The following is a 72,089-nucleotide window of genomic DNA, read 5'->3' as shown; positions in this document are numbered from 1 at the left end:
TTCCCTAGTAGTGGGGAGAGGCCACGGGGAGAGTGGGGAGAATGAGAGGGGGACGTGGGGGAGTGTGTGGCACTCGTAGGTGCGTCCGGGGCATCGGCGGAAGCAGGAGGTGGCCGGCGTGTGGCCGCGGGCGCCGGCCACGCGCTTCTCGTCCTCCTGGCGAGAGGAGGAGGACGACTGGCAGGAGCCAGTGGACTGGGCCGAGCCGGTGGGCCAAGTGGGCTGCGCCAGGTAAGTCTCTGTTCTCTCTCTCCTTTTCTGTTTTTCATTTATTCTATTATTTCTGTAACTTCAGGGCTTTATTAAAAATGCCAGGGCATTTCCAAAAATCATAAAATTAATCATGGCCACTGCTTAGAATATATCCAACAGCAAACATTTTAGTTTATGATTATTTGAGCACTTAAAATATTTTATAGCATTTAAATGCCCAAATGCAAATACTATAAGAATTAATCCAATGACCTTATGTTGTCCTAGAAAAATGTGCACCATTTTTGTCAAAGGTTTTAACCCAAAACAAAAAGGGTGGGCTTTTTAGAAGGGCATTTCAGGTTCATTGAAAAAGTTTTTAGTAAACCCTAGTTATTCCAGGGGGGTGCTGGGGGTTCTGTCATCCCCATTTCAAATTTAAGAGAAATTTAAACATGATGCACACTCTAATGCTTGAACTAGCTAGGGTGTGACATCTACAGCATTCACTTATTGCTAATTCTTCAAGTTGACTTTTCTGCTAAGTGAATGTGATCGGACGCATCCCCCTCTATGCTAAACTCAACCCAGTCTATTCACAAATTCTTCATGGCGTTCTATTTGAAACCCGTTCAAAATCTTCATTGTGTCCATGTCGGCTGAAAAATTTGCAAAGGAAACTTCAAAATATTCTTATCTAAATTTTTGGCTTTTGTCGCTCTAACCGTTCCGCATCCCACGATGAGATTATTCTATTCACCCACGAACTCACACGATCTCCACTTCACAGTACGTGGGTGACACATGTCGCTAGGATGAGAAGGGTTAGGGGCACGTTCGTCTATTTTCCTTGGACGAACGGTTTTTCACCTCGGCTATAAATACCCCTCAACCTCCTTTGACCTCATTTACCCCGCTCGACCTCACCCCCTCGCTCGAGCTCTTTGACCTAGCGCCGCCGCTACTTTCCATCGTCGCCGGTGAGGAAGAGATTCACTGCCTCGACCTCGTCGCCATCGTACTCGCGCCGGCCACGGAAATCTTCACTCCGTCGCCGCCGTAGCTGTCTTCCGCCGCCAAGTTAGGGCGTGGAAGATCTGAACGGACGAACTTCTCAACTTCAACTCCCAGTTCGTCGTGTTCTTCGTCAAGGGTAAATAAAATTTATTTTTACTGCCCTTGTTGATTCTAATGATTTCCAAAAAAACTTCAAAAGGTGTTTATTCTTCAACTTCCACACTCTTAAACACCACACTTGCATATGTTCTTGATTTGTTCCTCTAAGCAACGTTTTTCCTCAATATTTCTCAATTGTGTGGATTTTCAATATATACAACTCTGGAACCTAAGTCAAAGACCGCTTAGTGAAATTGCTCAAGACACCCCTGGTCAAATTCCTTAAACTTGATGCTACGTCTTGAGCTTGCGTTGGTTTTCTCCGAAGAGGAAGGGATGATGCAGCAGATTAGCGTAAGTATTTCCCTCAGTTTTTGAGAACCAAGGTATCAATCCAGTAGGAGGCCACGCTCAAGTCCCTCATACCTACACAAAACGATAGCTACTCGCAACCAACGCGATTAGGGTTTGTCAATCCCTTCACGGTCACTTACGAGAGTGAGATCTGATAGATATAATATTTTTGGTATTTTTGGTATAAAGATGCAAATTAAAAAGTAAAAGCAAAGTAGAAAGCAAAGCAAGATTAAAGTGATGGAGATTGATATGATGAGAATAGACCCGAGGGCCATAGGTTTCACTAGTGGCTTCTCTCAAGAGCATAAGTATTCTACGGTGGGTGAACAAATTACTATTGAGCAATTGACAGAATTGAGCATAGTTATGAGAATATCAAGGCATGATCATGTATATAGGCATCACGTCCGTGACAAGTAGACCGAAATGATTCTGCATCTACTACTATTACTCCACTCATCGACCGCTATCCAGAACGCATCTAGAGTATTAAGTTGAAAATAGAGTAACGCCTTAAGCAAGATGACATGATGTAGAGAGATAAATTCATGCAATATGAAATAAACCCCATCTTGTTATCCTCGATGGAAATGATACAATACGTGCCTTGCTGCCCCTTCTGTCACTGGGTAAGGACACCGCAAGATCGAACCCAAAGCTAAGCACTTCTCCCATGGCAAGAACTACTAATCTAGTTGGCCAAACCAAACGAATAATTCGAAGAGACTTGCAAAGATAACCAATCATACATAAAAGAATTCAGAGAAGATTCAAATATTATTCATAGATAGACTTGATCATAAACCCACAATTCATCGGTCTCAACAAACACACAGCAAAAAGAAGATTACATCGAATAGATCTCCACAAGAGAGGGGGAGAACTTTGTATTGAGATTCAAAGAGAGAGAAGAAGCCATCTAGCTACTAACTATGGACCCGAAGGTCTGAGGTAAACTACTCACACTTCATCGGAGAGGCTAGGATGATGTAGAAGCCCTCCGTGATGACGGCCCTCTTCCGGCGGAGCTCCGGAATAGGCCCCAAGATGGGATCTCGTGGATACAGAAAGTTGCGGCGGTGGAATTAGGTTTTTGGCTCCTGTTCTGATCGTTTGGGGGTACGTGTGTATATATAGGAGGAAGAAGTACGCCGGAGGAGCACCAAGGGGCCCACGAGGCAGGGGGCGCGCCCTAGGGGGGGTGCCCCCCACCCTCGTGACCGCCTCTTTTGTTCCTTGGAGCAGGGTCCAAGTCTCCTGGATCACGTTCGGTGAGAAAATCACGTTCCCGAAGGTTTTATTACATTTGGACTCCGTTTGATATTCCGTTTCTTCGAAACACTGAAATAGGCAAAAACAACAATTCTGGGCTGGGCCTCCGATTAATAGGTTAGTCCCAAAAATAATATAAAAGTGGAAAATAAAGCCCAATATAGTCCAAAACAGTAGATAATATAGCATGTTGCAATCAAAAATTATAGATACGTTGGAGACGTATCAGGCATCCCCAAGCTTAATTCCTGCTCGTCCTCGAGTAGGTAAATGATAAAAAGAGAATTTTTGATGCGGAGTGCTACTTGGCATAATTTCAATGCAAGTCTTCTTAATTGTGGTATGAATATTAAGATTTGAAAGATTCAAGACAAAAGTTTGTATTGACATAAAAAATAATAATACTTCAAGCATACTAATAAAGCAATTATGTCTTCTCAAAATAACATGGCCAAAGAAAGTTATCCCTACAAAATCATATAGTCTGGCTATGCTCTATCTTCACCACACAAAATATTTAAATCATGCACAACCCCGATGACAAGCCAAGCAATTGTTTCATAGTCTAACTTTTTCAAAACTTTTTCAATCTTCACGCAATACATGAGCATGAGCCATGGACATAGCAATATAGGTGGAATAGAATGGTGGTTGTGGAGAAGACAAAAAGGAGAAGATAGTCTCACATCAACTAGGCGTATCAACGGGCTATGGAGATGCCCATCAATAGATATCAATGTGATTGAGTAGGGATTGCCATGCAACGGATGCACTAGAGCTATAAGTATATGAAAGCTCAAAAATAAACTAAGTGGGTGTGCATCCAACTTGCTTGCTCATGAAGACCTAGGGCAATTTGAGGAAGCCCATCATTGGAATATACAAGCCAAGTTCTATAATGAAAAATTCCCACTAGTATATGAAAGTGATAACATGAGAGACTCTCTACTATGAAGATCATGGTGCTACTTTGAAGCAAAAGTGTGGTAAAAGGATAGTAACATTGTCCCTTCTCTCTTTTTCTCTCATCAATTTTTTTATTTGGGCCTTTTCTCCTTTTTATGGCCTCTTTTTATTTGGGCTTCTTTGGCCTCTTTTTTTCGTCCGGAGTCTCATCCCGACTTATGGGGGAATCATAGTCTCCATCTTTCTTTCCTCACTGGGAATATGCTCTAATAATTATGATCATCACACTTTTATTTTTCTTACAACTCAATACTTAGAACAAAATATGACTCTATATGAATGCCTCCGGCGGTGTACTGGGATATGCAATATGACAATGATGGAGTGTGTCATGATAAACGGAACGGTGGAATGTTGCATGGCAATATATCTCGGAATGGCTATGGAAATGCCATAATAGGTAGGTATGGTGGCTGTTTTGAGGAAGGTATATGGTAGGTGTATGATACCGGCGAAAAGTGTGCGGTATTAGAGAGGCTAGCAAAGGTGGAAGGGTGAGAGTGCGTATAATCCATGGACTCAACATTAGTCATAAAGAACTCATATACTTATTGCAAAAATCTAGAAGTTATCAAAGCAAAGTATTATGCGCATGCTCCTAGGGGGATAGATTGGTAGGAAAAGACCATCGCTCGTCCCCGACCGCCACTCATAAGGAAGACAATCAATAAATAAATCATGCTCCGACTTCATCACATAACGGTTCACCATACGTGCATGCTACAGGAATCACAAACTTTAACACAAGTATTCTTTAAAATCACAACTACTCAACTAGCATGACTTTAATATTATCACCTCCATATCTCAAAACAATTATCATGCTTCAATGTTTTCTTAGTATTCAACACACCCAAAAGAAAGTTTCACAAATTTTGAATACCAAGCATACTATTATTAAGCAAATTACCATGCTATTAAGAGACTCTCAAAATAATTTATGTGAAGCATGAGAGATCAATAGTTTCTTTAAAAAAATCCACCACCGTACTCTAAAAGATCTAAGTGAAGTACATAGAACAAAATTATAATGCTCAAAAGATATAAGTGAAGCACATAGAGCAAAACTACTTAGCTCAAAAGATATAAGTGAAGCACGTAGAGTATTCTATCAAATTTTAATTCATGTATGGATCTCTAAAAAGGTGTGTACAGCAAGGATGATTGTGGCATACTAAGATACAAAAACACAAATAATACAAGACGCTCCAAGCAAAACACATATCATGTTGGTGCATAAAAATATAGCTCCAAGTAAATTACCGATGGAAGTGGACGAAAGAGGGGATACCTTCCGGGGCATCCCCCAGCTTTGACTTTTTGGTGTCCTTGGATTATCTTGGGGGTGCCATGGGCATCCCCAAGCTTAGGCTCTTTCCACTCCTTGTTCCATGATCCATCAAAAGAATTCACCCAAAACTTGAAAACTTCACAACACAAAACTCAAAATAGAAAACTCGTGAGCTCCGTTAGCGAAAGAAAACAAAAGACCACTTCAAGGTACTGTAATGAACTCATTATTTATTTATATTGGTGTTAAACCTACTGTATTCCAACTTCTTTATAGATTATAAACTATTTTACTAGCCATAGATTCATCAAAATAAGCAAACAACACACGAAAAACAGAATCTGTCAAAAACAGAACAGTCTGTAGTAATCTGTAGCTACCTCAAGATATGGAACCCCAAAAATTCTAAAATAAATTTATGGACGTGAGGAATTTATCTATTAATCATCTGAAAAAAAGAATTAACTAAATAGCACTCTTCAAATAAAAATGAAAGCAGTTCTCATGAGCGCTAAAGTTTCTGTTTTTTACAGCAAGTTCAACAAGACTTTCCCCAAGTCTTCCCAACGGTTCTACTTGGCACAAACACTAATTAAACACAAAAAACACAACAAAAACAGAGGCTAAATAATTTATTTATTACTAAACAGGAGAAAAAAGCAAGGAATAAAAATAAAATTGGGTTTCCTCCCAACAAGCGCTATCGTTTAACGCCCCTGGCTAGGCATAAAAGCGAGGATAGATCTAGGTATTGTCATCTTTGGTAGGCAATCCATAAGTGGCTCTCATGATAGTTTCGTATGGCAATTTTATTTTCTTTCTAGGAAAGTGTTCCATGCCCTTTTTTAATGGAAATTGAAATCTAATATTCCCTTCCTTCATATCAATAATCGCACCAACCGTTCTAAGGAAAGGTCTACCAAGAATAATAGGGCAAGAAGGATTGCAATCTATATCAAGAACAATGAAATCTACGGGCACATAATTCCTATTTGCAACAATAAGAACATCCTTAATCCTTCCCATATGTTTCTTAATAGTGGAATCCGCAAGATGCAAGTTTAGAGAGCAATCATCAAAATTACGGAAATCTAGCAAATCACACAAAGTCTTGGGAATAGTAGAGACACTAGCACCCAAATCACACAAAGCATAAAACTCATGATCTTTAATTTTAATTTTAATAGTTGGTTCCCACTCATCATAGAGTTTTCTTGGGATATAAACTTTCAACTCAAGTTTTTCTTCATAAGATTACATCAAGGCATCAACAATATGTTCGGTGAAGGCTTTATTTTGACTATAAGCATGTGGAGAATTTAGAACGGATTGCAACAAGGAAATACAATCAATTAAAGAACAACTTTCATAATTAAATTCCTTGAAATCCAATATAGTGGGTTTAGTAACATCTAGATTTTTATTTCTTTCAATCCTACTTTCATCAATTTCATCATTAATATCTAAATACTCCGAATTTTTAGAATGCCTTCTAGGTAAAGGAAGATCATATTCAGTTTAATCAAGATTCATATTGCAAAACAAAGATTTAATAGGGGACACATCAATAACTTTTAGATCTTCATCTTGATTTTCATAGGAATTGGGGGAACACGCTTTAATAAAGGCATCTTTGGAAGCACGTATCCTAGCGGTTCTTTCCTTGCACTCATCAATGGAAATTCTCATGGCTTTGAGAGACTCATTGATATCATCCTTAGGAGGAATAGATATAAGCTTTAAAGAATCAACCTCAAGAGAAATTCTATCAACGTTTCTAGACAAATCATCAACTTTAAGCAATTTCTCTTCAAGCAAAGCATTAAAATTCTTTTGTGAATTCATAAACTCTTTAACACTATTCTCAAATTCAGAGGGCATCTTATTATAATTTCCATATGAGTTGTTGTAGGAATTCCCATAATTATTAGAAGGATTACTAGGATATGGCCTAGGATTAAGATTCCCTCTATAAGCATTGTTACCAAAATTATTCCTACCAACAAAATTCACATCCATATATTCATTGTTATTCTCAATCAAAGTGGACAAAGACATATCATTAGGATCAGAAGAAACACTCTTAGTAGCAAATAATTTCATAAGTTCATCGATCTTTCCACTCAACACATTGATTTCTTCTATCGCATGCACTTTTTTATTAGAAGATCTTTCAGTATGCCATTGAGAATAATTAACCATAATATTATCTAGGAGTTTAGTAGCATCTCCTAAAGTGATTTCCATAAAAGTGCCTCCCGCGGCCGAATCTAAAAGATTTCTAGAAGCAAAATTCAATCCGGAATAAAATTTTTGTATGATCATCCACAAATTCAAACCATGAGTAGGGAAATTACGTATCATTAATTTCATTCTCTCCCAAGCTTGTGCAACATGTTCATGATCAAATTGTTTAAAGTTCGTAATATCGTTTCTAAGAGAGATGATCTTAACGGGAGGAAAATACTTTGAGATAAAAGCATCTTTGCACTTGTTCCATGAATCAATACTATTCTTAGGCAAAGACGAAAACCAAGCTTTAGCACGATCTCTAAGCGAAAAAGAAATAGCTTCAATCTAACGACATCATTATTGACATCTTTTTTCTTTTGCATATCACATAAATCAATGAAGCTATTCAGATGAGTAGCGGCATCTTCACTAGGAAGGCCGGCGAATTGATCTTTCATAACAAGATTCAACAAAGCAGTATTAATTTCACAAGATTCAGCATCGTTAAGAGGAGCAATCGGAGTGCTAAGGAAATCATTATTATTGGTATTGGTGAAGTCACACAATTTAGTAGTATCTTGAGCCATCTCGACAAACAAGCAAACTAGCACACAAGCAAACAAGAGCAAAGGGGCAAAAGAGGTAAATAGAGAGGGAGGATAGAGAGAGAGAGAGGGCGAATAAAACGACAAGGGTGAATTGGGGGGAGAGGAAAACGAGAGGCAAATGGCAAATAATGTAGTGCGAGAGATAGAGATTGTGATAGGTACTTGGTATGTTGACTTTTTGCGTAGACTCCCCGGCAACGGCGCCAGAAATCCTTCTTGCTACGTCTTGAGCTTGCGTTGGTTTTCCCCGGAGAGGAAGGGATGATGCAGCAGACTAGCGTAAGTATTTCCCTCAGTTTTTGAGAACCAAGGTATCAATCCAGTAGGAGGCCACGCTCAAGTCCATCGTACCTGCACAAAACGATAGCTACTCGCAACCAACGCAATTAGGGGCTGTCAATCCCTTCACGGTCACTTACGAGAGTGAGATCTGATAGATATAATATTTTTGGTATAAAGATGCAAAGTAAAAATTAAAAGCAAAGTAGAAAGCAAAGCAATATTAAAGTGATGGAGATTGATATGATGAGCATAGACCCGGGGGCCATAGGTTTCACTAGTGGCTTCTCTCAAGAGCATAAGTATTCTACGGTAGGTGAACAAATTACTGTTGAGTAATTGACAGAATTGAGCATAGTTATGAGAATATCTAGGCATGAGCATGTATATAGGCATCACATCCGTGACAATTAGACTGAAACGATTCTGCATCTACTACTGTTACTCCACTCATCGACCGCTATCCAGCATGCATCTAGAGTATTAAGTTAAAAACAGAGTAACGCCTTAAGCAAGATGACATGATGTAGAGAGATAAATTCATGCAATATGAAATAAACCCCATTGAGGGAGTCCTGGATTAGGGGGTATTCGGGTAGCCGGACTATACCTTCAGTCGGACTCCTGGACTGTGAAGATACAAGATTGAAGACTTCGTCCCATATCCGGACGGGACTTTCCTTAGCGTGGAAGGCAAGCTTGGCGATGCGGATATTCAAGATCTCCTACCATTGTAACTGACTCTATGTAACCCTAACCCTATCCGGTGTCTATATAAACCGGAGGGTTGTAGTCCGTAGGCAATCAACTCCATATACAACAATCATACCATAGGCTAGCTTCTAGGGTTTAGCCTCCTTGATCTCGTGGTAGATCTACTCTTGTACTACCCATATCATCAATATTAATCAAGCAGGACGTAGGGTTTTACCTCCGTCAAGAGGGCCCGAACCTGGGTAAAACATCGTGTTCCCTGCCTCCTGTTACCATCCGGCCTAGACGCACAGTTCGGGACCCCCTACCCGAGATCCGCTGGTTTTGACACCGACATTGGTGCTTTCATTGAGAGTTCCTTTGTGTCGTCGCCATTAGGCCCGATGGCTCCTTTGATCATCAACAACGATGCGGTCCAGGGTGAGACTTTTCTCCCCGGACAGATCTTCGTCTTCGGCGGCTTCGCTCTGCGGGCCAATTCGCTCGGCCACCTGGAGCAGATCGAAAGCTATGCCCCTGGCCATCAAGTCAGGTTTGGAAGCTTAAACTACACGGCTGACATCCGCGGAGACTTGATCTTCGACGAGTTCGAGCCACGGCCAAGCGCGCCGCACTACCTCGAGGGGCATGATCTAGCTCCCCCCCCCCAGACAGTGTCCTGGAGGCCGCACACGCATCGGTTCCGACCCCTAACTCGGAGCCTATTGCGCCAATCGAGGATGAGCGGTTGGACGTCACCTCGGGGGCTGCGATCCCGAAAGCGATCGAGCTGAACGCTAGCCCCGCACTCTGCACGACCCGTGACTCCGAGGACCCGGACTCCTCCCTGGACTCCGAACCCCCCGCGCCCCTGCCAATCGAACCCGATTGGGCGCCAATAATGGAGTTCACCGCCGCAGACATCTTTCAGCACTCGCCTTTTGGCGATATCCTAAATTCTCTCAAGTCTCTCTCTTTATCAGGAGATCCCTGGCCGAACTGCGGTCAGCGAGGATGGGATACGGACGATGAAGAAATTCAAAGCCCACCCACCACCCACTTGGTAGCCACGGTCGACAATTTAAACGACGTGCTCAACTTCGACTCCGGAGACATCGACAGCATGGATGACGATGCAGGAGATACCGATGAACCAACACCCATAGGGCATTGGACAGCCACCTCATCTCACGATGTGTACATGGTGGATACCCCTAAAGGAAGCGACAACGAGGAAAAAGGGGATGGAACGGGAGATCGACCCCCCGAAAAGCAATCAAAGCGTCTGCATAAACGCCGACCCAAGCCCCGCCTCGATAAAACCCAGCCATAGAGCAGGACGAGCCGGTAGACAACGAGCAGGCCTTAGAGCAACCGTCCGAACAGGGCAACACGGATAGAGAAACCGAACATCCCTCCTCCAGCGAAAACGGCATTCCGGACGACCTCACGCCGGATAAACCCATGGAGCAGAAGAATCTCCACGAGAGGCTCGTTGCAACTGCACGCAGCCTAAAAAAGCAGAAGCGGAAGCTAAAAATAGCGGAAGATGCACTCCGGATTAGATGGAGCAAAGTAATCAATACCGCAGATAAATACGGCGACAGTCGCCACACTAAAAGCTATCCGAAAAGAAAGCTACTGCCTGAATTCGACGAAGAGGCCCTAGAGCCCTCGCATTCAAAAAATGAGAAAGCCACACGGTCGGATAGACGACCCATAAAGCGGCAAGCGGCGCCGCACCTAAATCGGCATTTGACCCACTTAAGGATTTGCATCATAGCCCAGTCAGGTCCATTTATGGGCCAAGAAAGCAAGCTCTCGTAAGCAGCTCTATGAAGCCATCATCAGAATCCGGCACACCCAAATACAGGGGCGCCGCACACCCCCTATGTTTCACCGATGAGGTCCTGGACTATGAATTTCCAGAGGGATTCAAACCCGTAAACATAGAGGCATATGATGGAACAACAGACCCTGGAGTCTGGATCGAGGATTATATCCTCCACATACACATGGCTAGAGGAGATGATCTCCACGCCATAAAATATTTACCCCTTAAACTTAAAGGGCCAGCCCGGCATTGGCTTAAAAGCCTTCCTAAAAACACAATTGGAAGTTGGGAAGAGCTCGAGGATGCTTTCCGAGCAAATTTTCAAGGGACCTATGTCCGCCCTCCGGATGCAGACGATCTCAGTCACATAACTCAACAGCCCGAAGAATCAGCTCGGCAGTTCTGGAATAGATTCCTCACTAAAAAGAATCAGATAGTCGACTGTCCGGACGCCGAAGCCTTAGCAGCTTTCAGGCATAACGTCCGAGACGAATGGCTCGCCAGACACCTCGGCAAAGAAAAGCCAAGAAGAATGGCCGCACTAACAAGCCTCATGACCCGCTTTTGTGCAGGAGAGGACAGCTGGTTGGCAAGGTGCAGCCCCAACGACCCAAGTACATCCGAAACTAGGGATGGAAATGGAAAACTGCGACGCAACAAGGACCGTCGCCGGACTAAGGAAAAAAGTCCGAAGAGCACGACAGTCAATGCCGGATTCAAAGGTTCACGACAAAATCAGACAAAACCACCCCTCCAGGATAACAGGGACGATCCATCCAACTTAAATAAAATCCTGGACAGGATATGTCAGATACACAGTACTCCCGGGAAGCCTGCTAACCATACCCACAGAGATTGTTGGGTTTTCAAACAATCCGGCAGACTCAATGCCGAACACAAGGGGCTCGACACACCAAGCGAAGATGAGGACGAACCCCAAAAGCAGAGCACCAAGAAACAAAAGAAATTCCCACAAGAAGTAAAAACAGTGAACTTGCTTCACATAACAAAACATGCGGCGCCCATAAAGGTACGCACCACACGGCCTATCCCCAAAGGGTCCCGCCACAGGTTGTCAAAACCAATCATCTTCGATCAGCTAGATTATTCTAGAAATATCAAGAATGCAGGCTGGACTGCCTTGATACTCGATCCAATAATTGGCGGACTCCGGTTTTCAAATGTCCTGATGGACGGCGGCAGTGGACTAAACCTGATATATCAGGATACAATCCATCACATGGGGATAGACCCAGCAAGAATCCGCCGCAGAAAAACCTCCTTTCAAGGGGTAACACCTGGTCCGGACACCCATTGTATGGGTTTTCTCTGACTCGAAGTTATATTCGGCTCTGCCGATAACTTCCGCCGCGAAAAGCTGACCTTCCATATCGTCCCGTTCTCAAGTCGCTATCAAGCACTACTGGGACGCGAAGCTTTCACCCGCTTTAACGCAATACCGCATTATGCATCTCTTGCGCTTAAGATGCCCGGTCCACGAGGCATCATCTCTTTGAATGGGAAGCACTAAGGTGCGCCTCCCCAAGCGGAGGACTGTGCGGCCGCTTTGACAGCCCCACAGTAAAATGGCCTCACCGGCCAAAAAACTTCGAAATAGGTCATTAAATACCACGAAGGCGGATAGACGAGTTCGGGACAAAATCATCATTGATGCAGGCTTAGTGGCCATATACCCCCACTAGGGGCTCCATGCATATACAATAAGAGACAATAAAGCTCAATTTTATATATTTTACTTTATACTTTGTTTATTTTAAACTTTTGTTCGGCACGACCCGTTTTCAACTCAGTTCCTCTCTTTTACAGATGAACGTCGTGCGGCGCCCGTCTAGAATACGGCACAACGGAGACACAGGTGCAGACGTGCAGTAGGGACCCGTCCTAAAGGATTCTTTTTGGATTAAGACCCTACGTAAACCTTTTTTACTGTCTCTTGTTGATACACATCCCCTGGTTTTTCTGATATAACCATAGGAGGAGGCTGGCGTCTTGGCATGTGGCCACGTCAGAATTTTTGCCCGTACCTGGACACTAGGGGCTTTTTTAATAAAGAGTGTTGTTTCGCCCGCACTCATAAAGACTGAACACCTTAGGGAGTGTTCGGCGTCGCGAGTTTTGGCATTATATGCATCAGCTCCGAATCATGTCTTTGGTCAAATGTTGGGTTGCCCGGCTCCTGAGTTCGGCTACCTTACGTTCTGCTCTATCGGCTAAGGTAGCACGAGGAGAACTACTGCGATTGTGCCCCGGTTCGGCCGGGCGAGCACCTCAGTAGAGAAAGCCGAAAACTGACTGTCATGATGTAGCGTGAGACTGGTCAGCCACTCGATGACCTATCGGAATCTATCGGATTCCTCCGCTTTAACAAAGGGCCGCTTCCCGGTCAGGCACATACGTGCCCCGAACTCGGGCGAGCGCAGTCGCCACCAAGAGGCTACCTAAATAGTCTCACTATCAAGCTCCTATGGCTAAGTGAAAGTGTTAAAGCATTATAGTCCGGTTGCCTGGCCCGCTGCGCTATCACCTCCTTTATAGGACCAAGACGTTGGGTTAAGTGCGAAAATGCGTCTTCTGCGAGCACCCCCGCACTATGTGCATGGGGGCTGAAGCCAACGACTGCCATCTTTCAGATTTTGTATATATATATATCTTAAAATGGCCGCACAGGAGGTGTCCCCAATACTTGAAGGCACAAGTATAAAAAGGCCACTACAGTTTATCAAAATATTACTTTATAATTACATGTGCTATCATAAGATAGCATCTTTCGAGCACTGCGTCTCTATTACACGAGCGCCTTCAAGGACTTCCTGAAAATAGTGCTCGGAGGGTACTCGGCTTTTGTCCGAATCTCAGGACGCAACAACGGTGGTCTCCATCTCTGCCCAGTATGTCTTGACACAGGCAAGAGCCATCCTTGCGCCCTCTATGCATGTTGACCTCTTCATTGCATTAATACACGGCACCGCGTCAAGGAATTGCTGCACCAAGCTGAAATAACTCTTCGGCTCCGATCTCCCCGGCCACAGATGACCCATGACGTACTTCATGGCGAGTCCGGACAACCTATTCAGTTCGTCCCATTGAGCCAAACGATCGTCCACTGCTAGTGGATGCTCTGGATTGTGAAACTGCGACCAGAAAAGCTTTTCCACTTCGTGATCTTTCTGATCTCGAAAGTGTTCGGTCGCATCAGTAGCACTCGCTGCCAAATCCAGATAGGTATCCTCCACACTCCACATCCGGTCCAACGGAGCAAACTTCGGATCGCAAAATTTCCTTCGCAGCATAAAGGGCTTTCTAGCCACAATCTGTTCGGCCTGACGCAGCTCCTCCTTCGCAACTCTCATCGCAGAGTGCGCGTCCTTGGCATTGGCAACGGCCTTCTCTAAGTCCGTCTGTTTCACCTGGTCTTCTTTCTCAAGAAGTCAGCAACGGTCTGCAGCACTCTTTAACTTTTCGGCCATCTCGGCCATCTCTTCCTTGCTTCGGCAATGAGCAGCCTGTTCGGCTCTCAGCTCTTCAAGGGCTTTCTTGGCAGCCGCATCACTTTCTCTGGCTTGTTCTTTAGCTCAAGCAAGTTCTGCCCTAAGACTCTCCACGGCGGCCGCACCATCTGCGTCAAGCACAACATTGTAAGAAACTGGCATAAAACTCTTCTTACCTGATGCCGCCCGAGGAATCACATACCTTGAGCCTCATCAAGCCGCTTGCTAACAAGTGCGATGTCGGCATCTGCCACGTCCAGTTGCCGCTTTAGTTCGGCAAAATCATCAGTTCGGCTCGATTCTGGACACCCTGCCGCCTACATTCAAAGACGACATCTTAGACCTGGGATTATGATCCTCCGCGTGCCGTCATTTCTTGACGACGCGCAGAGTCTCAGGGGCTACTATCTACACAGGGCGCATCTTATTCATGCGCAACTGACAAAAGTGTACATTATCTAATGTACCTCAAAACCCGTCAGTAAACTTTTGACGGCCTCATGCAATCCGCTCTCTGCGGATGAGATCCTTTCAATCACCGTGCCCATCAATGCACGGTGCTCCTCCGAGATAGAAGCTCGCCCCAGCAGAATCTTTAGCTCCTCTGGCCGATCACCAGACGGTGCCGGACTTGTCCCACGACCTCTTCCGAAGGCCGGACGCGGAGAACCTCGGGGGGCCACATAGCTATCTTCCGCCCCTGCCGGATTCGGAGAAACCCTCCGCGACGACACCTCAGGGTCGCCCGCCTCGCTAGGCGGCACGGCAGGGGGAGGCGTCCCGCTCTCCATCATCTCCGAAAGGAGATCCCCCAAAGACGAGCTCTGCTGAGAAGGGCTGAGGTCCGAGCTACAAGGTAAAAATTCGGTTAATCTTCTTGGATATAAATAAAGGATTTCCCTCATCCCTCAAAAGGAAAATCTTTCTCTACTTACGGCTCGCTGGAGGGCTGATCCCCTTGAGGGCGTAGTCCGACCGAGGAACTCCCCGGCGTCTCTTCTTCGCCTTAGGAGAGGAATTGTCGGTTCCTCCCTTCGGAGCAGCCTCCTTCGAGGAGGCCATAGCTTCCTTGTCCTCCCCCTCCAAAGGCATTATCTCCAGCATCCTGACTAGCACGGGATCCGGCCTGGTTTCAGGAAGGGGAGCTGGACACCTGATCAGCTTTGCCTTCGCTATCCACTCCTGTTTAAAAGGACGACTCTTTTAGGGGCAAGTTTATGACAATTATATGGATAGAAGGTCCGGGCACAAGGTTGCTTACTTGAGTATCCGGGCGATTGCAGCTGAGGCCTGCGTCCTCGGTTAAATCCGGACACATCCCTTGTGATCCGAAGAACAGTTTATACATCTCCGCGGGCGTTGCACCCATGAAATTCTGGAGAGCTCGCGGTCCCTCTGGGTTAAACTCCCACAGGCGAAGGGAGCGACGTTTGCCGGGCAATATTCGGCGAATCAGCATGACCTGCGTCACCTTGACCAGGCGGAGGTCTCCTTCCAAGAGATCCTTAATGCGGCCCTGTAACAAGGGCACGTCTTTGGGCAAACCCCAATCTAACCCTCTGTTAACCCATGACGCTAGTCATGGTGGGGGACCCGAGCGAAAGGCAGGAAGCGCCACCCACTTGGTGCTCCGGGGAGTGCTGATATAAAACCACTCTCATTGCCACAAGCCTAGCTCCTCTTGAAAAGAGCCCTCAGGCCATGGAGCATCAGCATTTTTGCTTATAACAGCACCTCCGCACTCTGCGTGCCGTCCCTTGATCATCTTCGGCTCCACTTTGAAAGTCTTGAGCCATAATCCGAAGTGAGGGGTAACACGGAGGGAAGCTTCGCATACAACGATAAACGAGGAGATATGGAGGATGGACTCCGGAGCTAAGTCATGAAATTCCAACCCGTAATAAAACAGCAGTCCCCTCACAAAGGGATCCATCGGGAAGCCTAACCCCCGAAGGAAGTGAGACACGAACACTACACTCTCACCGGGCTGGGGACTGGGGATAGCCTGCCTTTGAGCAGGCAACCTGTGCGAAATTTCAGCGGTCAAGAACTTAGCCTCTCTCAACTTTAGCGCGTCCTCCTCCGTGACGGAGGAGGGCATCCATCGGCCTTGAAGGTCAGAACCGGACATTGTCGAAGGTCCGAAGCGCCTGGAATCTGGAGCCTAGGGTGTTGGAACTCGAGGCGACGGGCGAACTCGCTTGAGATAAAAGGAGTAAGGCCCTGGTCTCTTTATAAGAGGTTGAATACCAGGAGCCCTCCCCGTAACCGTTTGGGACTCGCCTTTAATCGAGAAAACATGCTAACGGGCACGATTGGGTTACCCACGTCCGTATTAATGAGAATCCCGTAAAAGGGGGGCACACGATCTCTGCTTTGACAAGACGTGCCAAGGAAACTGCCTCGCAAAACACGCTGAGGTGGAAAGGTGAAATCGATTCGAGTAAAGGACTTGGCTGTAGTGTGATGACGCACTGCGGAATACGTCAGCAGATTTGATTTGTGTTAATATTATTCTCTCTATGGCAATATGTGGAAGCTTATTTTGCGGAGCCGGACACTACTCTTGGTGTTTACAATCTTTTATGAAGAATTTGGAGGAGGAACCCGCCTTGCAATGTCGAAGACAATTTGCGCGCCGGACTCGTCGTCATTGAAGCCTGGTTCAGGGGCTACTGAAGGAGTCCTGGATTAGGGGGTGTTCGGGTAGCCGGACTATACCTTCAGCCGGACTCCTGGACTATGAAGATACAAGATTGAAGACTTCGTCCCGTGTCCGGATGGGACTTTCCTTGGCATGGAAGGCAAGCTTGGCGATGCGGATATTCAAGATCTCCTACCATTGTAACCGACTCTATGTAACCCTAACCCTATCCGGTGTCTATATAAACCGGAGGGTTGTAGTCCGTAGGCAATCAACTCCATATACAACAATTATACCATAGGCTAGCTTCTAGGGTTTAGCCTCCTTGATCTCGTGGTAGATCTACTCTTGTACTACCCATATCATCAATATTAATCAAGCAGGACGTAGGGTTTTACCTCCATCAAGAGGGGCCGAACCTGGGTAAAACATCGTGTTCCCTGCCTCCTGTTACCATCCGGCCTAGACGCACAGTTCAGGACCCCCTACCCGAGATCCGCCGGTTTTGACACCGACACCCATCTTGTTATCCTCGATGGCAACGATACAATACGTTCCTTGCTGCCCCTTTTGTCACTGGGTAAGGACACCGCAAGATCGAACCCAAAGCTAAGGACTTCTCCCATGGCAAGAACTACCAATCTAGTTGGCCAAACCAAACGGATAATTCGAAGAGACTTGCAAAGATAACCAATCATACATAAAAGAATTCAGAGAAGATTCAAATATTATTCATGGATAGACTTGATCATAAACCCACAATTCATCGGTCTCAACAAACACACCGCAAAAAGAAGATTACATAGAATAGATCTCCACAAGAGAGGGGGAGAACTTTGTATTGAGATTCAAAGAGAGAGAAGAAGCCATCTAGCTACTAACTATGGACCCGAAGGTCTGAGGTAAACTACTCACACTTCATCGGAGAGGCTAGGATGATGTAGAAGCCCTCCGTGATGATGGCCCTCTTCCAGCGGAGCTCCGGAACAGGCCCCAAGATGGGATCTCGTGGATACAGAAATTTGCGGCGGTGGAATTAGGTTTTTGGCTCCTATTCTGATCGTTTGGGGTACGTGTGTATATATAGGAGGAAGAAGTACGCCGGAGGAGCACCGAGGGGCCCACGAGGCAGGGGGGGCGCGCCCTAGGGGGGGCTCCCCCCACCCTCGTGACCGCCTCTTTTGTTCCTTGGAGCAGGGTCCAAGTCTCCTGGATCACGTTCGGTGAGAAAATCACGTCCCCGAAGGTTTTATTCCATTTGGACTCCGTTTGATATTCCGTTTCTTCGAAACACTGAAATAGAAAAAAACAGCAATTCTGGGCTAGGCCTCCGGTTAATAGGTTAGTCCCAAAAATAATATAAAAGTGGATAATAAATCCCAATATAGTCCAAAACAGTAGATAATATAGCATGGAGCAATCAAAAATTATAGATACGTTGGAGACGTATCACTTGATTGTTTTGAAAAACTTCTGAGAACGCACATGACCTCTCCAAATTCTTTGCAACTATACTCTGTTCACAGGTACACATGTCTGCTGCTGAATCTCTAGGTTCTCATCAACTTAACTCATTTGCAGCATTCCTCGAAGACAAACTAAGAGAATTCAACTGTTCAAAATCCTCAGTTGAAGAAAATGGCTGATGGCAAAAGACCTCAGAAGGGAGGCAAGAGACCGGAAGTGAATACTGCTTTCGAGATTCCTGATGACATCTATGCAGGATATTGCACTGCTGATGAAGCAATTCATGGCAAGGAGACAAAGAATGAGCGCAAAGTGCGCATTCAGAGGATAGAGAGGAGATGGGCACGAGAATGGAGGGAGTACAGATATGTGACTCCCAAGTACATGAAGAAATTCGCAGTACACCCTCCATGCCCAAGACCTCCATTGGCACCAGGCCAAGTTGCTGATCCCTCTAGCATCAAAAGAGGTGAGGAATTTCCCAAGGAGTGGGCAAAGCGGCAAGCTAAGTTGGCCAAAATGGCCAAAGAAGCAGTGAAGAAATTCAATAAAGATTCTGCTACTGCCACTGCCGAGGCCTCTGCTAGCAAGCCCAAGAAGGCTATGCCCAAGAAGCCTGCTCATAAGCCCAGTTCCTCAGCTTCAATGCCCTCATGGCCAAGCTCCTCAAATCCCTCACTGCTCGTGCCTCATGCTACTTCCTCCAAAGCAGCTACAGTCCCCACTGCAAAATCCACAGCTACTGCTGCAAAGTCCACGACACCTGTGCATCTCGCCTCTTGTCAAAGGACCATTGGAATGTCAATTGCTTCAAGAGTTTCTGCAAGTTCTTCAGCTCCTCCCCAGTCTTCAACATCTCCAACCTTGCTGAAGACAAAAGCCATTGCTGGACGAGGCATGACGCCAAGTCCTCACAAGAAGCAGATCGCCTTTCAAGAAACGTCTAGTGAAGACGAAGTTGATGATGAAGAATTGGCTGAAATCATCAAAGATCGACAAGCATGGGCCGCTAGAGCCAAAGGCAGTGAAGTGCCACTTCTGCTGGATCCCAAGTTGATCCTTGATTTCATCGATCTGTGGCATAAGGACCCCAACACTCCTCTGCCTGATCTGAATCTCACACCTGGCAAAGTCAAATGCTCAATGCCTTCATTGGCGAAGAAAAATGGAAATTTGAAAAGGCCAGACAAGTGAAGAAAGCTCAGTACAAGAATAAGCGTTTACTAAAGAAAAATGTTGTGACAATGACTCCCGATGAACTTGTGACTATGCAAATTTGATGCATATCATGCTGATTGGCTGGGAGCCAAAGTAAGATTCATCAACATGATGAAGAAATTCACATCAAATGTTGCAGCTTCATCGCAACAAGAATTTCCTTAGGTCAAGACATCTGCTTAGACTACTGAAGAACATGCAAGCACAGCTGATGAAAATCAGGTTGTTGAAGAAAATGAAAGCACCAGGGCTGATGAAGAAATTCCAGCTACTGAAGAAATTGCCAGGGCAACCTCCACTGTTACGCCTGATGAACAACCTAGGCCAGTTGAAGCATCTGCTACTGTGCTTGAGGAAACTGAACATGACAGGGCAACTACATCAGTTGTGCCTGAAGAAACTGAACTAATTTCCTCTGCTCCTCCTGCACAGATGATAAGCATCAACCTTCCTTCTGCATCAGAAGCGAAGAAGACCAAAGCTGCGGAGCGGGCAGCTGTGAAGAAAAGGAAAACATCTGCATCCATAGAGTCTTCAGAACCAAAGAAAGTGAAGACTTTGATGAGCTCTTTTGCAAACCCAATAGATGTTGTTCCAATTAATATCAAGCATTCCATCAAAGGAGATTGTTACCTTTGGTGAGGAATATGTGATTCCTAGTGAATCGGATGAAGACATTCCTTCTGCTATCACGTCGGAGCAGTTGGATGAAAAATTGAAGTGCATGATATCCCTTCAACTCCGTTGGTATCATCGCCCATGCCCCAGTTCATAGCTGAACAGGCGGGCGTTGAAGAAATTGATGAAGAAGACGAGGATGTGGACATTGGGTCAACAACTCCAATTCAGAATGATGACTATTGGGAAAGCCATCACCCCAATTCTCCACTGACAACACCTCTGCATCAACTTCCTCTGTCCTTGGTCCAAACCGAAGAAATTCATACGAGCTCTGAAGAACGTCAAGCTTGTCTTCTCTCAATTCCAGAAGAAGTTCCGGCCACTAGTGCTTAAGAAATGGTGGCCTAGGCTGCTGTTGATGACACTGCTCCTAAAATTCCTCAGCTTGTGGCTCCAGAGACTGTGATTCAAGATGTTGTGAAGACTTCAACTGCTAATCCTCAGCCCAAGTCATAGAATCCTCACACCAAGAAGCAGAAGTTCAAGGCTGATGACTTCTTTGCTGAGCATCATTTCTTCTCTGACTACAATCCATATGACTCGGCATGACTTTGTCGCAAGCGTTTTTGGACTGCCAGCCAGATGAATTTCTATTCCTCATTGTTGTTTGATAAGGACAAAGTTTTTGACCATGAGCAACTTCCTCATGTGGACATGGAGTCTCTACCGTGCATCACCCCAGTCCTCAGTTTTCTTCATGACGCTAGACCACTCAATTTCTGCACTGTCTGCGATTGGAATGAAGAACTCATTCTTCAATTCTTCGCCATGCTACACATCACTTGAAATGTTGAAGATGTCAATTCATGGGTGCTAGACTTGATGACTGAAAACACTCACTACAAAGCTCCGGCCTCTGAATTGCTTCATGCCATCCCAGTCAATCCACCCAGTGGAGGTGCAAGGCTCATCTATGCTGAACCTGAACTCACCAACCATCTGATGTAAGTACTGATGAAGCCTTTGGCCAGGCCAAGCTCCAAGGACCAGATTCATAGTGAAGGAATTGCTCTATGTGCAAAGGACGATCTACAGAATATTGACCAAAACCCTCAGTACAATCAAGGGCCACAACTCTGATGAAGAAAATGTTGTTGGCATTATGAAGAATCTTCTGTTCAATATCATTCATGGTATTCCTATCAACTATCATGATTTCTTCATGAGGACTTTGACCAATGCTGCTTTGCCACCGTTTGAGTTGAAGCCGTACGCTCCCTGTATCAGGAGATTCATCAGATCAAGGTCTTCAATTCCTTACAAGGCTGAATTTCAAAACCCAATGAACGACACCACGACAGGCCCTACCTCAATGAACGACCCCAACAACGCTGGCCCTCCTCCATCGACATCGTGATGATATTCTTCAGGGGCGTTAGTCCTCATTTTTCGTCCCTTTTGGTCATTTCATGACAAAGGGGGAGAAATTTGAGTTAGTATTAAAGCGGGTCTCTTATATGGGCGTTTTTTTGTTAAGTTACAACTCTCGCTCTTCTGAAGTGTTTGTTGGATCGAGTTATAAACTTAAGCCCCATGGTGGTCTAATACTTTTGCTCTGTTTTCTGCATTCTATTTCCTCAAGTATGTTAATGCACACATGCTGAATTATATCGGTCACCATATTTCATCATGCATTTCAAATTCTACATATCATATGTTAAATGCGTGTATGAATTACAAGATATAGGGGAAGATCTCCATGATTCTACTCTACAATGTGCATTTTCTATTTCAAAGCAAATTCCTAAAATATGCACAATTTCAAAGGGAGTTCTTCTATATATATCTTGCAATCAAATTCCTCAATATCAGTATTTACACTTCATATGTTTATCCCCGTTGAAAACTTAACCTATATTGTTATCAATCACCAAAAAGGGGAAGATTGTAATTGCATCTAGTACCCCTTAGTGATTTTGGTGTATTAAAGACTTATAGGTAAAGGGACTAATGTGTTTGTGAGTGTACACAGGTCTATAAGTCTATGAGGAGTTTGATATTTACGATGAAAGTCGACCCCTAAAAATGAATGTCTTCAGCTGAAGACTTTGGTTTTCTTCAAGACTTTGAAAGTGAAGAAATTGGTGTGACCGTGAAGACTTGGTCTTCATGCGAGGAATATGAAGTGTGAAGATTTTTGTTTTCGTAGTTTCATTTTTCTCTTTCTTGAGTCATAGGAAACACCGTACTGTTAAAGGGGGTCGAGGTAAAACTAAGGAAAACTTTCCAAGTGATGCTCATCTCAAAATCCTACACCTACCCAATCCTTTTGAGTGAAGCCATTGGAAATCTCATACAGTTTAGTCAATATCTTCAATAATAGAGACAAAGTTCTTCTGTTCTCTGAGGAATTTGTCCTGACTGAGGAGTTAAGAATTCGCCAGTGCGGATTGCCTACAAGTCAGGAACATGATAGCCCTGGGGAATTTGATACTCAAATATCCAACCGTTGCTGTGCTACGCGCCAGCTATCCCAAAATATCTACCCACCTAACGGTCATATCATTGAAGGGCATTTATGTATTATCATGTTGGGCTGCTCCCTAGGCTATAAATAGCCGCCCCCTACAACCACTAGTTGGTTGGCTTCTCTGAGAGAAATTGTCACTTGTCACTGAGAGCATCCCATCCTCCGAGGACTTTGAGCAAAAATCATCAACTAAGGAAAACCCAAACCCAAAAACCTACAAACCCAAAGTGATTGAGCATCACTGAAGAGATTGTTCCTGTGTGGAACCGATGCTTGTTACCTTTGAGGGCTGTGTATCCTGCAGACAGTTAGGCGTCATGGCCTAGAGCATCAAAGAGGAAATTTTGGATCGCCGAGTGACCAAGTCTGTGAAGGTTTGGAAGTCACCTGAAGACTTACCACGAGTGATTGGGCGATGTCTGTGTGATCTTAGCTCAAGGAGAATACAGTGAGGACTATGTGTCCGAGACTATGTGTCCTCAGGTTTAAATACCTAGCTGCTCCAACCAGACGTACAACTGTTACATCAATTGGAACTGGTGTACCAAATCATTGTCTTCACCAAGCTACTGGTTCTATTTGCTCAACCCTTTCATTTCCTCATTCTTGTGTTGAATTACTTGATCGTTACTCTTTGAAGACTTTGACTGAAGACTTTCTCAATTTCCTCAATCCTATTTCCTCAGTCAATTTGTCTTCAGCCTGCTTATCCTGTCCTCACGCTACTTGTACTCTGTGCTTGTTTTCATTTCATCATGATGACTGTGCTACTGCTCTATTATGCTTGCACCTGAGTACCTATTCTGCTGCCAAGTAGTTCGTTGCTTAGGAATTTACTCACCTTGAAATTCCTCTATGACGAATTTGTAAAAATCGCCTATTCACCCCCTCTAGTCGATATAACGCACTTTGAATTTGTATCAGAGCAAGGTACTCCCTTGTTCTGTCTAAATATGGTATAACCACCTGGAGTTTTAGTTATGTTGACTGCAGGCATGATCAAGGTCTCGGCTGGGTGTCCTACCTTCTTTGGGACGGACTAGCCCTATTGGAGGAATAAGACGCGAATGCATCTTGAGGAAATTGACAACGATCTCTGGTACGTTGTGGAAAATGGCATTCCCTCCGTCACTCCTACAACCAATGTTGCTGATGTGAAGAGATTCAAGCAACTCGACCCTCAAGCGAAGAACATCATATGTGGCCATCTGAGCAAAGGGTAGTATGGCAGGATGAGTGCTTTGGAGATAGCTAAGCTTATCTGGGATAGGCTGTAAAGGGCAATGAAGGAGTCTCAACTCAACGCGACTCTCGAGTTGACGTTCTTCGCAATCTCTTCAACCGCTTCAAAAGACTTGACAATGAAAATCTTCGGCAAACCTTCAATCGCCTCACTGAGATCTCAAATGAGCTTCAAGCGCTTGGTGCTAGTGACATCACCGACCATGAGGTGGTGAAGAAATTGCTGAGATCATTGGATTCCTCATTTGACACTCTTGCACTGATGATTCAAGAACATGGAGACTACAAGTCACTCGATCCGGCTGATATCCTCGAGAGGCTAAATACTCATGAGTTCCAGCTTGCTGAGAAGAGAGATCTCTACGGATCGAGCTATGGCAGATCACGCGCACTGAAGACCAAGGCAGTCTCCGAATCTGAAGGAGAAGATTCTGGTAGCAGCCTTGGTGATCCTGAAGAACTGAGTCAAGAGCTAGCAATGCTTGAGAGGAAATTCCAGAAGTTCTCAAGGCGTGGTCGCTTGGGTAAATCATCAAGAGGTGATGACTTGAAATCAGATTCCTCATCCCGTGACTACAAGAAGAGAACCTGCCACAAATGCAAGAAACCTGGTCACTACATTACTGATTGTCCTCAGTGGGAGAAGGAATCAAAGAAGAAGAAATACAAGGATTATAGTTTTGATGACGCAAAGAAGAAGAAAAATCTTCAAAGTCCTCATCGTCAAAATCTTCGAAGTCCTCATCTCACAAGAAGAGCAGCTCCAAAAAGGCTCGGGCATTCATTGGCAAGGAAATGGACTCTGAAGCTGAATCTGAGGAAAATGAGGAAGAAGAGGCATCTGAGGAGTCGGAATCTAGTGTGGCGAGCCAAGCCCTCGTTACTTCTTTCGTCAGCAAGTCTATCTTCAACTCTGACGAAAATGACTATCCCAACACTGCTGACGATGGCGATGATGACTACGCTCCCACCTATTGCTTCATGGCAAAAGGTGCCAAGGTACTCAAATATCTCTCCTCTGAATCAAGTGAGGATGAATCTGATGAAAACCTCAAGCCCAACTATTCTAAACTTGCTAAGATTGTTGTAAAGCAACAAAATGCTTTTTAAAAGGTTCAAAATATGCTAGACAAAAGTGATAACTTGTTGGGTGAAGAAATGTATCAAAATCAAATTCTGACTGATTATCTTCACATACTTCAGTCTAAGTTTGACAACCTTCAAAGTCATCATAACACTCAGATCATGAGAAGCTTTCTTATGAATTTCTTCAAAGAAAGCAAGATCTTGAGAAGCTAAGGGTGAGTTATGAAGATCTTTAGAAGGAACGTGATTCATCGCTTGCTCAATAGATCAGTGCCGCTTAGGCTGAATTCATTCCACCATGTTTGAAATGCATTGAACGTGAATCTGCTAATTCTTCACCTGAAAGTTCAAATGCTTCTATTGCTGCAAATTCTTCAATCTACTAATCTGTGCGTTCCGGCGGTGGCTCCGTCTGGCCGACGACGACTCGGCTGGGGATCGAAATCAGAGCAGTCGCAGCCTGGCAGGGTGGCCAACTCGCTGGGTTGACACCTGTGCGGGGCTGTGTTAGGGACAAGCAGAGGAGCAGGCGGCAGCGGCGTAAGGATTTTGCTGGGCAACCACCTCAAAACATTATTGCTCCACTGGGTAAAGATGGAAGGGATAAAGAAAATGCCATGGACATCCACATCTCATGGGAGAAAGAAAGCTTCAGACGTGGTTTCCGTCGGGTTCTGATTATTTTAGCATAGGGAGGAATTTGGCAATGTTTTGGTAGGCCAGTGCCTTCCGCCACTCGCCTCGACCCGGTGCCCCGCCAACCACGACCACCACCTCGAAGGAGGCACGAGTGGAGGTGGTGGTGGTCGGCTGGTCTCCTCGCCGTGCCACTCTGTGCCTCTCGGTGCGTAATCATGTGCACGATGTGTTTCTTGACCCTGTTAGCTGGCGGACGTTGGTCAGGGAGCTGTTGGGGAACGCAGTATTTAAATTTCTTTACCTACGATCACAGAAGATCTATCTAGGAGATGTGTAGCAACGAGCGGGGAGAGTGTGTCCACGTACCCTCGTAGACCGAAAGCGGAAGCGTTTAGTAAAGCGGTTCATGTAGTCGAACGTCTTCGTGATCCAACCGATACAAGCACCGAACGTACGTCACCTCCGCGTTCAGCACACGTTCAGCTTGATGCCGTCCTTCGATCTCTTGATCCAGTTGAGGACGAGGGAGAGTTCCGTCAGCATGATGGCATGGCGATGGTGATGATGAAGTTACCGGCGCAGGGCTTCGCCTAAGCACTACGATGATATGACAAAGGTGTGTAAGTGTGGAGGGGGCACCGCACACGGCTAAGAGAAGGCTTGATGTGCCTTTGGGGTGCCCCCTGCCCACGCATATAAAGGAGGGAGGGAGAGAGGCCGGCCCTCTAGGGGCGTGCCAAAAGTATGGAGTCCTACTAGGACTTCCAAGTCCTAGTAGGAATCCCTATCCTTTTCGGAGTAGGAGAGAAGGAAAGAGGGAAATAGAGAGGGAGTAGGAAAAGGCCAGGGGGAAGCCGCCCCTTCCCCTAGTCCAATTCGGACCCATGGGGGTGCGCCACCTCCCCTTGGCCTGCCTCCTTCTTTTCCTGTATGGCCCAATAAGGCCCATTACTTCTCCCGGTGAATTCCCGTAACTCCCCGGTACTCCGAAATACACTAGAATCACTTGGAACATTTCCGATGTCCGAATATAGCCTTCCAATATATGAATCTTTACCACTCGGCCATTTCGAGACTCCTCGTCATGTCCGTGGTCTCATCCGGGACTTCGAACAAACTTCGGTCATCAAATCGCACTACTCATAATACAAATCGTCATCGAACATTAAGCGTGCGGACCCTACGGGTTTGAGAACTATGTAGACATGACCGAGACACATCTCCGATCAATAATCAATAGCAGAACCTGGATGCTCATATTGGCTCCTACATATTCCACGAAGATCTTTATCGGTCAAACCGCATAACAACATACATTGTTCCCTTTGTCATCGGTATGTTACTTGCCCGAGATTCAATCGTCGGTATTATCATACCTAGTTCAATCTCGTTACTGGCAAGTCTCTTTACTCATTCCGTAATGCATCATCCCGCAACTAACTCATTAGTTACAATGCTTGTATGGCTTATAGTGATGTGCATTACCGAGAGGGCCTGGAGATACCTCTCCAATACACGGAGTGACAAATCCTAATCTCGATCTATGCCAACTCAACAAACACCTTAAGAGACACCTGTAGAGCATCCTTATAATCACCCAGTTACGTTGTGATGTTTGATAGCACACAAGGTGTTCCTTTGGTATTTGGGAGTTGCATAATCTCATAGTCAGAGGAACATGTAGAAATCATGAAGAAAGCAATAGTAATATAACTAAATGATCATTATGCTAAGCTAACGAATGGGTCTTATCCATTGTATCATTCTCTAATGATGTGATCCAGTTCATCAAATGACAACACATGTCTATGGTCAGGAAACTTAACCATCTTTGATTAACGAGCTAGTCAAGTAGAGGCATACTAGGGACTCTCTGTTTGTCCATGTATTCACACATGTACTGAGTTTTTGGTTTAATAGAGATCTAGCATGAATAATAAACATTTATCATGATATAAGGAAATATAAATAAAAACTTTATTATTGCCTCTAGGGCATATTTCCCTAAAAACATCAGGGGGAGCCACGAAACCACTTTTCCACCGCCGCAACTTTCTGTACCCGTGAGATCCCATCTGGGGCCTTTTCCGGTGATCTGCCGGAGGGAGATTTGATCATCGAGGGCTTCTACATCAACACCATAGCCTCTCCCATGATGTGTGAGTAGTTTACCACAGACCTTCGGGTCCATACTTATTAGCTAGATGGCTTCTTCTATCTCTTTGGTTCTCAATACAAAGTTCTCCTCGATGTTCTTGGAGATCTATTCGATTTAATACTTTTTGCGGTGTGTTTGCCGAGATCCATGAATTGTGGATTTATGATCAAGTTTATCTATGAACAATATTTGGTTCTTCTCTGAATTCTTATATGCATGATTTGATATCTTTGCAAGTCTCTTCGAATTATCGGTTTAGTTTGGCCTACTAGATTGATATTTCTTGCAATGGGAGAAGTGCTTAGCTTTGGGTTCAATCTTGCGGTGTCCTTTCCCAGTGACAGTAGGGGCAGCAAGGTACGTATTGTATCGTTGCCATCGAGGATAAAAAGATGGGGTTTATATCATATTGCTTGAGTTTATCCCTCTACATCATGTCATCTTTCCTAAAGCATTACTCTGTTCTTATGAACTTAATACTCTAGATGCATGTTGGATAGCGGTCGATGTGTGGAGTAATAGTAGTAGATGCATAATCGTTTTGGTCTACTTAACATGCAAATGATGCCTATATTTCATAATCATTGCCTAGATATTCTCATAACTATGCGCTCTTCTATCAATTGCTTGGCAGTAATTTGTTCACCCACCGTAATACTTGCTATGATGAGAGAAGCCACTAGTGAAACCTATGGCCCCGGGTCTCTTCCTTATTATATTGCATCTCTTTTATTGTCGCATCTCCTTTACTATTTCGCAATGTTACTTTCCAATCTATACAACAAAAATACCTAAAATATTTATCTTACTATCTTTATCAGATCTCACTTTCGCAAGTGACCGTGAAGGGATTGACAACCCCTTTGTCGCGTTGGTTGCGAGGTTCTTGATTGTTTGTGCACATACTAGGTGACTTGCGTGTTATCTCCTACTGTATTGATACCTTGGTTCTCAAAAACTGAGGGAAATACTTACGCTACTTTGCTGCATCATGCTTTCCTATTCAAGGGAAAACCAACACATGCTCAAGAGATAGCAAGAAGGAATTCTGGCGCCGTTGCCGGGGAGATCTACGCTCAAGTCAATACATACCAAGTACCCATCACAAACTCTACTCCCTCGCATTACATTATTTGCCATTCGCCTCTCGTTTTCCTCTCCCCCACTTCACCTTTGCCGTTTTATTCACCCTTCTTCCGTTCATCCTTCTGTTCGCTCGTGTTACCATGTGCCTTCTATTAGCTTGCATCTTTGCTTGCTAAATATCTATTGTTATGGATCATCATCCTCTTGCTAATCTTTTTAAAATACCCAATTATGATGAACCGATTGCTAGTGAGTTGAGTGCACTAGATTATCTTTATGAGGTTTTGCTTGAAATTCATGAATCTGAAAATTGTGATGAAGTGTTGAAAGAAGAAAATTATAAAGTGATTCACGGTAGCTCCTTGAATGAAAAGCATGATTGCAATGATGTTATTATAAATTCTATTAATGTCAATTTTGTTAATGATATGCAAAACCCTAAGCTTGGGGATGCTAATTTTTCTATGTCTACTACTTGTTGCAATGATCATGATTGGGGTGATTTTTCTTATGATCTTGAAATTTTATTTAAGCCCCATGATGAATATGAGATTGATAATAATGTTTGCAATAATATTGAGAGTGGGTTTGGAAGAGTGTCAACTTTAGATCCCACATATTTGGATAATGTTCAATCTTATGAAGTTTTTGATAAAAGTGGGTTCAGAGAGGTCATGACTTTATTTTATGATAATCCCACTATTTCAGAAGTGTGTCAACTTTGCATGCATGTGGATCATGAAGAGAAAATTTTATGTGATAGTTATATTGTTGAAATTTATTATGATCCTACATGTAATTATTATGAGAGAGGAAAATATGATTTTAGAATTTTTCATGTCACTAAATTACCTCTCGTTATGTTGAGATTGCTATTGTCTCTTTCCTCTTCCTTGCATATGCTAGTTTTTGTTTGCTATGATAATTTGTTTGCCTATAAGATGTCTATGCATAGGAAGTATGTTAGACTTAGATGTCTTTTTCACATTCTATATGATGCTCTCTTTGTGCTTCAATTCTTGTCTTTCATGTGAGCATCATCGAAATTGTCAATGCCTAGCTAGGGGCGTTAAACGATAGCGCTTGTTGGGAGGCAACCCAATTTTATTTTTTTTATTTACTTTTTGTTCCTGTTTAGTAATAAATAATTTATCTAGACTCTGTTACGATTGTGTTTTTTATGTTTTAATTAGTGTTTGTGCCAAGTAAAGCCTTTAGGATCTTCTTGGGTGATTGTTGCTTGATCTTGCTGATACAAACAGAAAGTATGCGCTCACGAAAATAATTTTCATTTTTCAGAAGAGAGCGATAAAATACCAATTCCAACTGCAGTAGATCAATATACAAATTATTTATGTAGTCCTAATTTTTCAGAGTTTTTGGAGTTACAGAAGTATTCGAAACCTCCAGATTGCTACAGACTGTTCTGTTTTGACAGATTCTGTTTTTCGTATGTTGTTTGCTTATTTTGATGAATCTATGGCTAGTATTGGGGGGTATGAACCATAGAGAAGCTGCAATATAGTAGGTTTAATACCAATATAAATAAATAATAAGTTAATTATAGCATATTAAAGTGGTGGTTTTCTCTCATATACTAACGGAGCTCATGAGATTTTCTGTTGAGTTTTGTGTTGTGAAGTTTTCAAGTTTTTGGGTGAACATTTGATGGATTTTGGAACAAGGAGTGGCAAGAGCCTAAGATTGGGGATTCCCATGGAACCCTAAGGTAAAATTCACGGACAACCAAAAGCCTAAGCTTGGGGATGCCCCGGAAGGCATCCCCTCTTTCGTCTTCGTATATCGGTAACTTTACTTGAGGCTATATTTTTATTCACCACATGATATGTGTTTTGCTTGGAGCATCTTGTATGATTTGAGTCTTCTCTTTTTAGTTTACCACAATCATCCTTGCTGTACACACCTTTTGGGAGAGACACGCATGAATCGGAATTTATTAGAATACTCTATGTGCTTCACTTATATCTTTTGAGCTAGATAATTTTGCTCTAGTGCTTCACTTATATCTTTTTAGAGCACGGTGGTGGTTTTATTTTATAGAAATTATTGATCTCTCATGCTTCACTTATATAATTTTGAGAGTCTTTTAGAACAGCATGGTAATTGGTTTGGTTATAAAATTAGTCCTAATATGATGGGCATCCAATAAGGGTATATTAAAAACTTTCATATAGAGTGCATTAAAAACTATGAGAAGTTTGATACTTGATAATTGTTTTGAGATATAAAGATGGTGATATTAGAGTCGCGCTAGTTGAGTAATTTTGAAATTGAGAAATACTTGTGTTGAGGTTTGCAAGTCCTGTAGCATGCACGTATGGTAACCATTGTGTGACAAATTTGAAGCAGGAGGTGTTCTTTGAGTGCCTTCCTTATGAGTGGCGGTCGGGGACAAGCGATGGTCTTTTCCTACCAATCTACCCCCTAGGAGCATGCGCGTAGTGCTTGGTTTTTATGACTTGTAGATTTTTGCAATAAGTATGTGAGTTCTTTATGACTAATGTTGAGTCCATGGATTATACGCACTCTCACCCTTCCACCATTGCTAGCCTCTCTTGTGCCGCGCCACTTCCGCCGGTACCATAAACCATCATTTACCTTCCTGAAAACAACCACCGTACCTACCTATTATGGCATTTCCATAGCCATTTTGAGATATATTGCCATGCAACTTTCCACCGTTCCGTTTATTATGACACGCTTCATCATAGTCATATTGCTTTGCATGATCATGTAGTTGAAATCGTATTTGTGGCATGGCCACCATTCATAATTTTTTTATACATGTCACTCTTGATTCATTGCACATCCCGGTACACCGCCGGAGGCATTCACATAGAGTCATATTTTGTTCTAAGTATCGAGTTGTAATTCTTGAGTTGTAAGTAAATAAAAGTGTGACGATCTTCATTATTAGAGCATTGTCCCATGTGAGGAAAGGATGATGGAGGCTATGATTCCCCCACAAGTCGGGGTGAGAAGAAGGCCCAACAAAAAATGAGAGAAAAAGAGAGAAGGGGAAATGTTACTATCCTTTTTCCACACTTGTGCTTCAAAGTAGCACCATGATCTTCATGATAGAGAGTCTCTTATGTTGTCACTTTCATATACTAGTGGGAATTTTTCATTATAGAATTTGGCTTGTATGTTCCAATGATGGGCTTCCTCAAATTGCCCTAGGTCTTCGTGAGCAAGCAAGTTAGATGCACACCCACTTAGTTACTTTTGTTGAGCTTTCATACACTTATAGCTCTAGTGCATCCGTTGCATGGCAATACCTACTCACTCACATTAATATCTATTGATGGGAATCTCCATAGCCCATTGATACACCTAGTTGATGTGAGACTATCTTCCTCCCTTTGTCTTCTCCACAACCACCATTCTATTCCATCTATAGTGCTATGTCCATGGCTCGCGCTCATATATTGCGTAAAAGTTGAAAGAATTCGAAAAGGCGAAGTATGAAACAATTGCTTGGCTTGTCATCGGGGTTGTGCATGATGGGAGCATTTTGTGTGACAGAAATGAAGCATGGCCAAACTATATGATTTTTTAGGGATGAGCTTTCTTTGGCTATGTTATTTTGAGAAGACATAATTTCTTGGTTAGTATGCTTGAAGTATTATTATTTTTATGTCAATATTAAACTTTTGTCTTGAATCTCTCGGATCTAGACATTCATGCCACCATAAAGAAAACTACATTGAAAATTATGTTAGGTAGCATTCCACATCAAAAATTCTGTTTTTATCATTTACCTACTCGAGGACGAGCAGGAATTAAGCTTGAGGATGCTTGAAACGTCTCCAACGTATCTATAATTTTTTATTGTTCCATGCTATTATATTATCTATTTTGGATGTTTAATGGGCTTTAATATGCTCTTTTATATTCTTTTTGGGACTAACCTATTAACCGGAGGCCTAGTGCCAGTTTATGTTTTTTTGCTTATTTTAGTGTTTCGCAGAAAAGGAATATCAAACGGAACGAAACCTTCGCGAGGATATTTCTTGGAACAAACACAAACCTGGAGACTTGGAGTGGAACTCTGGAACTCCGCGAAGCTTCCATGAGGCAGGAGGGTGCGCCCAGGGGAGTAGGCGCGCACCCACCCTCGTGGGCCCCACGGAGCTCCACTGACGTACTTCGTTCGCCTATATATACTCTTATACCCTAAAAACATCAGGGGGAGCCACGAAACCACTTTTCCACCGCCACAACTTTCTGTACCCGTGAGATCCCATCTGGGGCCTTTTCCGGCGATCTGCCGGAGGGGGATTCGATCACGGAGGGCTTCTACATCAACACCATAGCCTCTCCGATGATGTGTGAGTAGTTTACCACAGACCTTCGGGTGCATACTTATTACCTAGATGGCTTCGTCTCTCTCTTTTGTTCTCAATACAAAGTTCTCCTCGATGTTCTTGGAGATCTATTTGATGCAATACTTTTTGCGGTGTGTTTGCCGAGATCCGACGAATTGTGGATTTATGATCAAGTTTATCTATGAACAATATTTGGTTCTTCTCTGAATTCTTATATGCATGATTTGATATCTTTGCAAGTCTCTTCGAATTATTGGTTTAGTTTGTCCTACTAGATTGATCTTTCTTGCAATGGGAGAAGTGCTTAGCTTTGGGTTCAATCTTGTTGCCATCGAGGATAAAAAGATGGGGTTTATATCATATTGCTTGAGTTTATCCCTCTACATCATGTCATCTTGCCTAAAGCATTACTCTTTTCTTATGAACTTAATACTCTAGATGCATGATGGATAGCGGTCGATGTGTGGAGTAATAGTAGTAGATGCAGAATCGTTTCGGTCTACTTAACACGGACATGATGCCTATATTTCATAATAATTGCCTAGATATTCTCATAACTATGCGCTCTTCTATCAATTGCTCGACAGTAATTTCTTCACCCACCGTAATACTTGCTATGATGAGAGAAGCCACTAGTGAAACCTATGGCCCCCGGGTCTCTTCCTTATTATATTGCATCTCTTTTCCTATCGCATCTCGTTTACTATTTTGCAATCTTTACTTTCCAATCTATACAACAAAAAAAACTAAAATATTTATCTTACTATCTTTATCAGATCTCACTTTCGCAAGTGACCGTGAAGGGATTGACAACCCCTTTGTCGCGTTGGTTGCGAGGTTCTTGATTGTTTGTGCAGGTACTAGGTGACTTGCGTGTTAGAGCATCTCCACTCGTTGGCGCCCCCAGGAGGTCTTTTTTCGCCGCTTGGGATCGCGCCGGAGGAATTTTTGGCTATGGGAGGCAAAATTTCCCAGCCGCCCCCACCCAAGATGCATTCCGAGGACGCGTGGCGGCACCGCAGCTCGACACCGTCTCCAGCACCATCGAGGACGCCCGCCACCGTCCGCCGCACGCTCCTTGGCACGGGCCTCGCCGCCGCGTACCGCCATCCCTCCATCGAGCTCCCTCCTCCACGCGAGCGCGAGCTCTGCCACGGCCGCATGAGCGCGAGCCCCGCCACAGCATGTGCAGCAGCCACACCACCCGCGAGGTCGAGGAGCGAGGAGAGGAGGGAGGAGGAGGAAGGAGGAGGAGGAAGGGGGGCGCCTGGCCGCGCCCGCGCCTGGCCGCGCCCGCGCCGACAAGGACGGAGAGGAGGGAGGAGGAGGAAGGGGCGCCTGGGCGCGCCCGTGCCCGCCTGTGCCTTGCCGTGCGTGCCCTCCGTAGCCGGCGTCGATGAGGACGGAGAGGAGGGAGGAGGAGGAGGAAGGGGGCGCCCGGGACGCCACGCCCCACGCCGAGGACGAGTCCGGGAACATGCTGCTCGACCTAGTGGAGCTCCTCCTCGCCAACGGAGCCAAGCACGCCGGCTCCGACGCGCTCCACGTGGCCGCCCGCCGCGTCTGCTTCTCCCCGCTCATCCTTCTCCTCCGCTTCCTGGGGCTCGGCGAGGCGATTCTGGCGGCCGGAGCGGCGAGTAGGCGGGCGGCGGGGCGGCGCGAGGCAGTGCGGCGAGGAGGCGGGCGGCGAGCGGGGAGAGAAGCGAGGAAAAGTGGGCGAGATTCCTTTTGCATGTGGGCGAGCGGGGAGAGAGAGAGGGAAGAGAGGCTGACCTGTGGGGTTTCGGCATGCAAAAGGGAGTGCCGGCGGTCCCAAGCGCCCCCCCCCCCCCCCCCCCGGTAGGCTGGGTGTGGGCTGCGGTCGCTGGCGCTGTTTTTGCTTCAATCCGGCGAAAAACGAGGACTTGGGGGCGTGAGTGGGAGGATTTTTTGCTGCCAGTGCTAAAAAAGTGGCCTGGGGGCGTTCCTGTGGGCGTGGGTGGAGATGCTCTTATCTCCTACTAGATTGATACCTTGGTTCTCAAAAACTGAGGGAAATACTTATGCTACTTTGCTGCATCACCCTTTCCTCTTCAAGGAAAAACCAACACATGCTCAAGAGGTAGCAAGGCCCGACAAAGTCTACATGAAGAAAAGCTGTGTAGTATACATCAATTCTTTATGGAGGGAAATAATTTCTACTGTGGTGCTATAACACCTTTTTCTTCGGGAAAATCCAACAACTCGTACATGAGTAGCAAGAGACACCCAACTTACAGAACAAACCGAGGAACCACATAGATCCGTTTCTTTCTAGCTCGGCTGCTGCTACATGTACGTACTAATTAGAGGTAGTATTAACCCTAGGGATATTTTTAATGGTTTTCCTAATATGTATCGGACCGATGGTCCATAGGTGTACCCTTGAATGCTTGAGAGGTCTTGATGCATCTAGGACATATTTCCTTCAAGGCTGTGATGGGATTCCGTTCTTATTTTATCAACATTTTTGGGATTTAGTTAAGGATGATTTAGTATCTTTTTAAAGATTTTCATAATGCCTCCTTGGCATTTATTGATTTAATTTTGCTATCTTTGCCTTCATCCTAGAAGAGGATGAGGCTACTTACATGAAGAAATAGACCTATTAGTCTGCTTACTTGTAGATTTAAATGTTTTTACTATAGTTCCGACTAACCGAATTTCTACAATTCTGCATAGACTGATTACTAATAGCGAGTCTAATTTCCTTAAAGTTATAATTATCTCGGAAAGAGTAGTTATAGACCATGAGGTTCTACATTCATTCCATTCCTCTAAGGATAAATGTTTAGTTCTTGAGACGGATTATAAAAGAAAACCTTTGTCATGGTTATTCTTGATTTCCTAGCTGAGCTCCTAGAGATTAGGGGATTTGGTGGAAATGGTCTCACTGGATCCACCCTATTAGACATGGAGCCTCTATAGGAGTTACAACCAACAATGTGGAGGGTAATAACTTTTTAAATTATTAGTTGATGTTCTTACTATGAGGCTAGCTAAGCCTGCATCTCATGAACTAAGTTTGGGGCTCTACCCATCTTTCTGCCGATGATACTATTATTTTCCTTAAAATGCTGGCATTAAGCAAGCTACCAATCTCAAGCTAGTTCTCTCTTGCTTCAAGAGAGTTTCTCGGAGGGGAATCAACTAATCTAACGGAGAGCTGATTTCGTAGATTAACTAGGACAAAGTAGATGTGTCTTTCCATACCTGAGAGAAGATATCAAACCTCTTATAGATAATATTATGAAAAGGATTGCTAGATAGAGAGGTATACTCTTATCTTATAGATGTGGACTTATTCTTGCACATGCCTATCTTGCAAACATCCCAATTTACTTTCTCTCATTCCTAAAATTTCCTATGTGGGTGACAGAGATGATAAACACTCAAATGTCTCATTTCCTTTGGAATGACTTTGAGTGGTAGAGGAAATTTCACCTATAAATTAGAGTGCCTAGTATGTATGAATAAACAATTAGGAAGTTTAGGTGTTCCGAATTTGCAAGATGACAATATATATGTGCCGGTTGGGTTCTTGGGTTAAGATATACACTATGTGGGGAGGAAAAAATTGGAAAATTATTATAGACCACAAATACAACACTATCAGACCTATTTTTTTTTTGCACCTCCCCATTTACTCTAGGTTTTGGAAGGGGTTATGTCCATAGTGAAAGCTATTTAATTTGGTTTTAGGTTGCAAATTGATAATGGTGCTCAAACCCGATTCTGGGAAGACACCTGGCTTGGCACCTCCCTTTTGGCCATCCAATTTGGGCTACTCTATGTTATTTGCAGTGAGACTTCTAAAAGCATTAGTAACATTTGGGATGGACATTAGCTTAAGCTTACTTTCAGAAGGAATTTTGATAGTTGGCTTATGGATCAATGGTACCAGTTAGTAGAAATGGCAAAAAGCTTAGAGCTTTCACATGACTTAGACTCTCTCATTGGGCTATTAGAGAACAAAAGGCAATGATCTACTAGCCCCCTATACTATGCGATTAAGTTTAGGGGGGGGGGGTCCATTTTATGTATATTCGTACTATTTGGACCCCTAGGGTTCATCCAAATTTTTTATTTTCCTCTCGCGCTGTTCTGATAGAACAAACTATTACTATGGATAACTTGAGGAAAAGTGACATCATAAAACCCTTAAACTGTGTGTTTTTCGATGGGGATGAATCTATTCAACTCATGTTTAATTGTGTGGTAGCCAAAAAAACATTTGGCCTCGTATTAGGGAACATTTTGGTGTGTAGTTGATTTTGATTATATATCTATAGCTAGGTTCTAGCTTTCTAATAATAGGAATTCAGCCATTAATTATGTTTGATCTACTGTTATATGATGTATATAGAAGTTTAGGAACCCCATGTTTCTTAATAACATCCATTGGCTATCTATCAAACATGTATGGTGGAATACCTAAAAACTGCCAGGTACTGGTTGGTTCTGTCCGCAGAATTGAGCAAAGAGAAATTTGAGGACTTCACTAGTTTCGTGAAAAAACTCCTATAGAAACCATTGGATGTTAGCTGGAGTTGATAGATGAAGGGCCAGTTCGTTTGCTGGCTTCTAGAATAAGCCGGAATAAGCTGCCCCTTACCTAGCTTATTCTAGAAGCCCAACCAACTTTATTTTTTAGAAGTCTACTCATTAAGACTTGTAAAAATATATTTTTGGTTGAGCTTCGAGAATAAGCTGGGTACGGGGCAATGTTTTCTGGAAGCCCAAAAAATCTATCAAAAGAACTTGCCCGAAGCTCTTCTGCTACCTCAATCTCTTCTACCTCAGGAATCGATATCTGTAACCAGATCAAGATCTTGGGACAATAACTGCCCCAATTTCATTCTCAAGAGAAGCCTAGAGTAGGGACAAAAGGCACTAACCTGAGCACAGTCTGTCAGCTGGATCTCTGTTGGTCTCCACAACCAACGGTTGCACACCCAATGAAGGTCAGGCATGCTTTTTTCGAAGTTCAGGCTTGAAGTTTACAAGATGAGTTGGAGATTCAGAAAAATCCTGGTTAATATGCGTGCATGCGCTTTTACCAGGAAGTAGTGATCGATGATCTTGTCCTTAGTTTGATGTATTTCTTTTTTCTGTTGCACTTTTTTGCTCTCCAGTTTTTTGAGTTATTTTCTTCCGAACTGCTTTTGGAGTTGTTGTATGGATGTTTGTTCCGTTCTTTAGCAATGGAACCGGGGATGGACTCCCCTTTTACATAAAAATTAGTTGGGTTTTGCGGAGTGCCACAGTTTTGCGAGTTTTTTCTTCTTTCGTCTCACACTCAGCGAAGAGGCAATTTTTCCAAGTGCTTCGATTTTGCCGAGTATTTTCCTTCATCACTTGGTTTAGGTGGTTGTTTTTCGAGTGGCCAGTGTTCGCACACGAACACGTCACCGTGTACCTTCAACGCCGAGGGTGATGCACCGCAGCTCACGTCGAAGGAGATCTGTCCGGGAGCGCGGTACACAAGCAGTCCGGCTGGTGCTTTTGAGGACCCGAAACCCCACATGCTCGGGAGGGACCCCGTCGGGGTGCACGGCGGCTATGGGCTGCCCTAGGTCGACCCGATCGCCCCTAGGGACTCGAGATTCGCCGCCCTGCAATGAAGAAGAACGAACGAAGAACGAGAACGAAGAAGAACAAGGGAGAAGATAAAAGTAAAGGTAAATATGATAGATCGATTTGTCGATTGTGTGTTGTTCAATAGCCCGTCAACTCTTACATATATATGAGGCGGATAGACTTTTCGTACAAGAAAAGGACTCAAATCCAGTCCAAAATATCAAAAGTTAACCTAATTCGGACTAGGAGGGCCGAAACTTCCGGTCTGGACCGGAACTTCTGGGCTCAAATTATATCAAGTAGCCCTCTTGCACTTAATCTGCAGAACACATGCGACTTCGGATCACGATGGTCCCAAAAGCAAAGTTGTAGGTCTTGCAATGTAGAGAAACTCTTCAGTTGATCACTTTTTCATCCGAGGTCATCTTAAGGTTGAATTCAGCCCCACAAATCTGCAAATAATGTTAAAACTCCAGTTTTCAGGGCGCACCGCGTGCAAACTTTTGGTTTAGCCCGGAACCTCCTCGGAAGTTGACCGGAACTTCTGGGGCACACTATTGAAGCACACTGTTTTGACTCTAACTCTTGCATATGAACTACGATTTAGATGTTTTTATATCTAAATCGACTGTTATGACGAGACGAAGACAATTCCTGTAGAAAGTTTTCCCATATGAGGCCATCTTGGGGCGTAATCAGCCGAATAGTGTTCTGGATACAAAATCTCAGTACTTCGAACACAACTTCGGCCTTAGAGATGAGACGGGATGACTATGGCTCAAATATTAAAGTTTCTCCTTTTGATGATACGGAACTTTCTCACTTTGAACACTTTTCTATTTGAGGCCTTCTTAATTATATTTTCGACCATGCCAAAATGTGGTGTCAACAGCTAGCATAATGCACTCAGCAAACCGGCGGTCACTAGTAAAAAACCATCTTCCGGTAGTAACTACTTGTAACAAGTGTACAATTGAACATATATTATTCCCCAACAGACCTACTGAGTACTTGTCCAAATTGGTTGTCATTCTTCAGTGAGCAGTGATATACGGACGATACGTTTTCAGCTGATTCTTGAACGGTGGATAAAGTCATCCATTAGATTGCATCATTTTGCAAATCAGCACCGTACAAGGTGGGCATCGTTCAGATTTTGTCCATGCACTGCCGTGTGCAGACCAATTCCGTTCTTCAGTGAAGCTTGCTTGCTAGTGCCAAGGACGTCGACCCTATGGACTTCATAATTTCCACGAGTCGCGGCACTGACCCCCTGCTTCCTCCAATCAACTAGTCTAGACCTTTGCCGCATTACGCTAGGTACTATGTCCTTCAAAGCTGTCCTGGTGGCACTGTCTTTTTATGTTTTTGTTTCTGAACTAACTTTGTACCGAGTATGATGGTGATGTTTGTCTTTGTTTACAAAGTTGAGCACACCTGCTACGTGCCAAAGCTTCCAGGTCACGTGGACATATGCATAGCTGGTCCGCAAACATGCATGCAGCCCGAGTGACGCGTAGGCCCTGCAACCTCCAACCTGTCGTGCCCCCATGATTTGCTGCAGTACATCCGCCGGTGTGTGCCATGGCACCTCACCCCGCAACCAAAGACTGATCGACATAAGCAAATGTGAGAGTATCAGATGATATGGAGCCTTAGGCTATCCGGTGATACGAGCTCCGGCGAGCCATTGGATCTGAAATCCAAGGGTCACCAACCGAGGTCCTAGACTTGCGTGTAAATGTCAAACTCCTTGAGGTTTTGGCGAATTTGCAGGAGATCAACGCGCCAGGCGCCAGCCTTGGATCTAAGATCCAACGGCTCGCGGGAGCTGTTATCATGCTCTACATCACCTGATATTTTCCCAGCAAATGTAGCGCTCCAGCAAGTCTACATGGTACTAATCTGCACACATGACAACATTCGACAGCTCTCGGTTTTGTTCCATGCGCCCGCGCACTGTTTTTGTTTGTTGCCAACGTCCCGGTCACAAGCCCCCTTGACTCTCGCAAATAGGTGTGCCCACGATCTCAACCGGCTCGGCTCGCCGGAGCTGTTATCATGCTCTACATCACCTGATATTTTCCCAGCAAATGTAGCGCTCCAGCAAGTCTACATGGTACTAATCTGCACACATGACAACATTCGACAGCTCTTGGTTTTGTTCCATGCGCCCGCGCACTGTTTTTGTTTGTTGCCAACGTCCCGGTCACAAGCCCCCTTGACTCTCGCAAATAGGCGTGCCCACGATCTCAACCGGCTCGGCTCGCCGGAGCTGTTATCATGCTCTACATCACCTGATATTTTCCCAGCAAATGTAGCGCTCCAGCAAGTCTACATGGTACTAATCTGCACACATGACAACATTCGACAGCTCTCGGTTTTGTTCCATGCGCCCGCGCACTGTTTTTGTTTGTTGCCAACGTCCCGGTCACAAGCCCCCTCGACTCTCGCAAATAGGCGTGCCCACGATCTCAACCGGCTCGGCTCGCGGGAGCTGTTATCATGCTCTACATCACCTGATATTTTCCCAGCAAATGTAGCGCTCCAGCAAGTCTATATGGTACTAATCTGCACACATGACAACATTCGACAGCTCTCGGTTTTGTTCCATGCGCCCGCGCACTGTTTTTGTTTGTTGCCAACGTCCCGGTCACAAGCCCCCTTGACTCTCGCAAATAGGCGTGCCCACGATCTCAACCGGCTCGGCTCGCCGGAGCTGTTATCATGCTCTACATCACCTCAGCACATGTAGCGCTCCAGCAAGTCTACATGGTACTAATCTGCACACATGACAACATTCGACAGCTCTTGGTTTTGTTCCATGCGCCCGCGCACTGTTTTTGTTTGTTGCCAACGTCCCGGTCACAAACTCACAACCGGATCAAGGTTAAGCCCCCCTTGACTCTCGCAAATAGGCGTGCCCACGATCTCAAACGGCTCGCTCCTGTCGCTCGATCGGGGATTGGTCGCCGGGTCTCGATCACCGCCGGCCCGTGGCCGCGAAACAGTACCAGAATTCAGGCGATCGAAAACGACACTGACGATAATTGAAACTGCCAACGTACGTAGATGGGCCTGGCTAATTAAAAACGGGGAGATTCCATTCCATTCTCAGGTTTTGTCTGCCCTTTTCTGCGTGACCAGTACGTGGCGACACCAAAACTAGCCGTAGAGTACCTACTAGCCAGGTGGTGCCGCAGAATTATTGTCGCTTGGGTTTGTTGCTTCCGTGACCCCCTGCAAGGCTGCAACCTGCAAGTTGGGCCTGTGGACGTGGCTGTATTAAGCAAGCGCGAGGGAAGCAATCATATTCTAAAGCTAGTAGCATAACACCAACTAAGGGATGGATCCGCTTGATGAGGAGTCCTTCTTGGAGGAGCTCATGCCGCTTCACCGGGAGGAGGCGCCGGCGCCGCCGTACCCGGGCAACAACAGCATAATGACGATCAGCGACCTCCTCTTCTACGGCGGCGGCAAGGGCTGCACTGCCGAGGAGAGGAGTGGCCCATTTCAGCAGCCCATGCTGCCCTCGCCGCCGGCCGTGCGTCCGCACCCGCACCAGGAGTACAACTTCAACTACCTGAGCGAAGTGTGCAACCCCTGGAGGAGCTGCATCCCTGACCCTCCCGCGGTCGTCCAGGCTGCTGCCGGCAAGGCGCCGCTCACTCTTCCCCTTCATGACGCTATTGCGAGCTCGTCAACGTTCGTGTTCGGGGGAGGGGCCGGGGAGAGCTCGGGGATGAGAAGCATGCCGGCCTCCGGCACCCACCCGGAGAGCAAGCTCAATGCCGGAAGCGGAACTCCGTCAAAGAACCTCATGGCGGAAAGGCGGCGCCGGAAGCGGCTCAACGACCGCCTCTCCATGCTCCGGTCCACCGTGCCCAAGATTAGCAAGGTGTGCTGTCGCATCGCCCTTAATTTCTCTATATCGAATTATCTATGAGTTGTGGACCTTAATTAACATGTGTAGATCTAATTAACCGATCAATCGAACTGCAGATGGATAGGACTGCGACCCTCGGGGACACCATAGACTACGTCAAGGAACTGACCAAGCGGATTAAAACCGTGGAGGAGGAGATGGGCACCACGCCCGAGGAGCTGAACCTGCTCAAAAATTTCTCCAGCGGTGGCAACGAGGAGACGCCGACGAGGAGTTCCACCAAGTTATGTGCTAACATCGAGAACCAAGGCGGGGGCGACACGAAGATTGAGATCTGCTGCTCGACAAACCCCGGAGCGCTGATTGCGACGGTGACCGCGCTGGACGTGCTGGGGCTGGAGATCGAGCAGTGTGTCGTGAGTTGCTTCAGTGACTTCGCCATGCAGGCCTCGTGCTCACAAGTAAGTAAACTCCTTCTGAAATACTAGCTCTAAGTTTTCCTTCATTGCATGCCAATGAAATTCGATCGCCAATGTCCATTCACGGCGTGCCCGGTGTGTAGGCGGAAGGGAAGAGGCAGGTGATAAGCACAGACGAGATCAAGCAGGCATTGTTGAGGAGCGCAGGCTACGGGGCAAGGTGTCTCTAAGCTATAGCTAGCTAGAGATACAAGCGGTTTGTAATCTCGATGAATACGTGCTAGATTTGCTCTTTTTTATGAATTAGTGTAGGAGTTTTTTCGGGAATATCTTCGATGAGTATTTGTTGTCACCGGATTGTCTTCTTTGTGTGCGTGAGATGCATGAATGATTGAATGGAGTGGATACCCATTGTTGGAGTGTTAATTTGGTTGCACACTCTTACGGCTTCTTAGTCCTATTTACGTAGAGGCCGGATGTTACTCACAATGCTTTGTATCACTTGATGCTACATTCTAAGATAACAAAGTCGCCCTTTATGAAAGAAAAAAACTCTTACAGCTTCTTGTTTCTTCTGTTAGTTTAGCTGTTTCTGGACATGAATGGCTGGTCATGTTTTCTCAGACGCTTCATAAACTTGATAGGAATCTCAAGTCTGATAGTTAGGAGGACCTATTTCCTATAGTTTCTATTAGGAAATTAGTGCCTGAAATTTCTGACCATAACCCTCTATGACTTTCGTCCGGGGATGAAGAGAGAGAGGCACCTAAAACCCGTGAATTCTGTTTTGACCTGTCTTGTGTTAAAAACGATGAATTCCTAGGTCTGGTCGATAAGATCTGGAATAGGACTGTGCAGGCCTCAGATCCTATTGACGTTCTTGACATCAAGCTCAATAAAATTAAGATATATTTTAAAGAGGTAATTACAGCAATGGTGCCTAAACTTGCCACCAATGTTCAGTTTGGTGCATGAACTTGAAGAATACGCTGATTTGGTGCAAAAACTTGGTTCTTTGGTGCAAATACGGTTCGAATCACGTTTGCATACATCCGCGCTGCTGACCAGGATGCCAGCATGGTCGTGGGACCCAATGTCAGCGAGTGCCATCGCGCACAGAGGCGTGTGGCCGCGCGGCTGGGTGAAATATTATGGAAACCCCCTTCGGTCTGTTTATTTTTCGCACATAAGCCGTGACCCTCGATCCCCTTTCCACCATGGCGGCGCGCTCAAGTAGGCAAATAAAAAGGACGGCGGCGATGGCCTCCTCCGTGACCGTGTTCTTCACCAGGCACACCGGTTGCGCAGCCGGCACGCCCTACGCCCTGCCGCGGTGCTCGAGGCATGCCGCGTTGAAGCCGTCCGTGCCCAGCGCCAGCGCGTCCAGGAGCATGTCCGCCGACTGCCACAGCTCGTCCGCCGGCTTGTGCAGCGGCAGCACGTGCGGCTTTGCCCACGGCTCCAGTTGCTGCAGTACCTCCAGCCTCTACGGCGCAAGGTACCTCCTCCGTTCCTCCTCATCCTCCCGCCGCTCGGCCATTGGTCCTCCTCTGCTACTCACAGCACTCCTACACCTGTCTCAAGGGCGACTTGTGTGGGCACAGAGATGCGCCTGCTCGACGTGTATGCAATGAAGGTGTGACACAGGGCCATGGTTTTTGGTGTGACAGTATGAGGTAACATTGGGTCTGAATTCAGGAGGTCCTCTTAATTCTGTGGTTTGTGATAATTTGAGTAGATCACATCAGTTATTACTAGAGCCTCTTATTAGTGTGTGAACTGTTTATTAACAGGATGAGAGGACTTGTGGTTATGCCAAATGGATCGACAAACCATGGCAAGGAAGGGAGAGAATTGTGATTGCTAATCTTGCTAGCAAGAAAGAGGTTCTGGAGAAGAAGCTGAAGGAGAAAGATGGTGACATAGAAGCTGTGAAGGAGAAGCAGAGAATGGAGAAGAGAATGATTGCAATGGAGATCAGTTGCTATCCAGAGATAGGATGATAATGTTTTGCTATATTAATGTATTTTGGTTTAGTCGCAATCATGTTTGCAATGGCTGTCAGGTCCTGATGCATTTTGTTTTAATGTATTTTGGTTTAGTTGAGAAAAAATTAGTATTTTGATGAACTCAATGAGATTTACTACTGAAATGCTTGGTCTGTGTATTGAAAGAAAATGGCAATTCGAGATGTTTTGTTTCCTGTACTGCAGTTTCATATTAATGTCAATTTCATGTACAACAATCTCCTGTACCGAATCAATCTCCTGTATCAAATTGAAATTATTGTTTCATGTACCTGTACATCAAACATGATTTGAATCGAATGATTCATGTACTACAGTAGTATATCATAACTAAATTTTGACAGCACCAATTGATATTCAGTGCCAAATTTTGACAACAATTCTGTGAACATCATAGCTAAAATTTGACAGCAACACGATGATATTCGGTGCAAAAATTTTAAATTTTGATAGCAAGAAAGTGATATTCAGTGCCAAATTTTGACAACATTTTTGTGGTCATCACAACTACAGTTTGACAGCAAGACAGTGATATTCAGTACCAAATTATTGACGGCAACACTATAAATAGGTCTAGTACATAACATGACAGCCAAATACTTAAGTTCAAGGTACATCACATCCAAATGTTCATTACATTAATAATAACAAGTCTGGTAATCAAAATAGTCCTCTAAGCAAAAGATCAAGTTCATTGATGAACTTAGGTGCATTTTCATCAAGTCCAGACATGAATGGTTCATTGACAGCATCCTCAGCTAGCTCCGCTTCATAGTCACATGATGTATCCTTCTCTCTGTGATCATCCACTTCTTTATCTATGTTTGTCTCAAACAAATCATCGTCCCCATCTCTATATCAAAGTCACTATCATAGAAATCCTCATCAGTCTCTGAATCTGCTGTTGCTGCGTCTACTCCACCTTCCTCCTCTATTTCTTCGTCACCACAACCTGATGATGATCCTTCCCCAAATAACCTCCTTCCCCTCCTATCATTTGGCACACTTCTTTCCTAATCTTGGATATTTTTATCATTTAGCATAATGTCATCTCTCATAACTCTATTAAGTGTCTCTCCATGGTCTACAATCAGCAACAAATTCTTGTGCTCTGTAGTTGCTGCTATCATTGCAAGGATGTCGGCAGCACACTTTATCTCTCTTAGTCCATCACCCAATGTCTTTCCCGGCTGACACCAAAACACATCAAGCTTTACACTCTTTCTGTCATACCCTAGCTGCTGCAGAAAATCATCAATCCTTAAAATGGACCAAGTATCACTGTCACAGTTGTCAAACCAGTCAACTTCATAATCCTTGTATGTGTTGTTGCTGTCAGTTCCACAAAAGAAGCCTCTGCGGTGAATCTGAACTCAGAAAAGACCATCAAAAGCACCTGCAATGCAAAGAAGAAGTAACTAGTTCACTCTTACCTCAGCTTACAACACACAACTTAGTAAACAAAACAAAATTCAGTTAATTCTGAATGATGTTTAGTTAATAATTCATTTAGCATCAGTAAATATGGATAAATAAGTGGTAAGAACACTATCTTAACAGCATAGAATTCACTTCATAAAACACTTGCAGTAAACAACCCAAAATTGATAAAACAAACAAATTATTGGCAGAGAGTCTCCTGCTGTGTTGGTAAGATAGACTCACACACGCACACAGGTTGCTCGGTGGAATTTCTGGAAGAAACAAGGAAGATCTAGCAGAGTAAGAAACAGAGGACACATACACACGAGCAACCTTTGGTACGAATGCCTTCCACTTTTTTCTGCCTACCAACTAATGGTTAGGGTTTGGGCAGGAAGAGATTCAGCTCGTCTATCAGGATGATTTTATGCCCCATGTCAATGAATGAAAGTCCGTTCTTTCGCAGATAATGAAAAAGAAAAAAGTGCCACAGGATGGATGGCTGTCATGGGGAGGAAGAGGTTCCTAGTGGTTCAGACGAGTTCTTGTCTTTACAGAGCAGAGTAGGGACATCTGAAGGCTGAGTGGCTCTGCAGCTATGAGCTACGGGTGTGATAAATTAAGGTAAGGCTCAATTGCATAATGCACACCAAAGATCTCTGTAAGCATATGCCAGGAGTTAATCTTCCATCATATAAAGAATGTGTACCAAAGATTTGAAGGCAACATCATATACGGGTGTGTATGTCTGCTCTGTTTCTTACAAAATTGTCCAGGCAACAAATGCCCTTTGCTTGCTGGCTGCTTACAGAAACTCACCCAACAAGTACTGACTAGCTTACACTATGCACGTACATACATGGTCACTGGTCAAAATTGAGTGTGTACCTACTAGTCAAAATTCAGTTAAGCAAGTGTCAAAAAATTCAGTTAAGCGTCCAACATTCAGTTAAGCATCTGTCAAAAAGTTCAGGAATGCTACTGCCATCAAGTTCAGTAACGCTACTGTTAAATTTTCAGTATACCTACTTCATATTTCTAATAAGATCAAATCGACCATCCTCTAGGTCATCAAATCTGCATTTTTTTTGTCCATCACAAATACCAAAAAAGAGGTGCCTTTCTAACCCACGCATTACCTAAGAACAAACATCAGTTTCAAATCCTAAAGTGTCATTGCGCATTAGGGGAATAACCTAAACACAACTAAGAATCATCACAGCAGCACCATGACATACAGATCCTAGTTCCTGTCGCGCCATACATACATTTAAAACCCTACAGAAACCAGGAGACAGAGGGGCAGAGGAGACGACGCAATTCTCACCATATGGAGGAGCTGCATCTCCGAGAGCTCGCCGACGAGGCGCCGCCATTCGCGCCCGCGACGATCAATGGTGCCGTCACGATCCACCCAGGTGGCGGCACCGAACGATCGAACTAGGAGAGAGACGACGAGAAGAGCCCGAGGCAGATCATGACACAGGCGGGATGTTAGGATATGGGCGGGCTGCTGTGTCCCACCGGCTCAGGGGCTTATGTGTGAAAAATAAACAGATCAAAGGGGGTTTCTGTGATATTTCACCCAGCCGCGTGGCCACATGCCTCTGTGCGCGATGGCACTAGCTGACATTGGGTCCCGCAACCACGCTGGCATCTAGTCAGCAGCGCGGACATATGAAAACGTGATTCGGACTGTATTTGCATCAGAAAGCCAAGTTTTTGCACCAAATCGGTGTATTCTTCAAGTTCGTGCACTAAACTAAACATTGGTAGCAAGTTTAGACACCATTGGTGTAATTACCTCTATTTTAAAGGTTGGGGTTCAGATAAATTTGGTCATGCTAAGAAGCTAAAGGAAAATCTTAGGGGGTGTTTGTTTCCAGAGACTTTTTTGTGTAGGGACTAGAAAAAGTCCCTCTTAGAGACTTTTTACCAAACGGGAGGGACTTTTTAGGGACTAAACTAGGCATTTGGGACTAAATGAAGAACACTCTCAAGGAGAGTCTTTTTGGGACTTTTTCAACAATGCCCCTCCATGCACTCATTGGCCTTCCACCCCATAGTGTTGTTTGATTGTTTTTTTCTATATACTAGGGGCAACATGGTCATTTAATAACCTCTAGGAAGGGACTAGGGACTTTTTAGTCTCTGGAAACAAACAGGGAGGGACTTTTTAGGAACTAGGGACTTTTTAATTGGGACTAGAAAAAGTCCTAAGACTAGAGAACCAAACATCACCTTAGATTGGTGTTGTCATTGTTAGAAGAGCTTGAGGAGGATGGCCCTCTTCTTCCAGAATTGTATAGTAGGAAAGTGGACGTTAATTTTGAGTTGCATGAGATGCTGGTCAATGAGAAGATCTATTGGCTTCAGCATTCCCATGAGTGCTGGTTGCTCAAAGGGGATTGCAATACTTATTATTTTCATAAGATTGCGAATGGTCACAAGAGGAATTATACTACCTATGCTCTCAAGTGTGGGGACGTCGAAATTACGAAAAAGGGTTTCCCTCGCTTTATATTATAAAGCACAACCACAACATCAAGCATCCAATACAAAACGCACGCCACACTGACCCAAGGCAAGATACACGAATGCCGGGCACCGACACACAACCTCAACGACACAAAGCATCTAAAAGGTGAGCAAAAAAGGATCCGCTAGGAGCCGACGGAGACCACCACCAAGGAGCGATCATCCGAGAGAATGTGCGACGGACACGCCGGACCGAGGACTCCAAGACGGTGCCTCCAGGAAGGGCACGAGCAAGAACGTTGCCACCATCTGATGCAAAGATCAAGTTTTCACCCGGAGTAAGATGAAGGGAGAAGAAGCACCACGACGAAGCCTGCAAGGAGAAACATGACGCCCACGGACGCCGTCACCGTCGACCAGAGCGGTACTGGGTAGGTGATGTACCCCGGTGCTTCAGCTCCCCCGCCGCCACCCCGATCCACCAACACCCACAGCCATGCCGCCCGAGCGGCCATAGTAGCCTGCCCGCATTCGAGCCGCGCAATCCGCCCACGACCAATGCGACTCCCACCACCAGGGCCGCCGCCCCGCCATGAGACCACGCCGAAGCCACCAATGTCCACGACTTTGTCAAGATTCACGACCCCAACCACCTCCAGAACCGCCGCTGGCAAAGCTGCCTCAAGAAGGTCCGCGAGAACATCGACCAAGGGAAGGGGAAGGCGGAGAAGTTGCCCATTGCCACGACCGACACCTGTGTCAGCTCCAACTTCCCCCCGGAACTGTGTTCCACGCCTGCTTCAAAGGCCCGGAACATCACGAGGCATCGTCCGTCTCTAGAAGCCGGAGAGGGAGGGTTACTGAGCTGTCGCCGCCGCTGCCTGAAGAAGCCACCAGGGGATCCACCCGAGCCGAGTGCCGCCACCCAGCCGTGATGGCCCGACTGGGTGGGAGCAGCCCACCACCTCTGCTGCCCCCCCCCCCCCACCAGAGCACCATGGCGAGAGGGTCGCCCGCGACCCGCGCACCGGCGCGGCGCCGAAGCGCGCTGCCGGAAGCACCGCCGCCAACGCCACCACTGGCCCACATCACAACCATGCCGCCCGTCGCCCATCGAACGCCACCATCGCTGGCCTGCTCTAGGGCGCCGCCGCGCCGCCATGCCCGGCATCGAGCGCCGTGCCCAGCCGGGAGATCTAGCCCGCGCCATACCCCACGAGCGGGGGACGAAGGAGCCCCGCCGCCGCAGACGATGCCCGGGCTTCGCCTGGCCGCGCCCCTTGGCGGCGGCGAGGGTGGAGGAGGGAGGAAGAGGGGGTGCAGCGGCGGTGATCGGGAAACCTCCCCGATGCCTCGCGGGTGGCATCAGGGGAGGGAGGGAGGTCCAGGTCCCGCTCTAGAACTTTTTAGGACCCTATCTTTGGGACGTTGAAATTCTGGGCACTGGCAATTTAATACACATGCCAGTAACTTCTATAAATAATTGTTTGGTCCAGCCATCGGAAATCAATTTCATATTGACCCTGATACTTGGAGGACTGATGACAAGCTTAACCTTGACGACAAATGCTGACTTAACTCACGAGTTTACTAAAAACGAAAGGACGATTTGTTTGCCATGGATGTTAATAAGGTTCCTGGGCCCCTCAATATCCTTGTAGAATGTTATCAATGTTGTAAGGATACTGTCAAGCATGAAATCATGCAGTTGTTTGGTACTTTTCATAAATGTACTTTGGATGTCCAACATCCGAGTTACAGGGTTATTAAGCTCCTACCCATTGTCTCTGGTCTTGATCATATGCAACAATTTTGGCCTATTTGCCTCCTTGGGGGTCCCTACAAGCTCATCACCAAAGTAATGGACCGAAGAGTAGAGAAATATGCTGAGAAACTCATTAGCCCCACCCAAAATGCCTTTGTTAAAGGCAGAAATATTATGGACAGGGTGTTGTCTCTTCATGAGTTACTTAATTATACTCATGTCAAGAAGAGAGTTCGGGTAGTGATTAAACTTGATTTTGAGAAATTCGTATGACAAGGACAATTGGGACGTCCTATTGGAATGCCATAAGTTGAGAGGGTTCAATACTACCTTGTGTGGTTGGGTTAAACAAGTCTTGTACAACTACATGGTTAGTATCAAGCTTAACAACTGTGAGGGCCTTTATTTTCAAAGTTCCAAAGGGCTGCACCCGGGGGACCATCTATCACCTTTTCTGTATATTCTCAGGGCCGGTCCTGAGATTTTAGGGGCCCGGGGGGAAACCAGAATCCGGGGCCCTTTGTACTTTCAAAAATTATTTTCAGTATATACTTTGCGCAACTTTAAGATTTTGCTTGTACACCATACTACTAACAAATCATGTAGGGATGATTATCATTTTCTATAGAAGAATAATGTTCGATTACTTCATGTGCATTCGTTTGCATATTACCGAAAAAGGCTTTCGCCCCACTTTATATATAAAGCACCAATCCCTTCCTTTACACTGCTCCTTTACACTGCTGAAGTCCTTTAACAACACCAGACAGAGTAATGAAGTTTTTACTAACTGGCTTATCAGGTTTGATCACATTAGCATTATCATGTTCTTATTTTATTGACGGTGCGCCAACTAGTCCTAATTAATCCAACAGAATCGACCACATAGTCATATATTGGGCTGTGTCTTACATTTCGTTGGTATTTTTTCAGAATGAAAAAGTGAATATAATTTCGCATTGCAAGTGCATACAAACACTACCTTTCATCAAACAGTTTTACACAGCCAAGATGCAAAAAGCTGAAAGCTACAAAACTTTCCTTGCATCAAGAGTTTACATGGTATCTTACGTACCTGGATTTGGCAGCCCGGCAATGTACCACTGATCCTTGTACAAATCCTTGAAACTGTTCACAGGCTTCCACGCCTGTTTCTGAGGATTGAAGACCATGATCAAGGGGACCTTCGCTTTCATACTTGTGTCGTTCTGTGCAACACTACGGCCGACAAAAGCCTCACCACGTCAAGCAGCAGTTCTAGGGCATAATTTAGGGCAAAATCATTAAGGAAAAGGACGTCTTATCTGAAATCGTCGGCGGATGGCGTAGGCTGGAGCTGCGGCATCGATGTGCCATGGTGTGGCGTGGGTATCTAGTGTCTGCTCCATGGCGGCGGCCAGTGGCTGCGGGCGATTAGGTTTCCAGGAGATCAGGCGAAAAAATAGGAGGCTACAGGCGAGGATGGACGATGTTCATCGTGCGTGATCAGCGTGGGTGATCGATCTCTCCCAAACGTGATCAGTGCACGTAACGTAGGCCCAATTATCATTTTTTTACGAACTAGAGCCCAATCGTATTAACAGGGAAGAGCACAAACCTGGGGGCCCCCCATTTTCGGGGGCCCGGGGCGGCCGCCCCCCCTGCCCCCCCATCAGGGCCGGGCCTGTATATTCTTACAGCTTTCATGGCTCGCCACCACGCATTGGCACCTCTCGACCCTCGCGGCTGTCGTAACGAACCCCATCTCCTCCAACACCGTCGCCGGCTTCGCAAGCTCTTCTCCAAATCTGTCAGAAGGTATTTTTCACATCCATAATATACCACTACTGTACAGAATTGTAACGTGTTCGTGAAACGCCATACAGAGGAGTTAGATCTTAGATGTTCTTAGATGTACCTGTTACAAACATGTGGTTTGGTGTCATTCGATGTACAAATCAGATGGTTGTGTTTGATTTGCAGGACTTAATATGAGTGTCAATGTTTTGACGAAACAATGAGTCATTTCCATTTTGCAAATTCCTGATACTCAATACGCCATACTTTTAGCAAAGCTCATGCCGAAATTTTCGGTGGAGGTATTGTATTTTATGTTTTTTCACAACTGTTGTTTACAAGCGTTATTTGTGGAGTTCGATTGCACAGCGACAAATTTGTGTGTTGATTTGCAGTACTTAATATGAGTGTCAATATTTTGACCAAATATCGATTCGTTTCCATTTTCGAAATTTACCAAAAAAATCTGCTAGGTAACCACCGTTTGGGCCCTGGTGGTTACAAAGCTGCTATACCGAAGTGGGAGAAGGAGGCCGCGGACTTTATAGCCGCGGGTAAACCGCCTCCGTTCTCGGAAAATTGCGATCCTGCTCATGACTTCTGTTTTCTATGGGCCCGTGCAGTGCAAGACACAGACAGTAAGGAGTTGGTCCTCCCGACGGAGAAACTTTGCTCGACAGAGGAGAACTTGGTAACATCAATCACCACTAATAATTTAGTCCCCACAACTTATTTTTACGTACTTTAATAATCGTTTACCAAAACACATGTATTTTTTGTGGAGAAAAATAAAGTAGGAATTTGGACCTCGCCCTCATGAATCTCCCTACAGCAATAGGTATGATGACCCTCTTACCCGGACAATGAACGAGGGTTTTGGGCCTAACAGGAAGACCAAGACTAGGCATGTATTGGGCATGGGTAAGATGTGGTAGGACGACGCCTACCCCGAAACCAAAGAACTAAAAAATTACAGAAGGAAGTACATAATCAAAACTAAGTTAGATGCAGTAATAGACGCAACACTCAAGAAGAGGTTAGCAGAAATGTTTCCGCACAACATGCCAAGTCCTACCCTGCAGCATACACCTAGGATCACCTAACAGCCACGAGAATCCCCCTTTATTCCATGTTGACCGCAAGCCAACGTCGGTGGGGTAAAGACAAGGGTTGCCAAGGGGCAAATCACCCCATTTACCAATGGTAGCAGAATGATGCACAGGGTCATCCCGGCACTTGACATGACGAGGGTGCAGATGTAGGAGGTAGTAGCGGGCCTTGAATATTGGTCTTTGCCACATCCCCCTGAAGAGGGCATCACAATGTTAGGGCAAGTGACCCAGAGCCACCTGCTTAACTGGCCGATAAATGATATAGAGGAGGTTCCCCATAGATATGCCAACATCAGAGACGTAGTGCCAGATATTCCGCATTCAGGGGAGAAGACAGTTGCGGACCATCGGCACACAAACCACCTATGCATGTTGTCATCCACAAAGGGCGGAAAAAGAATATGTATAAGCCCGAGGAACTGCTTCTACCGGATTCTCTCGATTGATCTTCAAGTTCTACACGCCCATGTTGTAGATAAATGAAAAGAAGGCCAACATGGATACACGGCCAAGGTCATAGAAGGTTATAGTTTTGTCTAGGAGTTTCCGGCAGACATCATTGATCTGGCCTTTAATGAGGTCATCCATGCAAATATCTTCTCCGTCAGTGCAGTCTCCTCAGAGTTAATGCGGCTTTAGGTACTTCATCGAGCTACAAATGCCCTACTCCCGCATAGTAAAGTTACTTGATCCTTTTTACATGCACTGCAACAACCTGGAAGCCGCAGAAGGCCAGGAGGTCATCTCAGACTACTTGTTCCCTTTCTTTATCGTCAATCATCCACATACGGACACCTCTAGTGCCATACTGCAACAAGTAAGTCGTCACTCATTTATTTTGAAACATATAAATGGCCTTGTGGTTTGATCTCATCAATGTTAATTTCTTCATTTTTTTGCGCAGCGACCGACATTGGATCGTAATCGCACTATTGCCGATGCAGGGCTTGACTTATTTCATCGATTCAAAAAGACAACCTAAAAACCAACGGACCAGATTGAAGAAGGTTCTAAATGATGCTCTCACCAAGTGTAAAAACTTCAGAGAGACGATAACAGAACATTCAAAATTCAAGTTCTTCACTAGCGCTTGTTGCTATCAAGAACAAAATGTGAAAACCTCTCATAGGTCTGGCTACTATGCCATGGCTATCATGGACCACATTTTGAAGAAAAGCAAATATTTGCTAGTGATAGCCAGATCATCAAGTGGTCTGAAGAGATGGAGAGGGACATGGACATAGAAAAACTATTAGCAGAGTATGGGGGCCTCCTAAAGATGTTGGCCAAAATCATCAACAAAGAGGTTGTAAATGAGGACCGGAAATTCCACTGCCAGTTAGAGCGAGATGAAGAACGACTTCATCGAGTCGAAGACATATTACGGTAATCGATTACGAGTGATACACTGCTTCAGAACATCTTGATTCGCTGTTCATTATATGAGTTAAGACACGCATATTTATTTGTTGCCCTACACTTCTTATACTGTATGTTTGCATCATTAATACTCCTAATTATTGTATCACCATTGTAATACAATTGTTTGATCCCAGTGGAATAATCGAGTGCAAAATACTGCTTTAGCACCATTAAAATGATGCCACGACAGCAATTACTCTATATAACGACATCACTACCAGTCTACCAGTGGCGGGCGGCAAAGGTGCCTAGCACTACTAATACGCACAACAGCGGCGAGCAGAGACAAAGCAGTGGCGGGTACATACAAACAAGAGAAATGTCTAACAGCTCCCGGGTGCCCCTACACCCTTATGAACAGTAAATTCATAAAAAATTGAAAAACTATCAAAAAAATCTGAAACTTTCAGGGATCAAAGATTATCAAAGGTTTGATGTTCCTGCAAAGTTTCAGCAACAAATAACCTTTGTGGAGCCCTCACCAAAAAAAAACAAAATCACTGCTCAAAAATGTACATAAACTTTGAACAATGATTTTGTTTTTTTTATTTGAGTGCTCTTCGAATGTTATTTTTAGCTAAAACTTTGCAAGATCGTCAAAAGTTTCATGATGTTCGATGCCCCACAGTTTCAGATTTTTTTTTGATTTTTTTGAATTTGTTTTGAATTTACTGTTCATAGAGGGTGTAGGGGCACCCGGGTGCTGAAAATCATGTCTCGGCCAAATAACTCGGTAGTTATTATAGTTGTGCCGGGCAATAACGCATACGCGCCACTACAACACTGTGCCATAACAAAGCTGTGGCGGGAGGTCAGTGGCGAGCGGCTCTGAGAGCCTGGCCCGTCACTACTAGGCTTTTTGCACCAACCACTGCTGGGCATTCCTGCCGTGGTGATGGTTTAATAAATTTGACATCAATTGACTTTTGATTTTCTACAATTGTTAGGCCTCAGCTGCGGCAGTACTCTGCTCTTTTCTCTTCATAGAAAATGGTTGGAAGGCATTTGGTTTCGATCAAAGCAAATGGAGAGTGGGCGTTGGGCACTTTCCCTCTAAGAAACTTTCTTTGGCACAAACTCAACACCACAATTTACCAGGATGCACTAACAGTAAGGAGCCACTTCATATCTTCCGTACTGCTCACATGCCCTGAGATTACTTGCAAAGTGGGTAGGTGCACCGTCGCCAGAAAAAATAGTAAGTGTGTCATAGGTGTCACCCTAGTATCCAACTGGCTCAATATATATAACATTTTTCTCCAGTTTTTTCCATAAAAACATAGCCTGCTAGCGCATAATACAGCCTTGATTGGAGCTAACTTATGCTGTCACAATCAACCATTCTAGGCATAGAGTTGCAATTTCATGCATACAAGAGAAAAAATGAAGACATAGATCACAAAATTGACATGAGTTGGCCGTAATGTAGGCTTGGGAGGCATCAGGAATTGCACGCTGCACACTAAAGCCAATTACTGAGTGAGGGGTTAGGAAACCGCTGGTGCGTGGGTCGCGACATGGATAACTGTGCCGACCCTACTATTACGAACCCAAACTAACACACTCCAACCTCATGAGTAGCCAAGTAGGGGTAAATGGAGCGGAAACCTTCAGCCTTTCCTGCGGACAAGAGTAAATGGTGAGGGAAAATGGAAATGGAAATTGAAATTTGAAAAAGTGAAATGGAAATGAATTGTTTTATGCGGAAACGGAAGATGTTTTCCGATAGAACAGACGCGGAAACAGAATTTTCCATTTTGAATATGAGCACATGGGTGTTTTGCAGCCCAACGAACACACAATTAGGCCCTACACATGGTGAGCATAATGGCGCAACTTCTATAGTGCTACTGCTACATCGAGCATGGCAGAATACGGATAGAATCCCTATTCGCTAATGGAGCACTTTACCGTCGCTGACATATCCTATTATATAGGAACGATCTGTCATAATATTTGTTAATCATCTCATCAATCGAATAACTTTGTTGGTTTCTTTTTTTTAGCCTACTGTTCAAGAAGTCTTTAGTTCTGGTGAACACTCCGCTTCTTCCGTCATAATATGAGTTTATGTATTTGTTTCCGAGATAGGATTTTCAGTACCTGGATGCCCCTACACCCTCTATGAACAGTAAATTCAAAACAAATTCAAAACAGTTTATGTATTTGTTTCCGAACTAGATCATGCCCTGCGAGACAGTGCGGCGCGCTTGGTTGTGGCTCGAATCCGTCGAAGATCAAATCTCCGTGGATGTCTGCCATGTAGTTTAGGCTTCCCAACCTGACTTGATGGCCAGGGGCGTAGCTTTCGATCTACTTCAGGTGGCCAAGCGAATTGGCCCGCAGTGCGAAGCCGCCGAAGATGAAGATCTGTCCGGAGAGAAAAGTCTCACCCTGGACCTCATCGTTGTTGATGATCAAGGAAGCCATCGGGCCTAAAGGCGACGACACAGAGGAACTCTCAATGAAAGCACCAATGTCGGTGTCAAAACCGGCGGATCTCGGGTAGGAGGTCCCGAACTGTGCGTCAAGGCCGGATGGTAACAGGAGACAAGGGACACGATGTTTTTACCCAGGTTCGGGCCCTCTCGATGAAGGTAATACCCTACTCCTGCTTGATTAATATTGATGATATGGGTTGTACAAGAGTAGATCTACCACGAGATCAAGGAGGCTAAACCCTAGAAGCTAGCCTATGGTATGATTGTTGTATATGGAGTTGATGTCCTACAGACTACAACCCTTCGGTTTATATAGACACCGGATAGAGTTAGGGTTACACAGAGTTGGTTACAATGGTAGGAGATCTTGAATATCCGCATCGCCAAGCTTGGCTTCCACGCCAAGGAAAGTCCCATCCGGACACGGGACGAAGTCTTCAATCTTGTATCTTTATAGTCCTGGAGTCCGGCTGGAGATATAGTCCGGCTACCCGAACACCCCCTAATCCAGGACTCCCTCACTCACACTTATCTTGAGTCTTTTAGTAGTATCCATTAACTTGTCTATGAACTGTATAGGTAACCAAGTAGTCCTTTACCGCGGGGTGTACTTCTTCATACACGCTTTCACCACTTATCGCCGTTTACACGACATGTACTCGGCAACCTTCAAGCGGAAGCCCAACGAGGGTGTCGGCCACGGCCTACCTAAACACTCAAGCCTCTAGTCCAGGTTTATCGCCTATTCAGGTTCCATCCGTAGGGAGTCCGGCCGAGGTTTCCACATACGGCCCCGAACGATGTGAACAGGGTTCCCGAGACACCAAACGGGTGACTCGGTACACCGTGCCACGGTGTATCTACCGCAACATAGCCCACCCCTAGGGTCAACGCTACGCACGGCCGCCAACACATAACCTACAAACACCAGAAACTAATTGCAACTCCTGGACAGAGTACTAGGATGATTAAGAAGCCGAGAAGGTCAATTAAGGATCCCAATGCATGGTAGTAGCTGATTCTTAAAATCACACATACAGATCTCAGTTCTTATGGACGGCCTCAATGAAAAAACACACCATGTACTCCTACATGGCCTCTCATCGATACCTTTACCAAATCATGTTCAACACATCCCTCACATTACCGACATAATCATTTCACTCTAGCCCATCACCCAGATGAACCAGACCTTACACAACTCTAAGCATAGCAGACATAGCAAGGTAGGAAACACAAACATGGCTCAATCAACTCCTACACATGCTAGTGGGTTTCATCTAGTTACTGTGGCAATGACAGGTCATGCAGAGGATAAGGGTTCAACTACAGTAGCACACAGCAGTTTGAATCGCGTTGTCTTAATGCAGTAAATAAGAGCAGAGGCGAGAACATGGGTTTGTATCGGAATGATCAATGGGTTGCTTGCCTGTTGTAGTGGTAGTAGGGTACTGCCCTTCAGACGGATACTCGGGGTTATCCTCGGAGGTAGAACCGACCACGAAAGACACACCGACCATGATCAACACATGACAATATGCAACAATATGATGCATGCTATGACATGGAAAAATGAAAGTGTCTTGGCCTAATGCAAGCTAAAACAGAAAGGAATGAGCTCATTTGAATCAAAGATTCAAATGTTAGCTCATTTAACATGGCCTTATTAGTGCATTATCTTATTCTGCTTAAACAGCAAGGTTAACTTGTTTTGTCATGCATGAAACCATTACAGATGGATAGATTGAATTTTTCTGATCATTTTTCATATATAATTTGTTGGATTTGGAGCTATGGTTGATTTTCTATGATTTTTAGAAGTTTTGGCTATTTTCTGAAATTTCCTATATATGAATAATTCCAGTAATTGAATTAATGCGTCAGCATGACATAGGTGTGACGTCAGCGGGTCAACTGGGTCGGCCAGGTCAAACCTGACTGGTGGGCCCTGTCTGTCAGTGTCTCAGCTAATTAACAGGATTAGATTAGTACTAATAAACTGTCAGTGGGGCTTGGGCCCACATGTCAGTGACTAAACTAATTAAAATTAGTTAAACTAATCCTAAACTAATTAGCAGGCCGGCCCCACCTGTCATAGGCTCAGGGGGGAGTCAACCTGGGCCCAAGCGTCAATCCACGGCCAAAGGGGTCAAACTCGCCGGCGTTTAGCCGCCGGCGAGGCCAGACGCGGCGGAGGGCTCGGGTTTTGCACTCCGGCGACCAAAGGACAGCGGAGAACATCTACGTGATGCGGGGAGTGAGCCGCGTCGAGTGGTGGCAGTAGGTGGAGCTCGGGTGGCCGGAGACGACGGCGGCGAGCACGTCCGCGGTGGCCGGAGTTCGGGCGAGGTTGAACTAGTCGCTAGCAGGCACGGCGAGGGGCGTGCGGGGGTGCTACGGGCTCCTGCGAGTGCGTTGAAGACGAAGGCGTGCTCGGTTGCGACCCAACGTGGCTGTGGCCACGACGGCGACGTGCGGTGGCGGCGGCGAGCTTCGGCTCCGATGGCCATGGTGGTTAGAGGACGCGAACGAGCGCGGGGAGAGGGGGAAACGGGTCAGTAGCTCACTACGGTTGCAGGGGAGCGAACGGCGAGGTCGGGGGAGAGCTGGAGCGAGCGGGGCGGCGAGGGGGATCTCCGGCGACCGAGGTTGAAGACGAGATCTGTGCAGCGTCTTCGGGGCGAGCGAGCGCTCGGGGATGGGTCGAGGTGAAGTAGCGGACGACGGCGGAGCTTCTTAGCACGGCGAGGCAACGAGTGGACGGCGGTGGCTGCGGTGGAGCTTGTCGGCGGCGACGGCTGCGCTCGGCAGGAAATGGGGAGAGAGCCAGAGAGGGGGGAGAGGCCACGGGGAGAGTGGGGAGAATGAGAGGGGAACGTGGGGGAGTGCGTGGCACTCGTAGGTCACATTTCACATTTGTTTCCACTTTCATAAAAAAAATATGAAATCAAATGTGGGAGTACCCAATTTCGTCCGTTTTTGTTCCATTTTCATCCCTGCTCACGAGCTTGCTCTTTATTGCAACTCTATTCGGTACAGCCTGACAAGAGAGGACTAAGCTGCAGATTAGTACAGGAAGATAGGCGATAAGGAAGAAGAACATAGGTGAGGAACACAGAGGAAGGTAGGGGACGGGGTTCAGATGTACGGGGTGAAGGAGAGAGTCGTCGATGCCCAGCTCGTTGCGTATCCCTGTATTTGTAGCCTGTAGCTCTAGGCTTTTTAATCATTGCCCATAGCTCTACTGCTGTAGTGGTTTACAAATGATAGGCTACAGTGCTTTGGGCTCCCCTTCTCGTCAAAGTGGTCCATTATGGCCAAGTCAAATTGTCTTCTGAAGGCACTGCAGTGCTTCTATAGGCTGCAGTGATTTGGGCTACCCTAGAAATGATAGGCTGCAGAGCTTCTAGCTTCTAGAACCATTTGGCTAGAAACTGAATCTGGCATTTGGCAGGATGTGCTCTTAAATAATTGTGTGAAGAACAAATGCATTTCTAGAATTAAACCTAGAGTTGATGATTCACATTTTTGGAGTAGTCTTCTGAAAGTTAAATATCTGTTTTATCAATATTCATAAATGGTAATTGAAAACCAAAAAAAAAACACCATATTCTATGAGGGCTGGTTGGTTGAGGATAAACCATTAAAAAGCTCCTACTTTAAACTATACAATTTGACTTTTGATCATAATATAACAATCGCTGAAGCTATTGAGAAAGGCTGGGATGGTTTGACCTTCAGAAGAACTTTGTTTCGTGAAACTTTGGAGTTGTGGAATAGTCTCAAAATGACTTGGAGCCAGTCTTGTCCGGGTTGGGGCATAGGATTTTAGCTGAGCTAGTTCAGTTCGGCTAGCTGAAACATATTCAGGGACTCTGCTCACTGGAGCCAGTCCGCCCAGGTCAGATAAGTTGAACTGAATAAGGAGGAAAGGGCGGCTTCACTTGGACCGATTGCAAGCTAAAAGGCTGCTCTTGAGCCAAGCTGGTTGAAGATATCTGAAGGTGTGATTGGCACATAGAACGAAATTTAAGGGAAGTAATTGTTCTGTTGCGTGGATATGATGCCTGTAGGACTTTGAAGTATTAACCTTTTTTTTTGGAAATGGAGGCATTGCCCCCGGCCTCTGCATCATGATGATGCATGCGGTCCTCTTATTAACAATCCAGAAAGTGTCGCCACAGAAGTCTTAGAGCTCGCAAACGGAGCAAAACAAAATAAAATAAGGAAAATTACATGCGGACAATGACAACCAATACGGTAATAAAAAGGATAAACTCCCTAGACTCCTATCTTGTTATGCGAGCGCCATCCGAACCGGTTGAAGATAACCCGAGCTACCATCTCTCATTGGTTGCACCCAGTAACGAAAGGCTCCCTGGAGTCCATAGGAGTGAGTAAGGACCACGTACGGATCCAAGCTCTAGCTCTGAAGATAACCTGCAAAAAAGTTAAAGTGTGTTGTCTGTTAAAAATCATATCATTCCTGTAATTCCATATAGCCCATAATAGCGCACATATTCCAATCCGAATACGAGCCGCAATAATCTGTTCAACCCCAGCTAACCACGTCCCAAACAAAGATGCAATATCTACTGGAAGATTAATACTAAAAGTTATATGAATCGTTTTCCAAAGTAACTTGGCAAGTCGGCATTCAAGAAAGAAATGTTGTATTGTTTCATCATGATCACAAAAACAACACCGCGAACTGCCTACCCATCGCCTCTTGATTAAGTTGTTCTTTGTGTGTATCACTTGCTTGTGGGCAAACCATATGAAGATTTTAATACGCAAAGGAACCTTAACCTTCCAAATGTGCAGTGACCTTGAGAGGGGGCCATAATTAATCAGATCCATATAGAAAGATTTCACCGTAAACATCACATTCTTAGTTAACTTCCATTGTGTTGAATCCGGCTGGTCGGAGAGTTGAACTTCTATCAATCTCGGAACCAAGTGCATCCAGGCGGTCCATCTCGCACCAACTAACACACGTCTAAACTGGATGTTCAAGGGAACAGTTTGAAGGATGGTGCCTACGTAATCCTCCTTACGTTGCACAATATTATAAAGGGTAGGATATTGGACGGCCAGAGACGTCTCTCCTAACCATGTATCCTCCCAAAATCTTGTTGACTACCATTGCCAACCAAGAATTTGACCCTACGAAAGAACAGGTCCTTCGTTCGCATAAGTCCCTTCCAGAACGGCGAGTCAGTCGGTCTCATGATAACCTGGGCTAGTGTTTTCGAGTGCAAATACTTATTGCACAGAATTTGAGACCACATGCCCTCCAGTTCTGTCTCTAATCTGTATAACCATTTGCTCATAAGAGATTTATTCTTAATTTCTATGTTCTTAATACCGAGACCCCATTGGTCTTTAGGTCGGCAAAGGATATCCCATCGCGTGAGACGGTATTTCCTCTTAGCCTCATCAGATTGCCAAAAGAAACGAGATCTAAAGAAATCAAGTCGCTTTCGGACCCCTTTCGAAATTTCGAAGAACGAAATTAGAAACATCGGCATACTAGTCAGTACTGAGTTAATCAGAACTAGCCGACCTCCATATGACATAAGCTTGCCCTTCCAACAGCTAAGTTTTTTTTAATTCGTTCTTTAATACATTTCCATTCTTTATTGGATAGTTTGCGGTGATGGATCGGTATACCCAAGTAACTGAATGGTAAAGCACCTAATTCACATCCGAACAATTGTCTGTAAGTGTGTTCCTCGTCTTTGGCCTTTCCAAAACAGAACACCTCGCTTTTATGAAAATTAATTTTTAAGTCAGGCAATTGTTCAAAGAGACACAAGATAAGTTTCATATTACGTGCCTTAGCCATGTCATATTCCATGAATAAAATAGTGTCATCAGCATACTATAGAATGGATACCCCTCCATCGACTAGATGAGGAACTAGACCCTCTACATGGCCATGCTGCTTGGCCCTACCAATAATGGCGGCCAGCATATCTGCCACAATATTGAATAGAAGAGGTGACATGGAATCCCCTTATCGCAACCCCTTATGTGTCTGGAAATAGTGACCGATGCCATCGTTCACCTTCATTCCAACACTAGCTTTCTGGACTTGGGTATCCACTTGGTTCCTCACTAAAACCCTTCATGCGCATTACCTGCTGAAGAAAAGGCCACTTTACTTTATCATAAGCCTTCTCAAAGTCCATTTTGAAAATAACCCCATCCAGTTTCTTCGAGTGGATCTCATGAAGCGTTTCATGTAGAACGACCACCCCTTCCAGTATGTATCGTCCCGGCATAAACGCTGTCTGGCTTGGTTGGGTCACTGAATGAGCAATTTGTGTCAATCTATTGGTTCCAACCTTTGTGAATATTTTGAAACTCACATTCAGCAGACAAATGAGCAGGAATTTTTCGATCCGAACAACCTCATCTTTCTTAGGTAACAGCGTTATCGTACCAAAGTTAAGATGAAACAACTCCAAATGGCCATCGAAAAAATCGTGAAAGATAGGCATAAGATCATCTTTCATAATATGCCAACATTTCTTATAGAATTCAGCTGGAAACCCATCTGGTCCCGGTGCTTTATTCGGCTTCATTTGGGATATTGCCTGGTGAACTTCTTTTTCAGTAAACGGTGCAGAGAGAACATCATTCTCTGCTGCCTGTAATTGAGGTATATCATCTCAATCATAGATTCATCAAGTGACACCGTAGTTGTATTTGGGGGTCCAAAAAGTTTTTGATAATAATTAGAGATATATGCTTTCAGATTTTCATGTCCCACTATTGTCCTCTCGTCCTGTTCAAGCTGTATGATTTTCTTCTTCCTATGTTTACCATTCGCAACCATATGGAAGAATTGTGTATTGTGGTCCCCTTGGACAACCTTAATCGTTTTCGCACACAACGCCCACTTCAACTCCTCCTCTCGTAAGAGAGCTCGTAAACCTTGCTCAGCCTCGGACTTGGTTCGTTGCTCATTAACAGAAAGGAGAGTGGCTTCAGCCTTTAAGTCTAGTGCCTCAATCAATTGAGTAAGACACTCCTTTTCTTGTTTATAAATCCCACTCTCATTTCTAGCCCATCCTCTCAGAACTGTCGGAGATGTGTAATTTTATTTTGCCATCTCTCAACATGTGTCCTTCTACTAACCGGCTTAACCCATTCTCGTGCAATCATCTCCATAAATCCTTCTTGCTCAAACCAGCTTTGCTCGAAGGAGAAGATATTTTTATTTGCCACATGGGTAGCCTCACCCGAGTCTAAAAGAAGTGGTGTATGATCCGAGATCGTTCTCTGCATTGCATGGACCGACACCAACGGGTATTTTTGTTCCCACTCCACACTAGCAAGTACCCTATCCAACATTTCATAAGTCCGAATAGGTAACGAGTTGGCCCATGTAAACTGTCCACCGGTGAGCTCTATTTCTCTCAAATTGAGACTCTCGATAATCATGTTAAACATCATAGACCAATGTCCATCAAAATTGTCATTATTCTTTTCATCTCTCCTCCTAATGATATTACCCCCCCCCCCCCCCCCCAACTAGTATTGGCAGATTTTCTGTAACGCCCCAGATATAACTTTCCCAATTTGTACTCCAACTCTTGCCGTTTCCGGCATTAAGTTATATTTATTTCTCGGGTTCGGGTCTTTGTCTCCGTGTGTTGTTTTCGTTGTCATGCATCTCATATCATGTCATCATGTGCATTGCATTTGCATACGTGTTCATCTCATGCATTCGAGCATTTTCCCCGTTGTCCGTTTTGCATTCCCGCGCTTCGTTCTCCTCCGATGGTCATTTCTAGCTTTCTTTCGTGTGTGGGGATTAAACATTTCCGGATTGGACCGAGACTTGCCAAGCGGCCTTGGTTTACTACCGGTAGACCGCCTGCCAAGTTTCGTATCATTTGGACTTCGTTTGATACTCCAACGGTTAACCGAGGAACCGAAAAGGCCTCGTGTGTGTTGCAGCCCAAAACCCACCAAACTCTGCTCCATCATCTAGAGCGTTCGATCACGATCGCGTGGCCGAAAACCGCACCTCATTTGGACTCTCCTAGCTCCACTTATGCCTATAAATAGACCCCCCCTCCCGATTTTCGGATCTCTCCCTCTCCCCGAAACCCTAAAAACCTCTCCGCCGCCGCCGGACAACGTCTGCGCGAGCCGGACGTGTCCGCCCCGCTCCCCTCAGCCTACCGCAGGCCGCCACGTGGCATCCCGCCACCCGCCGCCGCCGCGGCCCGCCAGGCCCACGGCGCGCCCGCGCCTAGCCGCACCGGGCCAGAGGAGCCGCCGCCGCCGCCTCCTTCTTCCTCCACGCGCCCCGCCGCCCGGTGCCCGAGTCGCCGCCGCCTGCAAAGATCGCCGCCGCCACGCCATTTCTGGCCTGGGCAAGCGCCGCCCCGGGCTACCTCGTCGCCAGCCGCCGTCCCTCGCCACCTCGTCGCCGGCCGCCGCCCCTCGCCACCTCGTCGCCGGCGCCGCCTCCCCCGCCACTCCGACCTCTCGGATCCGGTCGCCGCGTCCCACCTCGAGCCCCGACGAGCACTGTTCCGGCGAGCTCCCCGGCCATCCTCGGTTCCCGTGCAGATCTCAGATCTAGATTCAAATCGGTTGACTTTTATCCCCGTAACCCTAATTTATGTGCATACTTTGACCTGCCATATCTCCGCATCCGTAGCTCCATTTTGGACATATAGCATATCAAAATGTTCGTCTTGACAAGTACATCATTTCATTCCATTGCATCATTTTCATTTCAGTTCATCTTTATGCCCGAAATGCTGTTAGAAGGAGGCTTCGTGAGTTAATTATCAGATCTGCTAGTTCATCTTAGACCTTTGTCATTTTTGCCATGATTATTGTGTGCATGATATGCCTGTGAGTCCTTCATATGTTTTGTTAAGCATCTTGTTATCTTTCCAGAGGTGCAACCCATGCATTTTTAGGATGTGTGTGGTGACTTGTGCAAGCTTGCAAAGTGAGGCACCCGGTAAATCTGTTTTCAGGGTCTTAGTTGTTTTCACTAAGTCTGGGATTATTTAGTTCATGATGCCATATGTTCTTGCTGTTTTCTAATGATCCGTGCCTCTTTTGAGGATGATCAGTAAAGGAGTTTTGCTAATCTTGTTATGCTCTATCCATCCATGTCTTTACTAGCAATTATGGAGCACGCTAACTTGAGTCAATCGAGCTCTACTTTTGCTTCGTTGTGAATCTAGGCAGATCGTCAACTCGTTTGCAATTTTGTCGGTGTTGTTCTAGTTGATCCGTGCATGCTATGCCATTGTTCTTGCCATGTCTAGCTAGAATTTTGTGCCTTCTTAATGGATGTATGCTTGCCTTGCCATGACTTGCACCGTAGTGAGTGCATCGAGCTCGTTTACATGCCTTCGTGAGTTATATTTCAGCATGTCTCAATTTTCATTAAGTCTGAAAACTGATTGTGTTTTAGCTATGTTCGTGTGCTTGTTAGTATATTTTGTGATCCCTTTTGGCCCCAGGTCACTTAGGGTCTTTTGTTAAGCTTGTTGAGTAGCTCCATGCCATGTTCTTATTTGTCATGATCAGGTCATGTATCATGTTGTTTTGTTGCTCCGAAGAGGGCTTCATGATCTGAACTTTCAGACAAGTGTTAATTTCACTAAGTCTGAAATCTGTTTTGCATTTGCGTTTTTGCCATGCTTGTTTGAACCTCATAATGGATGAATTGGCCATGACTCAGTGCTAGTCTTTTGTTAAGCATCTTGAATGCTTCCCTGCCATATATTTTGTTGTCATGTTTGAGTGCTGTAGCATGTTTATCTCACTGCTTTTAGATGCCTACTTGCTGTAAATCGCAGACCGGTGTCATATCTTAAATCGCATGCCATTTCCAAACCGTAACTCCGATTCCGATGATCTTTATATCGTTTCCAAGTGATTTCATCCCATCTTTCCAGTGGCACACTTGGTTTTCCAAGTTGAGGCCAGGTTCATGCATTTCCTGTCATATCTTGCATTTTGCATCCCGCATCGCATCCCGCATAGCATTCCATCATTACATCTTATTGTTTGAGCTTGCACGTGGTTGATTGTATCCTTGTTGCTTGTTTGTCTTATTTGGGTAGAGCCGGGAGACGAGTTCGCTAACGAGGAGCCCGTTGAGTTTGCTTTTGAGGATCCAGTCAACTCTGACAGCTTTGCAGGCAAGATGATCATACCCTCGAAATCACTACTATCTTTGCTATGCTGGTTTGCTCGCTCTTTGCTATGCCAATGCTACGATGCCTAACTTTTGCTTGTCAGCCAATTGCCATGTTGAACCTCTAACCCACCATGTCCTAGCAAACCGTTGATTGGCTATGTTACCGCTTTGCTCAGCCCCTCTTATAGCGTTGCTAGTTGCAGGTGAAAATTGGAGGCCGTTCCTTGTTGGAACATCTTTTATTTACTTGTTGGGATATCATTATATTGCTATGTTATCTTAATGCATCTATATACTTGGTAAAGGGTGGAAGGCTCGGCCTCTCGCCTAGTGTTTTGTTCCACTCTTCCTAGTTTCCGTCATATCGGTGTTATGTTCCCGGCTTTTTGCGTTCCTTGCGCGGTTGGGTTATAATGGGAACCCCTTGATAGTTCTCCTTGATTAAAGCTTTTCCAGCAATGCCCAACCATGGTTTTACCATTTGCCACCTAGCATTTTTCTTCCCTTGGGTTCTGCAGACTCAAGGGTCATCTTTATTTAACCCCCCGGGCCAGTGCTCCTCTGAGTGTTGGTCCAAACTGACAGCCGCCGGTGGCTACCAGGGGCAACTCTGGGATGGCCTACCGGAAGTTTAGACAATCTGAGTGTGCCCTGAGAAAGAGATATGTGCATCTCCTATCGGGATTTGTCGGCACATTCGGGTGGTGTTGCTGGTTTAGTTTTGACCTGTCGAAATGTCTTGTTGTACCGGGATACCGAGTCTGATCGGAACGTCTCGGGTGGAGGTCTATTCCTTCGTTGACCGTGAGAGCTTGTCATGGGCTAAGTTGGGACTCCCCTGCAGGGATTGAACTTTCGAAAGCCATGCCCGCGGTTATGGGCAGATGGGAATTTGTTAATGTCCGGTTGTAGATAACTTTAACATTAAACTTAATTAAAATGAATCAACCGTGTGTGTTACCGTGATGGCCCCTTCTCGGCGGAGTCCGGGAAGTGAACACGGTGTTGGAGTAATGCTTGCGCAGGTTGTTCCTCTAGATTCACGCTCGCGCTTTGCCTCCTCTTCTCGCTCTCTTGTGTGTATAAATTAGCCACCATATATGCTAGTCGCTTGCTGCAGCTCCACACATATTTGCCTTATCCTTCCTATAAGCTTAAATAGTCTTGATCGCGAGGGTGCGAGATTGCTGAGTCCCTGTGGCTCACAGATTCCTACTATACCAGATGCAGGTCCATATGTCTCCGCTCCAGGTGACGAGTACGAGCTCAAGTGGGAGTTCGACGAGGACTCTTAGCGTTACTACGTGTCTTTTCCTGATGATCAGTAGTGGTGCCCAGTTGGGGTTTGATCGGGACCGTGTCGCATGTTGGGTTTTTCTTCTATTTTGGCGCCGTAGTCGGGCCATGAGTGTTTTGGATGATGTATGTTATTTATGTACTTTCATGTGACGTGGCGAGTGTAAGCCAACTATGTATCTCCCCTTTTATTCTATATATTACATGGGATGTTGTGATGATTGCCTAACTTGCGACATTGCTTTCAATGCGGTTATATCTCTAAGTCGTGCCTCGATACGTGGGAGCTATAGCCGCATCGAGGGCGTGACAAGTTGGTAATCAGAGCCTTCCCTGTCCTTAGGAGCCCCATTGCTTGATCGTTTTTAGCTGCCGAGTTGTGTCTAGAAAAATGTTTTGAGTCATTTAGGAATTATATATCGGAGAGCTTAGGAATTCTTTTTTACTTCCCAGTCTCCTCATCGCTCTGGCAAGGCATCCTGACGTAGAGTTTTGACCCTTCTCTTCTCAAATTTCACTAAAAAAAATATAGGATCACGCGAGTATCTTGGAATCGTTCCGATGGCTTATGATGAGAACATTGTCTTGGTGCCTCCTGTCAGGGGTTTAGTGGAAGTGTCCCGGGGAGTTGAGCTCTGAGGTGTTGTCATCATAATTTTATCGTTGCAATTCTGAAATACATGAGATATGTTCGCCGACATCAAAAATCTCTTTTATGCAGTTCGTTGGTGAGATAACCTCGACGCCACCCAGTACTGGGGCGGGAGTTCGGGAGTATCGCCATAACTTGTATAACGGATGCTTTTCGAAGGTTGAGGTAGATGGTTTCCGAAGGTTTCTTGGTTATGTGTTGAAGGATGGATACAGCTGGATGTAGGAATTGCTAGTTTGGGTGAGATATTATGCTTCCCCTGTATCCCCAACACCTGATTGCATAACCGGAAAGTTTCGGGAGTTTCATAGGTGGGAATTCTCGTAGCTCTAGTTCTTCTTCCACGGATATTGGTTTGAGATTGGGATTTCTTACCGATTATTCGTTCTTGAGCCGTACCTTGTTGATTTAATGCTTCTACCTTCATTCTACGTGGCTTCGCAATTTAGGGATATGTGACCACTTCAAGAGAAATGCATTCGTTCATTTTGTTCAGATGTGAAGACTTTATGTTGCAATTTTCATTCCGTTGGTTTCAGCTTCATTTATCTGTCTATGTGCTAACGGTGGTCAACCTCTTCAGGATGGCTCCCGCTAAGAGCACCAGTCAGAACCAGAATCAAGATCCGCCACCACCTCCACCTCCTCCGGAGGCATGGCAAGCTGTGATGGCCACAACCAATGCAAACACACAGTTGATCATGCAAATCCTCCAAGAGCACAATCAAGGCAGGCAAGGGAATCAAGGCAACAATCAGCACCACTTTGCTACACTGAACCATTCCTTGCGAATGGGCCAAAGACGTTCAGCAACTGTGTTGAGGCTTCCGATGCTGACGATTGGCTTGTGGATCTGGGCAAGCATTTGAATGCAGCAACGTCAGGCCTGAAGATTTCGTCAAGTTCGCTTCCTTCTAACTCAAAGATCAGGCTGCAGAATGGTTCGAGCAGTACAAGGATTCTAGAGGTGGACGTCTGATCACTTGGGATGATTTCCGTCAAGATTTCCGAGCTCATCACATCCCTCAAAGTATGGTTGAGAGTAAGCGTCAGGAATTCCGCAATATGAAGCAAGGCTCTTTGTCTGTCTATGACTACAACAAGTTGTTTCAGAAGCTCGTCCGCTTTGCCAAGCAGGACGTCCCTGATGAGAAGAGCATGATATATCCGTTCAGGGGTGGCCTCAGAGAAGAAATTCAGTTCGCTCTTGTCCTCTTTGAGCCGTTGAGATACGATGAGTTCTACAACATGGCACTGAAGCAAGAGGCTGCTTAGTTGAGGTGTGATGCTTCCAGGAAGCGAGCCAGAGATGCTACGCCTTCTTCCTCTACTCAAGTGGCCAAGCAGCAGAAGTTTTGGCTTCCTCCTCCTCCGTTCCATCAGCCGTATCAGCAGAAGAGCAAAGGTGGCAGTGGTTCTTCCCACCCACCCAACCCTGGCTTTCAGAACAAGTCTTCGTCTCAACCTCCAAGATCGAGTGCTCCGTACCACCGTCCGCTTTCAGAGGTTACGTGCAACAAGTGCCAGGAAAAAGGTCACTATGCCAACAAGTGTACCAACCAGAGGCGTCTTCCTCCTCCTCCTCCTGTCAGATCGGCAAGTACAGCTGTGGTCAAGCATAATCCCAAGTACGCCAAGGTCAATATGGTGAATGCAGCTCAGGCAGAGGATTCTTCAGATGTCATCATGGGTAACCTTCCTGTTAACGATGTTCCTGCAAAAGTTCTTTTTGACACTGGTGCATCGCATTGTTTTATCTCGATACCTTTTGCATCTAAGCATGGGTGGTTTTCTCAAGTTATGCATAAGCCTTTAGCAGTCGTCTCTCCGGGTAGATGCTTGGTTGCTAACTATGAAGTTCTGGATATTTCTATCATGATGGGTGATTTCAAGTTTCTGGCTTCTCCAATGATCCTTGGTAACTCGGATATTGATCTTATTCTTGGGATGGATTGTCTTTCTAAACACAAGGCTCAGCTTGATTCTGCAGCCAGGCAGATTCAATTGACTCATTCGTCTGAGGATGTAATTGTCTTTGCCGCTCGTGATAATACCATCCGTCTGTTTTCTCTCAATGAGAAGGGTGAACTGGATGCTATCTCGCAAATTCCAGTCGTTTGCGAATATCAAGACGTCTTTCCAGAAGAGCTCCCAGGAATGCCTCTGCACCGGCCAGTTAAATTCGTTATTGATCTTGAGCCCGGCACAAAACCTGTG

The 72,089-nt window shown here is 45.2% G+C and overlaps 1 protein-coding gene across 1 annotated transcript; it reads left to right on the top strand.

Moving 5' to 3' along the window:
* Positions 1-42,333: 42,333 nt before the first annotated feature.
* On the top strand, positions 42,334-43,679 carry LOC125547780 (transcription factor BHLH3-like). The gene is made up of 3 exons (XM_048711555.1): positions 42,334-42,885; positions 42,990-43,334; positions 43,436-43,679. Exons 1-3 carry the CDS (start codon positions 42,334-42,336, stop codon positions 43,520-43,522), a joined length of 984 nt encoding a protein of 327 aa, XP_048567512.1. The 3' UTR covers positions 43,523-43,679.
* Positions 43,680-72,089: the final 28,410 nt, after the last annotated feature.

The sequence above is a fragment of the Triticum urartu genome, chromosome 3 (assembly GCF_003073215.2).
Source record: "Triticum urartu cultivar G1812 chromosome 3, Tu2.1, whole genome shotgun sequence".
In the NCBI taxonomy this organism is placed as follows: Eukaryota; Viridiplantae; Streptophyta; class Magnoliopsida; order Poales; family Poaceae; genus Triticum; species Triticum urartu.
This window is presented reverse-complemented; position numbering and strand designations above follow the sequence as displayed.

Coding starts and splice junctions, on each gene's coding strand:
- LOC125547780 (XM_048711555.1), top strand. CDS start 42,334: ATGGATCCGCTTGATGAGGAGTCCTTCTTGGAGGAGCTCATGCCGCTT. Junction 42,886..42,989: donor CCGTGCCCAAGATTAGCAAG/GTGTGCTGTCGC, acceptor ATCGAACTGCAG/ATGGATAGGACTGCGACCCT. Junction 43,335..43,435: donor TGCAGGCCTCGTGCTCACAA/GTAAGTAAACTC, acceptor CCCGGTGTGTAG/GCGGAAGGGAAGAGGCAGGT.